The 59,729-nt window shown below is 35.8% G+C and overlaps 1 protein-coding gene, 1 non-coding gene and 1 pseudogene across 2 annotated transcripts; all 3 read right to left on the reverse strand.

The window, feature by feature from the left end:
* Positions 1-15,893: 15,893 nt before the first annotated feature.
* Positions 15,894-16,346, reverse strand: LOC113766128 (cold and drought-regulated protein CORA-like). Its single transcript, XM_027310351.1, has 2 exons — positions 16,256-16,346; positions 15,894-16,090 (listed from the first exon to the last, which is right to left on the reverse strand). The coding sequence occupies exons 1-2, from the start codon at positions 16,344-16,346 to the stop codon at positions 15,894-15,896; spliced, it is 288 nt and encodes a 95-aa protein (XP_027166152.1).
* Positions 16,347-20,850: 4,504 nt separating this feature from the next.
* LOC113767247 lies at positions 20,851-20,957 on the reverse strand. Its single transcript, XR_003467963.1, has one exon. It is a non-coding gene; the product is annotated as a small nucleolar RNA R71 (small nucleolar RNA).
* A 9,902-nt stretch (positions 20,958-30,859) lies between these two features.
* On the reverse strand, positions 30,860-31,463 carry LOC113766129 (annotated as a pseudogene).
* Between the last annotated feature and the right edge of the window lie 28,266 nt (positions 31,464-59,729).

Below are 59,729 nucleotides of genomic sequence, written 5' to 3' on the forward strand. Positions count from 1 at the left end.
GTGGGATTAGGAGTCATCTTCAGAGAATATTTTGGCAACAAATCAAGGAGGAAAAGAAGGGAAGATATCCCATATAGATACAAACACGTATTTGGCTAAAGGAGGCGGTGGCAGAAAAACTTTAAAGAGGAGAGCAACAGACTAGCAGTTTATCTTTTATCTTTTTCCTTTCCTTCTTAACATGAGTTAGAGATTAGCATCTGTACTTTTTCATCAGCAAAATTATATTAAAACTTGGGATTGGATCGTCGTCATGAGGCGAGGCTAAGTTCCTTTATCTAGTTGAGGAATAATCAAGGCCCGGTGCACAGACAATTGTGAGATCTTTTTAATTGTTCTGTGTTATTTTAAATTCTGCGTTAGTGGGTATTTAATTATTCTTTGTTTTAATAGGCTATTATTGTTTGGATTTATTGGATTAATGTGGCCAGTTGTTCAATTGTCTGAATAGTATACTGCCAATTAGGACGATGGTGTGTATCACTTAATTGTCTTAAAATTAGTGACAAACGGCGCAATTTCATTGCCTCGCAAGTAGTTTAATCTATGTTGTAGGAATAGTTAATCTAGTTTAAATGAACCCGCATGTGTGTTTGTTGACTAGAATTGGGTTTCTCTAATTCCTAAAGCTGTGAATAGATTAAATCCTACGAGCGTTTCTGGGGTTATCTATTTTACAATGGAGTAGTTTAAGAGCGTCTCTAGACTACCATATAATTAAGGAGAGATTGATAGTTTGACGGTTGTCGAATTGCTTGAACCAATTTACTTGCGAACGTGTGAATTAATTCAGGTATCTATGATCAATTGCGTGAGCCGGTGCCGAAATTATTTCCTTAACTAGGTTGTTTCAATCAATTGTTTATTATATCCTTTAGCTACTGCACTGTTTGCGAATTGGAGATTCAGTACCCTACATCTTTAATTTGTTCTTTTATATCTCCCTTCCTAAAACCCCCCAAATTATCTATGTAATAAATCTGCCAGTTCCCTAAGAAGACGACCCTACTCACCACCATACTCATTTAGTTTTGGGAGTAGGTATTGATATAAATTTTATTTTTGGTAGTTTGACAGCCGCCATCTTACTAGGGGTGTTGGGCGGCTAGGGCTTCTTGAGTGCCATGGCAACATCGGCTGCTCTTCAACCGCAGGCTGGAGGGCATCCAATCTCTACGGCGCATCCTTCATTTCAACATAAATCATTCTCTTCACTCTTTTCTTCAAATGATGGTCCAACTCTGGAATTGCAGACAGACAAAACGACGAGAAGGGGGGAGCCAGCAGTGGTTTTCTCTCCGCTGGACGTGTCAAAAATTGTAGCCTCTTTTCAGCTTTCTTTGGTTGACAAGTTTTCAAAAGGTCGTCCTCCCATGGAGGATATTCGCAGGTTTTTCAAGGCATTGGATTTGAAAGATGAGATTTCAGTGGGTCTCTTAGATCATCAACATGTGCTTATTCGTCTTGCTAGTGAGAAGGATTTTCATTGGATTTGGGGTAGGAACGTATGGTATGTATTTGGATGCCCAATGCGGGTGTTTAAATGGACTTCATCATTCCATGTCGATAAAGAACCTTCAATAGTTCCTGTATGGTTTTCACGACCGAAACTGCTAGTTCATTTTTTCAAGAAGGAATGCCTAATTCACATAGTGTCTTGCTTGGGTAAACCACTTTTCATGGATGCTGCAACCAACTCATTGGCATGACCAAGTATGGCTCGTGTTTGTGCGGAGGTTGACCTGTTGAAATCTCTTCCGAAACGGGTATGGATTAGTGTTGGGACAGGTGAATCGGAGGGATTTTGCCAAGTGTTAGAGCCTGACAATTTGCCTTCATATTGCTCCTTCTGTTTCCGCCAAGGCCATGATATGGATGGGTGTCATGTTAAGTATCCAGAATTGAGAGCAGTATTGCTACATGAAGGCCAAAACAAACAGGAGATACAATGAAGGACTGCTGTGGTTTTTTGTCCCAAGTAAACCGACATAGACGAAAAGGAGGGAAGTAAATCGATAGTTGAAGTGAGTCCAAGTTTCGAGGTATTGGCTGGGGATGCCTTACTCGAGGCCTCTACTAAGGTTGATCCATCGACGGCAATGGCTACTGGTGGAGTTCGTGATCCAGGTTTGTCATCGCTGGTTCTGCTCCAATCTACAGCAGCGGGTATTGTAGATGGTTATTCGGTTGCTGCTTTGGCTGGGCAATCACCTGGTGCGTATTTACAGGTGGCCATAGCCTCTCCCGTTGTGGCTGCAGAGAAGGTGTACAACCTGAATTGTGTAGCACACAAGGTGCTAGTGTCAAGGAATGACACATCAGCTTTACCATGCACCTTGAATATGACAACGGGCATGTCGGGGAATTCGACAGATTATCAAACCAGTTTGCCACCTTTTTCTAGGATTGCAACAACAATCGTGACTGATCAGGGTGGGGGGCAGAGTGGTAGTTTGGATGATGCACTCATAGAGGTGGCGTTGGGTTCAGCGGTGGAGGAGGATGAGGTTCATAGTACAAAGCAAGTAGCTAGGAACTTGTCACCGCGTGGTGAAGTGGGAGGTGTGGAAAGGGGGACTGGTTCATTGTGTATTGATATTTTTAATCTAGACCCTATAGTTCAACAAGTTCAAGAAAAGGTTCAGGCAGAAGAGGGGGTTAAAGTGATCATGAAACTTAAACACAAAGGTACGCGCGCTCAAGTTCCTAGTGATCGCTCTTTACGGTCTAAGACAAAATTATCCTCAAACTCTTTTGCAGCATTGTCCAATGATTAATTTTCTATTTTGGAATATTCGGGTTATCTCGCGTGCCCCAAATCTTCGTCGGTTAAAAAGACTTATTGCTGATTTCTCTATTCAAATAGTTGCAATTTGTGAACCTAAGTTATCTTTGGTGGATGTCTAGTTGTTTCGGATAAAGTTGAAGATGGATGGTTGTATTGTTAATAGTGAGGGTTCCCTATGGGTGCTTTTTCAAAAGTCATTTGTCTGTGAGCATATTGGGGAATCTAGTCAACATTTGTCAATTAAAATACAGTCCTAGTTGTTTTCTGAGCCGATGGTCTTTTCATTTGTACATGCTAAGTGTACTGGGCAAGAAAGAGCTTTGTTTTGGGCGGCGCTATTAGTGGATAACCCTATGGCTTTTCCGTGGTTTCTAGTAGGGGATTTTAATGTTATTGTTAGTGAGAAGGAAAAAAGAGGTGGTTTACCTTTTCGGCCGGAGGAGGGATTGGATTTTATTTCATTTATGGCTATGGCAGGTGTACAAGATGCTGGTTTTTCAAGATCCAGATTTACATGGTGCAATAATAAAGGAGGGAGAGCCCGAATTTGGAAGTGACTTGATAGAATGCTCTTTAACCAAATGGCTTCTACCTTACCTCTTAACTTTCGGGTGCAACATTTAGGGAGAAACCCTTCTGATCATGCTCCCCTTTTGTTATCGGCCATGACTAGGCTTGATAATAAGCCAAGAGCGTTCCGGTTTCTGAACCTTTGGATGTCTAAACCAGAGCTACTGGAGGTAATTCGAAGTGGTTGGGAAGGGTCTTTTTCATGCTCTCCGTTGCAGCGATTAGTTGCCAAATTGCATCAAGTTAAAAAACATATCCAAGGTTGGTCCCGTGAGTAGTTTGGAAATATTTTTGACGCGGTGCAAAATGCTGAAGCGGTGGTATCAATGGCAGAAGCTCATTTTGATAATGATCCCTCTGAGCCAAATTTGATAGCACTACAAGAGGCTTGAGCGGTACTAAGGAATGCTCTTTTTGTAGAGGAGGAATATTAGAAGCAAAAAGCAAGACTTAATGGTTGCAGGATGGGGATAGAAATACAAAATATTTTCATTCTATAGTTGCAGAGAAGAGAGCCAAGTCAATTAGTCATTGCATTAAAAATGCAAATGGGGTTTGGTTAACAGATGAGAATCAGATTGCAACAGAGGCGGTCCATATCTTTGAGAGCTTGTTTACGGTTGATCCATGCTTGGGTCATGGGATACATTGGATGTAATTCCTAAAATAATATCTCATGAACAAAATGAGGAACTGGTACGTGTTCCTTCCTTGGAGGAGATTTGAGAGGTTGTGTTTGTCGTGGATGGTGAGAGTGCCGCTAGACCGGATGGTTTTACAGGGAGATTCTTTGTCTTTGCTCGGGACGTGGTGGCCAAAGATGTCTATGAAGCGGTGGGCAGTTTTTTTTGTGGATATAAGGTGCCTAAGAGTATTACTTCGACGCTGGTTGTGTTTAGTCCGAAGGTAAGTGCTCCTCAAGACTTTAGTCAATTTCGGCCGATAAGTTCGTGTAATTTTATTAATAAGATTTTGTCCAAAGTTTTGGCTATTAGATTGGCAAAAGTGTTGCCTTGTATTAACTCACCTCAACAAAGTGGATTTGTTAAGGGTAGATAGATTTTTGAAAATTTTCTGCTAGCTCAGGAGATAGTGTCAGATATTGGGAAGTCTAATAGAGGGGGTAATATTGTCTTGAAGCTTGACATGGCCAAAGCGATGATAGGGTATCCTGGCTTTTCCTAGTGCAAGTGCTCAGAAGGTTCGAGTTTAGTGAGGCTTGGATAGATATGGTTTGGAGGCTGATTTCGAATGTTTGGTTCTAAGTTATTATTAATGATTCGCCCCAAGGTTTTTTTAAATCTAGTCGGGGTATTCGCTGACAGGGTGTCAGCCTGTGCAATAATAAAAACCTGCTCAACTAAAATTAATTTCTGTAGATAGTGGTAAACAGGGTCGAATCCACAGGGACTGGGTGTAACTGTTTCTTTTCAAATTCACAATAACAAAGGGGGTGTTTTTGTGCAGAAGGTGACAATCAAAGAAATTCAAATAAAATCTAAGAAGCTACTAAAAATTAAATAACAAATTACTAAAATCAAATGGGTGATAATTAAGGATCTAGCCAAGAAATAACTTCAGCAATGGTGCACTTAATTGATCATCGAAACAAAGGTAATTCCAATTATTTATCAATAAATAGGTTATAACTACCAAACAAGCGATGGCAGTCAACCTCTCCTTACTATGTCGGTGATTAAGGTATGCCCGTTAATCTGCTCTAATTGAGAAATAATCCTAGGTACGCCCATAGAATTTAATTCCCCAATTGCCTTACGTATTAGATGAGTCATATTCTAACCAAATAATGCACTACCAGGGTTATTTCAGATTAGCCCGCGTATTCCCCTGACACAAACCCAATCATGCCAGTTGTCACTATTTCAAGGCAATTAAACAATTACGGATTTAATGCCCTAATTGATAATAGATTACCAAATTAACTAATTATCCGGATCCAAGACAATCAATTAATTAAATAATCATAAGCACTACAATCCAGGAATATGCGAATACCAATAAATAAAAGAAAAAGATAAAATTAAATCGATCTCACAATTTTTAGGCGATCCAAAGCATCCGTTGTTTCTTGACTAGGCAAAGGGGTTTAGCTCATTGTTGATGAGAAAAACCCATACAAAACTGAAGTGATAGCTGCGGCCATTATGTGGCAGGAGGAATCCACTACAGGTCACAAGGAAAAATCAAACGAAAAAACTACAGGGAAATGATTCAATGCTTCAATTGCTCCTGACATCCGAGAAGACAAAAACTACTAAGATGCAAAGGAAGGAAAAGTCAAAGCTAAAGCTCTAGAGTAGTGCTCTCCTCCTGCCATTTCTAATTTCTCTCTAATCAGCCTCCCCATGTGCGGCGGCTCCCATTTCTTTTAGAGGAAGACTTCCGCCGAATGACCAAAAAGGGCTTGTGTCTCTTTTGTTCCCAAAAATGCCCCCGCATGCCTTCTATTTGAATTCTTTCCCGATGACTGTCAAATTGGCATTAGTTGTGGTATTTTCGATCTACTCCCTGAAATAAATGTAAATTATGAAAAGTGAATAGAATCTAATAATTAATCCACATCGGGTCAGGTAATAGGGGAAGTTAATAATAAAATAAATGATAAAATTGCAACCTACCATTCGCCAAGGGGATCCGCTCTCACAATCTCTCTTTGTCATAGGTGCTGAAGTCTTGTCTCGACTTCTAAATTCCTTGATTGGGCAACAGGGCTTTGTGCCTTTTAAGGTTCCACTAGGGTGCCCGGTTGTAACCCATTTAGCTTATGCAGATGATGTGATTATTTTTCTAGTGGAATGAAGAAGTCGTTACAGCTGATTATGAAGGTGCTAGAGGATTATGCGGTAATCTCGGGACAGAAGGTCAATCATAGTAAGAGTTGTTTTTTGTATCATGCTGGTCTCTTGGGTGTGCGGTGGCACATTGTTGCACAAATCACTGGCTTTCACGCACAATCCTTCCCAGTAAAGTATCTTGGGTGCCCGTTATACTCTGGAAGATGGAAGAAGAGTTATTTTGCAGCTTTATGTACTTCAGTTGTTAATAGGGTGCTATCGTGGAAAGAGAAATTAGTATCGTACAGCGGCAAATTGGTTTTGATATGGAGTGTGCTTTCTTCTATGCCTATCCATAATCTTGCGGCTTCCAATCCTCTTAAGGGGATACTTAGTCTATTGAAGAATATTTTTGCAGCTTTTTTACAGGGTGCTTCAGATTTTGGGCCACGTTTTCATTAGATCAAATGGGACCAGCTGTGTAAGCCTTATGGGGAGGGAGGTGTGGGTTTACGGTCGTTGCAGCATGTTTTTTATGCTTTTTCTCTGAAGTTGTGGTGGAAGTTCAGGCTGCGACAATCATTATAGGCAGAGTTCATCCATTTGAAATATAACTCAAATTTGCATCCTTGTTATTCCGAGGTTTGTCCAGGGCAATCTGCCACTTGGAGAAGGATGTTGGACGGTCAGGTGGTGGCGGAGAGGCATATAAGATGGGTATTGGATAGTGGAAACTCAAGTTTTTGGCACGATAATTGGTTAGGATCAGGGCCGCTATGTCGACAAGTAGAAATTTTTCAAGAACAGTCAGTTGCGGATTTCGAGGTTCAAGGTTGTTGGGATTTGCAGAAGTTATATAATGTTTTGCCTACGCGCTGTGTGCAGAGGGTCTTGGATGCTGCTCCACCTTCTTCGGATCAGGTGGGCATATTTGTTTGGTTTCCAAGTAACTCGGGTGAGTTTTCTATAGCGTTGGCCTATCAGGTAGTGCGGCAAGGTGGTAATAATTCTAGACTCTTTTCTTTTTTCTGGCATCGGGTCTGTCCGTTGAAAATTTCCTTTTTTATGGTGCGATTAATGAATGGTAAGCTGCCGGTTATGGGTGTATTGCATAAATTTGGTGTATTAGGCCCGTCTCGTTGTTTTTGCTATCGGCATCCTTCTCAAGAAGCTATTAACCATATTTTTTGTATTGGTGAGGTTGCTAGACAACTCTGGAGTTTCTTTGAAGTGTTGATTGGCGGGTTTGGTGAAACTTTCTCGATAAGGCATAAGGTGATTAATTGGTGGTTGAAATGTGGTCGAAGTCCTTGTATTGGGTTCTTATTTCGAATTTTGCCCTCCTTGATTTGCTGGAACTTATGGAAAATGAGAAATAAGTTTGTTTTTGAAGGGAGGTTGTTGACTATGAAACAAGTTTGTGATCGAGTTTTTAATGAGCTTCAAGAGAGTTTTGGCGCTCAGTTTTGGGAGATTAGTACACCTAGTCCATCATGGCCTAGTTTCTTTGATGCAGTAGCCGGGTTGAGAATTTCTATGAATGTGATGGATGTTCAAGGGGTAATCCTAGGAGGAGTGGAGAGGGGAGGTTTGTTCAAGGATAGTGATGGGAGGGTCCTGTTAGCATTCTCCTGTTATTTTGGGGAGATGACCAGTTTATAAGCGGGCGGAAAGCGCTACTCCATGGGGTGCGGTTAGGTATAGCTTGAGGACTGGCCAATTTACATTTGGAGTCTGACTCGTTGTTCTTATCCAGATTATATAGGGGAGAGCTAAGTGTCCATGGGTTGTGCAGCAGGAGTTACAAGAATTGTTGCAGTATAGCCATCACTACAAAGAGATTTCACATTTAGTAGTTACCCTATTAGCAAGCGTAAAGAGAATTGACAATTAGTTATATAGTTCTAGACAATTCTTACTTCTTTTAAACCTTGTTGCGAATTTCATAGGTTACTATTGCAAAAAGAACCAAATTATTGGTAGAGCTGGATAGATATGGGTTCATTGTCCTTTTGGCAGAAGAAAACTTCCATAGATTCACTGCACGACGTCATATTCCTAATTTTCGTAAATTGACGGAGTAGAAACAAAGTTCTAACACGGCTGTCTTTCTTTTTATCTTTTGTTTCTTTGATGATAAATCATTATAATATCATTAGTTATTATCTTTGCATTGTAATTAAATAAAAACTTAAAAAAACTTATATGCAAAATGCTCTTTAGGATTTTGATAGAATCTAGGGAAAAAATCCTCTCGTTCCGTCCTTGATCAAGACTCTGTCGCAGACAAGTTTAAATTTTTCACGAAGTTATTTGCAAATTTGTAAGCATGAGGCATGGTCAATCCTTGATTTCTTTCCATGGATGGATCTTTTCACTTCAAAGAAGTAGGGTACACTGCCTATATCTTTCCTTTGGGTAGGCAACTTCTAGTATGCCTCTCTTGGTTGCTATGTACAGTGAATTTTAGCTCAAAATTATCCATCACTAGAAAAAGTCAACTCTCGAACTTACTTTGGACAAGATTCGTAGACGGTGGGGTTTCATGCATACGCAACTTGGGTCAATGCTGTCGAGATTTTAACATCTCTACCTATGATAGTTGGAGGCAATTTACGAGCTAAACTATGAGCGTTAGAAGTCTGGAAGATTTTACTTCTTCCTGCTACACATGTACCTTGCCATATTTAGTGTTCTAATGTACTTGTTTGATTGTTTGCTAGCAGAATTATATAAATTTGTGTCTACTTATATTAACATCATGGGTTGTGTATTGATAGGTTTTACTCTCTTTTAAGAGATTCTTCTCTTCTCGAATTGGCAATTGGAGTATGCATAGAAGTAGTATCGTGGGTTGTAATTCAAATTCAAGGGACAAATTAAATAGCATAACATACCAAGAATTAGCATTTAACCATCTATTGGTTCAAAAAGACAAGACATAAGTGCGATACTAATTTATGCCACAAGAAGTTTAAAGTACATGGCTTGCAATACTACATGGTACTTGTCCATTGTAAAAACTAGATATTTCTAATATATTTTAGGACTTATTGTTTTTTTTTAAATAAACAGCAGGTTTTGAATTCAGTACCTCCTAATTATAATCCCTATCACTGTACCACCTAACCTAATCCTCCTTGCTTTTGTGATGCAAATGCCACTTTTCTTGGATCCATTCATGAATCACCAGATTTGACCTTTTCTTCTATGTGAATTTTTTCTTACTCAATAATATGTTTGACATTCTACTAAATGTAATCAAAGTCACTCCAAATTCCAAATTGATTGACAATAATATCTCAACATATTCTTGAATATGGGACGTCAACGTTATCCCCTCCCTAATGGTCAACTTCTATCTCTTAAGACATAGAAGAGAATAGAGTAAATGTTTTTGGCATATGTGTCTATTTCTTTAGTTGCCTTAAAAGGGTCTGCAATTTATGATATTATGGAATTTGTACTAATCAAAGTAATATTCTCTTTAACGCCCAACCACATCCCGGGCCGATGCCATGACCCATTTGACGGCAAGTGGCAAACATTTTCCTATAAATAGAGGTCAATCTACACAAGCTTTCTCATCCTCCTAAAATAAATTTTGATTATATAAAATAATTTGAGCAAAAATGAGTTCCAAGAAATTTCTTTTCTTTTGCATTTCCTTGGCTTTAGTTCTAATGATTACCTCGCAGGTGGCCGCTGGGGAGTTGGCCGAGACTTCCAATTCAGTTGACAATTGTAAGAATTTATTCTCCAATTCCCCAATATTGAAACTTCTCGCAATTTGATCCACTTATCAGAATAGGGTTATACCGTAGCTCATGGTATCATAATAGAGAAATTCCATCTTGTCTTACCTGTCTAGGTTTTTGTGTAGCATATGTTAATTTAAATCTTTGGACCACAGAATTGAACATTTCAATTTATGTATATAATTTCGGTTGTACATGTGACGGGTGGGAGTACTAAGAAACATAGCTGACCTTTAGATACACGTTCGATAAGCTGCACATTTAGGTGTCAAGCCTTTCCTGAAGCAAGACTTGGGGTGTAATACTGGTTAATACATGTTTTCTCTTATTCTCAATTCGATTAATTTTCCTTCTAGTTACGCCGGTTGCGTAATTCTTATTTTTGCATAAGTATGGATATACAACATGTAACTTTTAGCCAAGTTTAAAACTTTAATTTTATATGTATGACCTACATCCAAGCGTACTATTACGAAAATTCTTAATACTGATAGTGTATAAAAAATTAATTACAAGAATTATGTTTACTATAATAAAACTCTCTATAAGTTTGTAGTGATTAACCATGTTAAGAGAATTTGTAAAAAGAAAAATGACACTAATTTTGACACGTTCGTTGTAAGACAGAATTTCAAATGATAATGATACTTAATTGATATGATATGCGTTAACCAAAAGCATGCACACAAATCTGTTCAAAATTTACTATTCAAAATTGATACCGAATTAATTAACGTGCATGCCCTATTTATGCTCATTGCAGCCAAGACAGATGAAGCAAATGGCCTAAAAGAAGCCAAGTACCTAGGTGGCTATGGTGGGTACCCCAGAGGAGGATATGATGGTTATCCCGGAGGGGGGTATGGAGGGTATCCTGGAGGAGGTTATGGGGGATACCCAGGTGGTGGATATGGGAGCTATCCAGGAGGAAGGTATGGTGGATATTCTGGGGGTGGATATGGAGGGTATCCTGGGGGTGGCCGTGGTGGTTATGGTGGAAATTGCCGCTTTGGTTGTTGCGGCCGAAACTATTATGGTGGGGTTGCAAGTGCTGCTACTATCCTGGTCAGGCTGTGGATGCTGAGCCTTAGAACTAATAAAGCCAGCTCCTAGCAAGCTCATGAATGCTTAAGCAAGCTCACTGGTGATATATAGCAGTACTTAGTAGTGTGAAGTGCAGATAAGAGCTTGATGAGTGATGTAATATGTGTAATCATGTGTGACTTCTGTGAGCGCTTTATATGTAATGGCAATACATTTTCATGCAATTTGAAGATGGTTCTGTAATTTTCGACCATAGAAGACTGAGTAATATTAGTATTCCATTAGAAGTTGGTTTATCTAAATGAGTTACCTATTATCAAATTGCTTTTTATTGCTGTTTTGGGTATGCTTAATCGATCAATCTAATACAAGTATTTGCGATAACGCATTTGACGAACTGAATCTTCTTAATTTCCTGTTCGGTTATGTGTTTACCTTACTCATGCACCTGTCTGCCAGATATAGTTTATAAGCTGAAAGAAATGATAAAACCAAATATTTAATCTAGCCATGGAAGAAATATGTGAAAGTTACTGATAGAACAGAATTTGTTTACTTAGTTTCAAGATCTAACTCTCTCAAATATGTCAACCATCTAATTGACTAGTTGACTATGAGAGATTAAAAATTGAGCTATTGTGGAATGGGAATATCTGTTATGAACTTGGTGCATAAGTGCCCTCAAAACACAGACATGTGGGCATCACTTCTGGGAGACCATCCTAATCACCATTCTAGAGGGCTCCAATTTTGTATAAATCAATAAAACTTAAAGTTCAAGAGCTCAAAACACTTAAGAGATACTTTCTACTACACTACAAAATCTGAAGTATATTTTGTTAGAGAATTATCCTGCAAGAAGCCAAAACTTGGCGCGCAGTTTCACTATCCCAAAAGAAAATTTGAAGTCCACATTGTCCGCGTGGGATACGAATGGTATCTCTGCATTCTGTGAAGTATTGGTCTCTAATATATTCTATATATGATATTATTGTTTCTGTAATGCAATTGCTCCAGAATTATATTGGCTGTTGAGAATTTTTTCTTGGCAAGTATTCGTGCATTGCAAAGTTTGACATGTTCTTCATTTGTTATATATTATCTTTAGTGTAAAGATGTTTGACTTGTTATGCAACTTGGAATGAACATAATCAAGTCACTCCAAATTCCAAGTTGATCGACAATAATGCTTGAAATATTCATGAATGTAGGACATGAATTATTCTCTCCATAATGCTCAAATTGTTTCTCTAAAGAGATACAAGACAGAAGACCAGATTAAGTGCTTTTTGTATATCTCTATTCCTTTAATTTCTTCAAAGGGATTGCAATTTATGATAGTAAGGGCTTTGTATTAATTACAGCAATCATCTATTCAACGGCCAACTACATCATGGGCCAACGCGATGCAAACGAGTCAAGTCGAGTCGAGTTTTGACCTAATCGAATCGAGACTTAATTTAGTTTTATCGAGTTTGAATTCGATGAGCTACTAATTTAAAACTCGAGCTTGAAAAAATAAAAAATAATTATTTTATTTTTTAAAAAATAAATAAAATAAATATTTTTTCTTAATAAATAATAAAATATTAGAGATATATATGTAAAATAAAAATAAAAATATATATACTCAAACTCGCGAGCTTAATATTTTTGAGTTTGAGCTCGAGCTGGAATTCGATTTGGCCATCTCAATTCGTTTATAGCCCTAGCCAGGACCTTTTTTATGGCAATTTGGCCTTTATAAAATAGAGATCAATCTACTCCAGCTTTTTCGTCATTCACAAAAATCAGTTTCAATACTTAAAATACCTTCAGCAAAAATGGGTTCCAAGACACTTCTTTTCTTTTGCATTTCCTTGGCTACAATTCTAATGACTAACTCAGAGGTGGCAGCTAGGGAATTGGCCAAGACTTCCACGTCTGTTGACAATTGCAAGACATTTATCCTCTACTAATTTCTGCTTTTCTTAAAGGACCACAAAATATATCATAGTTCAAATTATGTACTTATATTTCAGTTATACATGTAAAGCATTGGTGTATTAAGACACAAATCTGAGCTCTTTAAAGTATAATAGACGTCAACTAAGGTGTACAAGCAAGCGTTCAAGGCTTCCCTGACGCGGGACTCAGGGCATAGTGGGTGGTCATCTATGGCAACGATAAGCCTACCTACGAGTTGGTTGCATTTAACCATTTTAAAGACAATATTTGATTTTCTTGGCACATAGTTTAGAAGGAAAAGACTTCCAATTGAGTATAAAATTATTGTTTTGGTATTCGTTAAACTAAAAGCATGTATAAAAATTAGTCCAAATATGAAAATTTCAAAATGTATGACGCCAAATGAATTAATGTGAAAATGTCATTTCTAGATTACAATAATAAACGTATTTATTATCCTCAGTGCAGCAATGACGGTTGACACGGATGGCCTAAAAGAAGCAAAGTACCCTGGCTACAGAGGGTACCCTAGAGGAGGCTACGGAGGTTGCCCTGGTGGTGGATATGGGGGACTACCCAGGAGGAGGTTTTGGGGGATATCTTGGGGCTGGATATTGTCGCATTCGTTGCTGCGGCCAAAGCTATTATGGTAGGGATTGTAGGTGCTGGTCATATCCTGGTCAGGCAGTGGCTTGCTGAGCCTGAATGCTAACAGAGTGAGCTTCTAGCACCGCCACTAATGCATAGAGCTTGGGAAGGGATGTAATATGGACTGAAAGTATTCGGTAGTTTGAGATTTCTATTATGTGTCTCTTTTATGAGCACCTTTGGTGTAATGGCAAAATAATCTCATGCCATATGAAGTCATTTTAGTGGCATTGCACTAAAACATGTGTAATTTTTGTAGTCCAAAATACAACAAATTCAAGACTAATTTTGGTTGATTCATCTGTAAGTTAGTTAACCATTATCAAAGTGTTTTTTTTTTAAAAAAATTTCTATTTTGGGTATACACAATTAACTAATCTAACCCAGATATTTGTGGTAATAGTTTTTACAAACTCTCTGTCCATCCAATTTTGTTATATGTTTGACTAAAAAATAGATTAAAAAAAGCCCTTACCCTACCTCCACCTTCTCGGTCAAATTTAGTATACGAACTGAAAAGAAATGATAGAACGAAATATTGAAGGGTTAATTACATACAACCCCCTCATGGATTCACAAATTGCTACATGATCTTTTTGACATTTCAAAAAATGTCCATATAACTCTTTTGTAGTTTCATGTAAAGTAAAAACTTAAAGAAAAGCAGTCTTTGTAAAATCATCAGTTGAAATACTGCTTATACTTGAGCACTTAACCGAATAGTGGTCCGATCATTTTACATAAAATCAGAGAGGGATTATATGGATAAAGACAAATATCACATGAGAGATAAAGTAAATATTTATGTAAATTATGGGAGATTAACTGATACTATAATTTTATCACATTCATTTCTGGAGTATGTCTGGTTGAATTGACATAATCATTTGTTCTTTCTGTTTATTTTTAACTTTACATAAAAATATAAAAAAAGTTATGTGAATACATTGAATCCCTACAAGAGTCGTGGTAATATGGAAAAACCCAGGTGGAGTCATGTGTAATTTACCCAATATTTAATCTGACCATACAAAAAATTCATGCTAAAAGCTCAAGTAGATGTTGTTTTGTTTACCTAGTTTCACGAAAACGTCAAAAATCTGTTTGACTAGTTGACTACGAGAGATTGAAGATTGATGTCAGCTATACAAAAAAGTAGTAGAGTACACAGAATTTGAGGCACAAGGATGTGTAACACTTGTGCATGAGCATGTTAGGTTTTCAAGAACCATATTTTGGATCAGCATATATGAAGGGTGATGCGACAGCCAAAAACGCGATCCGAGTTGAGCTGTGGCAAGCTGAGCGAGCTGAGGGTGACCGAGCTAACTGGAAGGAAGCGAGCGAGCTATCCTGCAAGAAAGAGTGAACGGCGGGGCTAGTTCCCCGGAGTAGCTCCGACGATCAAGTCAGTAAGAGCTTGTGAGTAGAGTAACCGTATAGAGTACTGTAAATAGCATACCTTGTGCTGCCTTGTGGTGCTGTATTTATAAGCTTGTGGATAGTAGTTTCCTTATAGGACCATGAGTCCTAGTAGAGAGGGGGTCTTTCTAGGGTTTCGCCTGCCAACTCCGAAAGGTTCGGGGGTCGCAGCCCACGAGGCCCATCCCGCTGAGAGGCGGCGGCCACGGCCGAACTGGCGCCCCTTACACCCGAACTGATCTGTCCGAGCTGACAGATCACCCAATCCGAACTGACACGTGGCATTCGTAGATTGCCCCTACTACAAAGGGGTCCTTTAATTGATTGTAGTTTGTCGTTTTTCAATATCAGTCACATGACTATCTAATTTCATAAGCTTTAATAACACAATATAGTAAATAAATTCAGAGGACATAACTTTGTTCATTGCTTGAAGTTTGTTGCACACAACTGTCTCTAGTTCTACTCGTAAATGATCGATCATAAACCGACCTTTACCTCTTTTATCGTTTCTTTTTCCTGTCTGAAAGGAGTCAAGACTTAATGTAGGTTTTCGGAATCTCTAGGTGAAATCTCAAAGTGTTAAAGAATTTCTAAGCAAATACTACTTGAACAATTATGGGTATACTTTACACAATGATGCATGTGAGTGAATCCAAGTAGAAGTGCTAGCTGTTCAAAATTGAAGCACGCATAAGATTTCACTTTCATCCTATTGAAGTAGAAAAAAGTACATCATTATATGCAATAATTCATCTAATGGTGAATGGATACCACTGATTAAGTTCTTATTTTCATAACACAGTACATAGTTTTTGTACATATAGACTCTTAATTTGCTCCAAAGGCATTGAAGCATCAGGATGCATAAGAGCTGGATGTTAGTTTTGCGGTTCAGTTTCTGGCTTAGCATCCACAGCCTCACCAGCAAATGTACAGCACCTGCACCCATAATAACCTCGGGCCACAGCAACCATAGCGGCATCTGCCACCACGGCCACCACCACCATAACCACCATCTGGGTAACCCCCATATCCACCTCCAGGGTACCCTCCATATCCACCACCAGGGTATTTGGATTCTTCCAGGCCATTAGTACTCTTCTCTGCAGCATTGGCTGCAAATCGTCACAGGATCGTGTGCAGAATTATTAGTTAGTGCATGCATTTTAGCAGGAAAAAAAACCGTCTTAGAGTAAATTATGTTATGCAAAAACGTCTATATTTTGTAGGTATAAGCTTGTTGAAAAAGGAAAGAATAAGTTCTTGAATGAATAACTTACAATTTTCGGCCAAATCCCTGGCTGTCACCTCTGAAGCAATCATCAGAACTACCACCAAAAGGCATAGGAAGAGAATTGCCTTGGAACCCATTTTTGTTTTCCTCACACACCTTGGTTTATGAACTGGTATTGAGAACAATGAGAAGGATGAGGAGGCTGGAGCATTCTCTTCTCTATTTATCTATGTTTTCAGAATCGGACTGGGTATCAACTCAGTCGAGCTCAGGGGTCAGGGGTCAATAGGTTCAACCAGATTCGATCGGGGGTTGAACCGGATGACGTCATAAATAAAAATTATTTAAAAATTAAAATATTATATGTAAAATACCAAATAACATGTTAATATTAATAAAGGTATATTGAAATATATATTTGATGTTTCAAATATATTTAACAAGAAAATACAAAGAAATTAGAACAATCAAGTAGCAATTTATATTCTTTAATGAGCATTAATAAGTTTAGAATTAAAATTATGAACTTAATTGAAAAATAACACCAAACTTTAAGACAATAATTATAAAGTATGAAATATTTGAGGTATATTAATAATTTTTAACAACCTAGGGGTCAAAACATAATATTAAAAATATTTTACCTTTAAAAAAAAGTAAAAAAAAAAAAGTCACTTGATTGATTCTTGTTGGTGGGATGGACCGGCGCGGTGGTGGATGGCAGAACCCGAGTGTATTGACTGCAAACGTGGCACATGGTCAACGGTTTTGGGTTTGGCAGGTCCTCTACACCAGGTTCTTATTTTTCCGGTCAAACCGGGTCAAACTCGATTTTTGACTTGGTTTGATCGAGTTTTAAAATATCCGATTTTTAGAGTTAATTCGGATCGAACAGTTGGCTGGTTCCCGGTTCGATCGGTCGGACCGGCTGATCTTGTCCGAGTTTAAAAACAGAGCTATTTATAGGTAGATTTACGTAACATGGTTCTCAAAGAGGGAGAGATAAAAATATGCATGGAAATGTGTCCACCCCATAATTTAGTTGGCAGCTGAAGATGGCTGCAATATTTGATAGAATATCCAACTTATCGCAACTTGGATATCCTGTTTGGATTTTATATTCTAGTGGCATTATTCAAATCCATGGAGGGAGATAGTCAACCATGTGATCAATATCTATGGCCCATGTATAATGGCAGGATTCATGAATGGACGTACATCACTAGTACTACTAGTAGGAAGTTAAAGTATCGAATTAATTGTCTGTGACTTTTATCACATACACTAGAAACATGTATACAGAGTGCTCGGGGCAGGGGTGGGTCATCCATCCCACATCGATAGATTGTGGGGTAGTTATCCTGGATTTAAAGTCCTCAACCGCACTTCAGTTACCAATTGGCTGGATGGTATTGGTTTGTGGGTTCTACCTTAGATTGTGCTTGCACCAGGATTTCGATTACCTCCGAGTGTTCATTTAACTTTGTTGGGTGTTTTCAGTAATTTCGATTGTTGAAAAAGAAACATGTATACAGATGTCAAAAATATTTGTGCACTTGTTACATATAAATCTTCAAGACAAATCGTGTCGCTACTCAATGTAATCACGAATATGTTTGCAAAGCTACTCAAATTCAGCCAAAAAGTGGCAAATTCATACTTTTTTTTTCTTAACTTTAGTATGCACATTCTGCATTTGTGTAAAAAAAGCCATTGAAGAATTTAAAATTTTCAATTTGCTCAGTTTGGAACCTGTGACTTTTTATTACTAGTTTTAATAAGGATTAATAATATTTTGCTCCCTTGGAGTAGAGTTTGTGATCATACTTTTCTCTCTAGAATGAAAAAATTATACAATCTTGTCCTCGTTAACACTAGATATTAACTAATTTATCAACACCAATAAAAAAAAGTGATTTAATGACTAAAATGCCAATGTTACTGTGATGCATGGCCAGAAACACTTAGGTGATACAATGTGCAAAGAAACAACAACAGAAACAAGAAATAGGATCGAATAAGGAGAGGCATCTATAGAAATTAGTATAAAGCCTGTTTAACACTCTATTACTCAATATTAGGCCATGTTCTTACGGTATCATCAGTAAATCAATGAAAGAAGGGCTGCTGATCATTATTGGAATTCTCTCGAGAGTTTTAGTTGTGAGGTTGCAGTTTATGTTATACTTGTTTCTTTTCCCCCTTATGTTTTACTTGTTGGTTTTAAAGAATGTTAAGTTTATTGCTAAATGATAAGTGAATATTTAACGTATATTTTGTACAAGTTTGGCATGAACTTTTGGTATGTTTTGAGAAGATTAAAGCCATATTTGAACTCTTTTGGTGATAATTGATTAAATATTGTTTAAGTGCTCAAAATTTGATAAGTAAGAGGATTAATGTGTTAATTTTGTAAAATTATGAAGGATATTGATATATGGAATTCATGCACGAGATGAAGGAATTCTAAGAATTGTCCTGAGGATAAAGTACAAGAGAAACTAGGAGCAAACATGAAGAGAAAAGAGAAAAAGTTAAAAAAAAAACTGAAAATTCATCAGCACAGATCCGAGCTCGGATCCGTACGAGTAAAGGGCGATCCGAGCCCTCGTCTGTACTTCTAGAGTAATGTATATCGAGACAAACGATCCGAGCTTGGATCCATCAGAGAAAGGCCTCGGATCAGCTTTGATCCGAGCTCGGATCAGCTTTGATCCGAGCTCGGATCATTCTTCACCCCTCAGATCCGAGGTTCGGATCTGCTTCTCTTTTCTGCAAGTGGCACAACCATTTTTTCTCACTTTTCACACAACTTTCAAGCTATCTTAAGTGAGTGAATTCGGTGGCACATGCTTCTGCAACAAAAGGGAAGACAAAATGAGTTAAGAAAGTCAAAACAATATTTCTTTTGACTTTCTTTACAAAATCTGAGTTGTTGGAATCATGAAGAAAAAAAAAAGGTGTCTTTCTACCACCTTTTATGCAGAAACACAGGGAGAAGCTAGAGGACCTTACGTAGCTAGTTTTCCTTCTTATAACTAGTTTCTCTCTAGTTCTTTGGTGAAGCATTTTTTGGAGTTTTCACTTGTAATCATCTTGTACAAAAACATAGCAGAAATTGGAGGGCTTCACTATTAATTGGCTAAGCTTTCTTTTATCTTTCTTGTACTTGTACTTTATGATGTTTTGCATTAATAAACTTGTGAGTTTGATTGTTAAATCATTCATGAGTAGTTAAACTTCTTAATCTAAGGAGTAGATGAAACTTATGGTTAAATGATATGAATTGAATGTGATTTACACTTGTTATATCTTGTATTAACTTGTCTACTTGTGCAGTTGTGATTACTTGTTATTGATTGATCACCAATAGCATGTTTATAGTTGTTATTGTTCAATGAGAATTGGTAGTAACAATGGAAACACATGAGTAGAACTTAAGTTGTATGTTCATGAAAATAGAGATACACTTAAGTGGATTACTTAGCATTTCATGAAAGAAAACAGAGTAGTAGTAGTATTTCACCATGAAAATAGGGAAAATTGAACTACTCTAGGCCATTTCATCATGAGAATGAGACTTGGTAATATTAGAAATGAATCCCTGGTTAAACAAGAATAATAACAAGAGGTAAATCTGTTCATTTGTCTTATTTATACCATAAGTGGAAGCTACATCCCTAGATTTATTCTTGAGTGAAAATTCTTCATTTGCATTTAGCATTTGTTAAACTAGATTTGTAGATCAGATTTGTAGACAATAGCAATATACTTTCTCTGCTCAAATTCATTTGTAAGTCTAAATAATAGAGAAAAATAAGGGCTTAGTACTTGTTCAATTTGCTCATCGTGGGATCGACCCGATACATATCCTATATTACGATTTCGGCCTGTATACTTGCAGTCAACGAGTATAAAATCGGATTTAAGCTTGCATTGATATAAAAATTCCGTCGAGTTTTTGGCGTCGTTGCTTGGGAGCGGCAATATTAGGGCCTAATCATCTCTATTAATTTAGATATTTTCATTGTTTTTATTCAAGTTGTTTATAGTTGATTTTAATAATTAAAACTGTAAAATTTCTCTTGTTTTTATTTGTAGTGTATGCACCGATCAAATCGAGAAGTTGAACTTTTCGTTCCTGAAATTGAGAGGACACTACGGAGACAAAGGAGGAATACACCACATCAAGAGGAACAAGAGGTTTGGCAGCCGATAGAAGAAATCTTGATAGAATTACTATTTGAAGAAGAAATGCGGAAAATGAACCAAATAGGTGAATTCTACGAGATTTGTTTTTACCGGAAACACAAGGTTCTTAAACTAGCATTTAAGGCCAAACGGTAAAATGCCAATAATTTTGAGATTAAACCATCACTGATTCAAATGGTACAACAATCTCAATATAGAGGTAATGCTACCGAAGATCCAAATTCTCACTTGTCAAAATTTCTTGAAATCTGTGATACAATTAAATTTAATGGTGTTAGTGATGATGCAATTAAACTTTGATTGTTTCCATTTTCGCTAAGGGACAAGGCCAAAGTTTGGCTACAATCTCATCCTCGTAACACTTTTACAACTTGGGCTGAATTAGCTAAGGATTTTCTTAATAAATTCTTTCCACCTAGAAAAACTGCTAAACTCAGAATGGATATAACTAGTTTCTCTCAACAGAAAGGAGAGACATTGTATGAAACTTGGGAGCGCTATCGGAAATTGCAACAAAGATGTCCTCATCATGGTCTACCAGATTGGCTAGTAGTCCAAACATTTTACAATGGTCTCACCTATCCAACAAAGACGCATGTAGATGCGGCAGCGGGAGGAGTACCAATGGGCAAACGAACGAGGTAATACAAGGAGAACCGTAGGTATGCTTGAAGTAGATACCTCTATAAGTTAAAAATTAATATGGTCAATAAGTGTCATACTTTTGTCATGATTATTCTTTAGAGGGAATTTTATTACTTCTCTATATATATATATTAAAAAAACAAAAAAAAAGAGTTATTCTACTCCAATGGTTCTTGTACTTAGTAATCGGGAGTCTTCATCTACAAATGTCGACTTTCGCGTAAAACGGTACTTGAATTAAGAGTATGAAAAGCAACTTGAGTATGTGAAATGTTAAGTAACCGGCTGTTTTCATCTAAAAATGTCGATCTTCGCGTCAAAAGGTATTTTTCACAACTTAAACAGTATTTAACGCTTAAAATATATATATATATATATATATAAAAGAAAACAGAAAATAAATCCCCTCTTTAAAAAAAATAAGAAGTTGATCATGAGATTAGTTAGTATTTTTATTGACTATATGAGTTGCTTGCTTGTGAAATTAGGTAAAAATGAGAAATTGAGTTCAATTAGCAAAATTATGGTATACTTGACTCTTCTTTGTTTGATATTATGAGTACTTGAAGTTAATGGAAAGATCATATAAGGGTTATTTACCTTGATTCAAGAAAATGAAGTTGAAATGCTACATATGTTTATTTTCAATTTTTCGATCATTGATGGTTGGAATTTTATATTGCTTGAGGACAAACAATGATTTAAGTGTGGGGGTATTTGATAAGAGTTTATTTTATGTATTTTTAAGTACATTTTATTAGTTAATTTTGGTTTGATTATTTAGTTGTATAACTAAAATAACTAGGTTTTGGTAAAAATATACAACTTTTGTAAAAGTGGCTAATATGGCATTTCTATTGATTTTAATGGTAAAAACTTCATTTTCTTGCAGGTTAATGATCCAATCACCAAAGGATGTCAAATGAGGTGAAAAGTAGATAATTGGTGATGAATGCAAGTGGTAAAAAAGAGAAATGAAGTGAAAAACGTTTAAGTGAAGAAGTGCGGTTCAAGACAGTTTTGACACTCTTTGGTATTTCAACTATATCTGGAGCTATACTTATCGGATTGAGGTGAGCTTTATACCATTTTAAAGCTAAGAAAGAGACCTACAATTGTTATGAAGACATCAAAATCCAATTCTGCTGTTTTCATGGACAAAAAGTCAGAATACAGAAGCTGCACTCTGTGGTCGAAAATCGAAACAGGGGTTTGACCAGGTGATAGTATTTCGATCATATCTCAGGCTACAAAGTTCCGATATAGATGATTCTTGAAGCATTGTAAAGTAACTCAAAGGGCTACAATTTTTGTGTTTTGCACAAAAGCTAGTTCGGCCTTCATCATAGAGAAAATCGCAGTTGAACCAAGGCCAAGTTGAAAACGCGAGTTGATGCCGCGTTTTGTGTAGTCGCATTTTGTGGCCGAAAAGCTGCAAATTGCTCAGCCATTTCTCTTGTATTCATACTACTTTCCAGCCATAAGCTGCAAGGGAATTCGGTGCACATGCTTCAGAAGACAAAAGGACAAGAAAGGTGGCTTATTTTCTAGTAAAAAACATTGGTTATTGACTATTCTAACAAAATTGAGATTTGGGAATCAAAAGGTGGAATTGGACTTCGAAAAATGGAGCTCTTGAGCAGTTTTTATGCAGAGACATTGGGAGAGGTCTGGACATCCATGCGTAGCCAGATTTTCTGATAGCAAATTCTCTCTAGCTAGCAAATATTGAATAGAGAGACATACGGGAGAAACTTGGAGTGCAGAGATGTAGCTCTTGCATTTTCTGAGTAGTAGGATAGTTTAGTTTAGAATAGTGTAGCTCTTCCATTCTTGTATATTAGCTAGATTATGATGAAAATGGAGATGAAGAAAGAGAAGTTGAAACTCAAGTGACATGGGTTATCTCTTCTCCAACTCTTTATCTTTTGTATTGGATTCTTAAATATGGTTAATATGCAAGTTTTGGATTTTGTGTTTATTATGTGTATTTATCGTTTATGCCTTGAGTTTGGTTGAACTTTCTAGGATTGTTAGTGTTTATTATTTGTCTATTTGACTGCTATAATTTGAGCAAGTTATTTAGCACTTTAGCTCTTTAAATCATGATTAATCTGGTACCATTAAGTATGATTATCTAAGGTGTTGTTTCTGCAATGAAAATTGAGATTTAACACTAGTTCAAGAAGTGCTAAACATAGGGAGTACACTCACGAAAGTAGAGGTGCACCTATGTGGTTTTTAGTGATTCATTTCATGTAATTTCACCGAAGAAATGAACTTGTAACTAATTTCATAACCATGAGAATTGGTGTGGATTAGTTATAAGTATAATTGATTTACTACGAAAGTAGGATTCAAATGCATAAGGAAATTACACCATAACTAGCCTAGATGTAGTACTAATTGATCCAAATATAGCACTTGCATGAGTAGTTAGGGATACCACAACCTAAGGAGCTTTTATTTGTTATTTTGTATAATTTCAGTAGGTTAAATTTGTTATAATTCATTGATAGTCTAAATAATAGAGAAGCTTTAGTAATACTGGTAATTGTTCACCCTTCCCTGTGGAATCGACCCGATATATACCCTAAACTACTAGTTGACCTGTATTTTTGCAGTGAACGGATGTAATTCGGTTTTTTATAACTTGTACGTATATTAAAATACCCGTTATTTGGCACTAGACTACATTCATCAAAGAATATTTTTGCTCGCAACCACTAATTTAAAAAAAATCGTCACAGATTTTTGGGTTAATATTGTCAGGAAATCAAATGTATCATCAATGGCATCTCCAAATCTAATACTAATCTATTCTTGATTGGGTTTGAACTCAATACAACATTTTCTCAAATTCCTCCTATTTATTTTTAATACTTCAAGATGTGACTGGGAAAATCAACTTTTTGCTTCATTTGGATTGAAAAATTTGATGAAAGATATAAAATCCATCTAAATCACTCTAATTGTTTTGATTGCTTAACAGAAATTTAGATTTATAATACACCAACTATTAAATATATTTTAAATACTAAAATAATTGATAATTTACAAATTTAAATACCTCCTAAATAATATAAACATTATGAAAGATTTGAGAGAATTTCAAATCTTTCATTAAAACCCTCAATCCTAATGCAGTCTTTAAGTAGTTCAAAAATCCAATTTTTCTACAAGTTAAAACTTAGGATAACCATCAACACTCAATAGGACTAATTTTTAATTAATTTCGAATGCCTAGTCTTTGTCCGTCCTTTTCATTTTTTTCCTGTTGTTTTTATTACTTCGGAAAACAAACGAATAAGTAAGAATTTCTTTACACACTTACTGACAGGTGTCGAGCCTGTGCAATAATAAATACCTATTCGAAAAAAATACAAATTTTGTATATAGCGATGAGTAAGGTCGAATCCACAGGGACTGGGGATAATTCGTTTCTTCCAGAGTCCGAAGTATGGGGGGTTTTTGGAGAATATAAAATAACTAATTAACTAACTAATGAAACAACTGACAGAAATAAATAGGAATTAATCAATAACCAATACGACTCTAGCCAAAGGTGCAACTTTTCAGATACGGTTCATTCATCTGATCATCGATGCAAAGATAATTCAATTACTCATTAATAGATTGGTTATAGTTGTCATACACACGATAAACAACCAGTCTTTCCTTACTTTTTCGATAGTCAAGGTACGACCGTTGACTATTTCTCTGACCAAGAAACAACTCTAAGTACGACCGAAGGATTTAATTCCTCGATTGCACTAATAATTAAAAAAACCCAATCCTAACCAACAAACACGCTACGAGGGTTCGTTTAAGTTAGATCATACATTTCCCTAACATGAAATCAATCACGCTAGTCGCCACTGGTATTAATCAATTGAATAATTACGGATTCAATCAATTAATATGACAGTAGATTATTAGGTTAATTCGAATATCAGGCCCTTGACATTCAAATAACATAACAAGCATAAGCAATTAAATCAGGAAACGTACGAATACCAATGAATAAAAGAAATAAATAAAATAATTCGATCTCACAGATGTTTGGAACCAAATCCTCAAATTGACCTTCGACTAGAAAAGAAACTTAGTTGTGCATCACCAATTGAAGCACTTCACACCAGTATTTCATCATAAGAACTAACGAAAGAAAAGAAAATATACTGCCCATCATCGAGAAGAACAAAAAATGTTTTTCACTGTCTCTTGTGGCCGAAAAGAAGGAAAAGAATCCAACTCCTAGTCTTCGGCTCACTTTTTCATTCCCCATAGAAGTAGTAATCACGCGGGATCCGGCTTTTGATCTTCCTATTTTCTAGCTTTCTAAAACGCATTCAACTTCTTCCCTCACAATCCGTAGTGATTGATTCCAAAGAAATCTCCTACGATAGGAAAACTAACTTCCTAAAAGATAGCAAAACAAAGCGCTTAAAAGTCTCTTAAACCAACCCAATTACTAATTAGAAACTTGGCAGATAATATCATCTTCCAGTTATAATGACGACTCCCACTTGAATTATGATACTGCCCTGCATAGAATCCCACACACTCCGGACTTGATTGATGTCTTCTCACGCGTCCACACTTACTTGGAGGAAAATCTTCTAAAAATTGCTATTTCTGCACTTTCCTTCTCCAATTGGCTAAACATCCCCTAAACATAAAATTCAAACAAAACATGTCCATTAATGCAAATCCAATCCAATAAGAAAGGAAATTATAACAAAGTTAATGTTAAATTAGCGTTCTATCAATTTCCCCCACACTTAAACCATGCTTGTCCTCAAGCATGAGAACAACAAATCAAACGATCAAATTCAAACAATGGCTATTGTTAAAATCTTCTATTGCCAAGATACAATTAAAACATATGTCAAGTATTAGTGGCAATTTTCAAGACATATCTCTCCAGTTAACTTTCAAGATCAAGAACTCTTTCAAATTATGACTAACTAATCTAAGAATATAAAATATTCAACCAGCATCCATAAGCAAATGGTTCGACTATTAAGCAAAATCTCAACATTAAAATTCATGAATCAGCAGGCTAACAATTCATTCAAATACTTTTACATTTTTCACTATTAACACATTTTTTTCTAAAATATCCCCACACTTGATTTATTTTTTTTTCAGGGAGAATGCTTAGTTTTTAGCCATTCAAGCGTTTTGACGTGAACTCCGACATTGGCCAAATGAAGGAGCCCAGTTACTCAGCCATCATCGCTTAAAAACCACATACTCATAGCTACCGTCGCTTTTTGACGCGAAAGTCGACACTTGTGGTGAAGACTCCGGTTACTAGGCAACGATACTAGCGGAGTATAGCCTAATACTATTCATAAATAAGCACCAAAAATAAATTTAAATACCACACAAACCCGCTTCGTTTCTTAAATATGGAGAACTAAGATTAATAGTTGAACCAATTTGCATAAAAAAATTGCTAGACAAATATTTACAATACTTAGAGAAGTTTAACAAAAAGTGCAAAAGTCACAAAATCTCAAATATTCACAAAAAAGATACCCTTAAACTCAACCATGTCTTACTTAACACCTTAGAGTGTAAAATCTTAGCAATAGAAAATTTTGAGATATCTAACCATCGTTAAACAGGAACAATCACAAATATGTACAAAGATAGGCAAAAATTGGATAAAATTTGACTAAGTAAAACAAAAAATTCCAACAAAAATACCTACACTTGCACTTTTTCAATAAAATACCAATATACTACTCCCCCCACACCTAAATCTTACATTGTCCCTAATGTAATAGATAAAAAATATAATATGAAACAAAAGGGACAACAAAACTTCCCTGAGCACGTAATAGAGGGTCTCGAGCAGCTATGGCATAGATGAAATTGGTCGGTTCTTCCTTTTATCCTTTGTTTGAGCAGAGATGTGAATAGGCAGTGAGGGACTGAGGAGAGGGAGAGCGCCGGCGGTGAACGATGGCTAGTAGCGGGGGCTGAACGAAGACGGCGGCTGGAGCGAGCTGGGAAGGTGCTCGGTGCAGTGGCGACAGAGCAGCGACGGACAGCAAAGCGGGAGAAGGCAGCAGCAGGAAAGGGGGGGAAAGGGAAAGAAAGAAAGAAAAAGAATGAAAAAGAGAAGAAAGAAGTAGAACCTTTTTTTTTGAATAAAGGAACCCTTGTGTTAGGCGTGGGCATGCCTAACTGCCTTCGAGTCTTCTGACCAACCGTCTGAAATTAAGATCCTTAAGCGTGACCACCTGGCGTGGGCACGCCTAACTATTGGAGAGTCTTCTGACCAATTTTCAGAAATTGAGTTCCTTAAGCGTAACCACTTGGCGTGGGCATGCCTAACTACTATAGAGTCTTCTGACCACAGACGAAAATTGTCTCCCTTAAGCGTGACCATTTGGCGTGGGCACTTCTAACTATTGGAGAGTCTTTTGACCGCAGAAAAATACTTGCATTCCTTAGGTTTGCCTACTAGATGCGGGCACGCCCAACTACCAGCTTCCTGCCACAAAAGCAACAAATCACTAAATGTAACTAATACTTAACAAAAACTCCAAAAATATAAGGAAACTAAAACAAAGGCCTTGGGTTGCCTCCCAAGTAGCGTTTTTCTTTAATGTCTTTGGCTTGACATTGCCATGTTTATTCACGGAGGATAAAATCGTGTAACTCGTTTCAATGCTTCATCTTCTATATAATCCTGATAGCTCTCGTAAATAGAGTAATTTTTGAGCACACGAGCTACGGTCTTCCATGGATTAGTAGATGGCACCAAACAAACAAGTAATGACTTTAATTCTTCACTCACTCCTCCATTACGAGCACTTGTTGGTTCAAGATATTTTGCCATCGTGACTCTTAACTTATTCCTGTCATGAAACTCAAAATCTTCTGGTATAATAAAATCAATTTCACTAACAGGAATTAAAGAATAAAAGTTAGGAAAATATTGATTAAGAAATGGAGGAGATGTCACCGTATTTGGAGATTGTTCACTGGATTCATTTACTTGTACCATTTGATATTGGGGTCTCATTTCTTGCACTTCAACTTTCTTTTCAACTGCATCTTTAGATCTTTCTTCTTGAAATTCTCGCAGTACCATGTCATTTGTTAGGGTAATTGCACTCTCATCTTTCTCATGGTCGATAATAGTTTGTGAGGGCAATTCTTCACTCATTCGAGAAGTCAATTGCGTTATCCTAGATGTCAATTGATCTATTTGATCTGCCAGGTTACGCATTCTTGCTTGTGTCTCCTGATGAAAATCCATTGTCTCTTGATGACAATTCATTGTCTCCTGTTAAAGTTGATGTGTGTTAGCAGCTATTGATTTTATCATTTCTTCAAGAGACATACCTGACATGGATGATGGCTGTTGAGACTCTTGCTGTTGAAAATCCATTGGCCCGGTCGCATAATTAAAATTGGAATCATCTCACCATCCTTGATCATACCCGTTTGAATAAGGGTCATACCACATTTGATATTGAGGTGAAAAATCTCCAAAAGTATCGATTGGAACACTTAGACCATCTTGAAATTCAGGGCATATGTCGGTTGAATGATCTGAGACAAAATAAGTTTCACAATTTTGCAACAGCCAATTGATCATTAGAAAAAGCACGAGTCTCATAACCCCTTCTAGAAATAAAATCCAGTCTATCACCAAAATACGAAATGTTAGCAGCCATAAACTATATAAAAATAATAATAATAATAAGAGAAAAAAATAAAAAAAAATGAAAACAAGATGAACTCAAAAAGAAACAAATTAATCAGGCACCAGTCCCCGGCAACGGCGCTAAAAATTGATAGGGGAGGCTAAGGAGGCTTGTGTGTTAGGGGTTAGTGGGTATACAGACCCAATTAGACCAAATGAGTGCTATAGCACTATTCTTAGATTTTTTTTTGCTGTAGGTGAGGTTTGAAACCTCACCTACCCTGGTGGCCACTCTTACGCCCCTCTTTCCTTTCTCCTCACGACCAAATTGTCAAAAATTTTCCCCTATTTCTCTCTCCCCTTTTCTCTTCCCCATCCTTTACCTGACACCCTCCTAGAAGTCATAGTGTTCGCTTACCATTGCACCTTAGAGCGCGCGGTCAGTGTTTACTAACTTTCCTCCTTCAATCCCCTCTCTTTATGGCCCTCCAACTTCATCCCTTCCCTCCATCGATCTTCATTAATATACTCGGGTAATTTGGTTTGTTCTTCTTTTCTTTTGTGATTTTATGGGCTAATATAATTCTTTTAATGTATCTTTTATAGTAAGTGAGAGGTTTTAAACCAAAAATCTCCTACTTGTCACCCTTCCTTTTTATTATCCAGTCCAACCCTTCCCCAGTGAGATGATAGAACTAGAAATATTTGTCTCATATGTATATACTTTAGTCGCGTAATCATTGTTGTTCTATTAATCTTTTTTTTGTGTTAAATAGCTCTATTATTTTTATTATCAAGTCGTGTTCAAGAATTTGTTGAACCAAAACCTGCTAATTATAGCAAGTTTCAAGATATATACAAATGTTATAGCAAGTTTCAAGATATATAGAAATGTGACTTAAGTACCTTGTTTTTCTAAGGCTTCCAGCCTTGGCTGAGGTTGATTTTGGGGACCATTTGATCATTTCATTGTTCCGTACAAGAGTTGAGCGCCAAAGGAAGACAAATTAATACGTCAAACGGGCATACAGATGAAGTTATGGGACGATATGGGCAGACAACTGAACCATATTGGACCACATATTCTCCATGTAGCCAAATACTCACTGGTCCTTGCCTTCCATTTCAAACTTGCATTATTCTCAGTTCTCATCTGTCATAATTTGATCTATTATATAGATGACGTACTATATGTTCGCTAAATGCTCAGACCGACCAATTTTGTTACGACCTTGGTTTCTTCTTCAAGGTCTCAAATGAAGCAAAATCACAATATTTCGTAGCATAACAGCACCAAGCAAATTGATTTGCTAGATGTTTTGTTGATTTCTTGAAATTTCTGTTTGGCATACACATAGTAGTTGCCTTATTGGCATACTAAACAAAGCTCAATAATTCCGAGTTTCCATACTTCATTATCCAAAGAAATGAAACATGTGTAGAGTTTTGCATCCCAGTCATAATTGGAGATAATGATGACAAACCATAAAGATACCTAACATTTGGTTTGAAAAATTCAGGATTTAAAAGTTTCTCCCAGAAACTACTAAATTTTAATCCATGCACCGCACTTAGGAGTTAGGAGTATATTCAGTACATTTCATTTGAAGAGAGAAAATGTGATCAGTAGAGTTGATTTGACTGGATACTTGAGAGAGAAATTTTTTTAGGGGAATTTTTTTAAACCAAAGTACATTAGTATCTTTGATTGCGTAAAGATATCCCATTTTTCTTTCAGTATAGCTTTAGTGGTGGTGAAATTTTTTTATCTTTATGTCGCAGTACTAAATTGTAAGTGTAAGGGAAAAATCGAATGCAAGGTGGCTAGTCTGAGAAAAGAATGTGCTAATACACATTTGCAATTTTAAATGGTCAGTCATAGTTTACCCCCTGAACTAGGGGATAATCTCATTTTACTTCCCAATATAATGGATGTTGTACTTTTTAGGGAGAATTGTAATTTTGGTCCCTAATCTATAGTGTATGCACGGAATTATCCCCAATCTATTTCAAAAATCAATTTTGGTCCCCAATCTATTCAATTTTGCGCTAAAGTGGACAATTGATGGAATCTCTTCAATTTCAATCGGAACTAAGTCACGTGAGATCACGTGTCGGCACCTAAAACCCCTTTTTCAATTTTTTATTTCTAAAACACATTTTTTCTGGTGGCTTGGCTTTTGGCATGGACACTCCTGTCCCTTCAACCAGATCAATTTCCTCCTCGACAATTCTTTTCCAATCAAAACTCTGAATTAGAGATCCCAAGGCCAAACCGACCACCCGCTGTGCTAGGCCAGAACCAGGGCAAGATCTCCTTCCCATCCCAAATGGAATCAGCTTTGATGGCTGAACCTGCAAGCCTTCGAATCTCTCTGGCTTGAAGCTTGTTGGATCATCCCATACGTTTGGGTCCCTGTGAACTGCCCATGCATTAACTAGCAAAATTGTGCCTTCGCGGAATATTGTATCCCCCAATTTTATAGTCATCGGACGACTCATGTGGCACTAGCATTGGTGCTGTTAGGTACAACTGAAGTGTTTCTGAAATAATGTTATGAAGATAAGGAAGATTGAATAGATCATGTTCGTCGACCAATCGATCAGTCCCTACTTGAGCATCCAATTAAGCTCGAGCTTTCTCTAGCACCTCGGGATGGTTGAGCAAAAGAGACAAGGCCCATTCTATAGTCACCGATGAAGTGTCTGTTTCAGCTGTAAGCATGACCTACCAATTTTAATTGAATGCTCATTCCAGTTCAACGGTGAAGAATGGCTAATAGGAAAAGAATATACTTACCAGTATAATCCCTTTGATGATTTGGTCTGTATAATCCCATTGATTTCCAATTATTATTATCCGCTCTTCTCTCTCGGCTGCTTGCTTGCTTGCTTATGAAGTAGTACTGCTGCTGCTGCTGCTGCTCCTGTTGTTTGTGCAGGAGAGTTGAACTGGGTCCGTTTCTGGCGTTGATTGCAGATTATCTCTATTACTAATGAAGGCAAGAACCAGACTTGGACTTGGAGGCCAAGCTGAGCTTCTTACTCGTGTTGTGGGTTTTGGGGATTTGAAGGCAGCGGCCAACAAGAGGAGTAATTTGGATTGTGAGATTATCCTTTGCATGTCTTTGTTTAATAAGACAAAAGGCAAGAGAAAACTGAAAATATTAAAAAACGTGTTTTAGAAATTAAAAAATTGAAAAACGGGTTTTAGGTGCCGGCACGTGATCTCACGTGACTTAATTCCGATTGAAATTGAAGAGATTCCGTCAATTGTCCACTTTAGCGCAAAATTGAATAGATTGGGGACCAAAATTGATTTTCGAAATAGATTCGGGATAATTTCGCACATACATTATAGATTGGGGACCAAAATTACAATTCTCCCTATTTTTTAACACTCTAAAAGAATGTAAAATTTTTTTTTCTTCCAATTTTCCCCTCAAAATTATTATGATGAACGGCTACTTTGGAAATCATTGGCAAAACCAATAAATGGTCAAAGTAGCAAAAATCCAGGATTTTAGTGACGGAATTTTTATATCAATGCAAGATTAAATCCGATTTTATACCCGTTGACTGCTAGTATACAGGCCAAAATCGTAATGTAGGGTATGTATCGGGTCGATCCCACGAGGAGCAAATTGAACAAGTACTAAACCCTTATTTTTCTCTATTATTTAGACGGACAAATGAATTTGAGCAGAGAAAGTATATTGCTATTGTCTACAAATATGATCTACAAATCTAGTTTAACAAATGCTAAATGCAAATGAAGAATTTTCACTCAAGGATAAATCTAGGGATGTAGCTTCCACTTATGGCATAAATAAGACAAATGAACAGATTTACCTCTTGTTATTATTATTGTTTAACCAGGGATTCATTTCCAATATTACCAAGTCTCATTCTCATGATGAAATGGCCTAGAGTAGTTCAGTTTTCCCTATTTTCATGGTGAAATACTACTACTACTCTGTTTTCTTTCGTGAAATGCTAAGTAATCCACTTAAGTGTATCTCTATTTTTATGAACATACAACTTAAGCTCTACTCATTTGTTTCCATTGCTACTACAAATTCTCATTGAACAATAACAACTATAAACATGCTATTGGTGATCAATCAATAACAAGTAATCACAACTGCACAAGTAGACAAGTTAATACAAGATATAACAAGTGTAAATCACATTCAATTCATATCATTTAGTCATAAGTTTCATCTACTCCCTAGATTAAGAAGTTTAGCTACTCATGAATGATTTAACAATCAAACTCACAAGTTTATTAATGCAAAACATCATAAAGTACAAGTACAAGAAAGATAAAAGAAAGCTTAGCCAATTAATAGTGAAGCCCTCCAATTTCTGTTATGTTCTTGTACAAGATGATTACAAGTGAAAACTCCAAAAAATGCTTCACCAAAGAACTAGAGAGAAACTAGTTACAAGTAGAGCTGTTAAGCCAAACGAGCAGCTCGAAAACTCGTTAAGGCTCGGCTCGATAAGGCTCGAGCTCGGCTCGTTAATTGAAATTAACGAGCCGAGCTCGAGCTTGAAAAATACTCGTTTAGTTATCGAGCCGAGTAAGCTCGAATTCTCTTCTTTATCGAGTTGCATTTTTGTCATTTTAGCAGTCAAGGAGAAGAAATTTGGATTAGGGTTCGATATTGCATAATTTGCATCGTTTCATTTCAGCAGCCTCCCAAGTCCCAACCCACAGCCGCACCCTCCCCTGCAACCCGCAGCTGCACCCTTCCTCTTCGGCCTCCGCCGCACTCCACAGCCACTGCCAGCAACCTCCCTCTCCCCCGCAACCCGCAGCCGCACCCCTTCCTCTCCACTGCAGCCCACAGCCGCAACCCACAGCAACCTCTGCCTCTCTACCGCACCCCATAGCCGCAACCCACAGCAAGCTCTGCCTCTCCACCGCAGCCCACAGCCAGTGCCTCTGTTTTCTTCCAGTAACAATCGATCCACTGCCACGGCCAAACCAGTCCAATTTGACTGGTTTCTTTAATCCATCGTGATTTGTGGTAAGTGTTGTCTCTTTTCGTAGGTAAATTATCACTTCATAGATCATAACCAGATTATGTATAGCTTATTCAATTTTTTAAATGCTATATTACCAAGATGAAATTAGGCCAAAATATACTTACACCTGAAGTTTAGTACACTTTACCTGAAGGGTTAATTGTTGAGAAAGTTGCTTTGGCTGGATATGTATGTCGCAATGAGAAGCAAGAGCTTACAGACAAGAGAATTGCATTTTTTATCTTCAAACAAATGAACAAGCATATTGGTACTGGAAGTGTATTGCTAATTGTTCCCGTAACCTCTCATTTTGTCTCCGACGGAGATTATAATTCTAAATGCTCATCTCATCCATCGAGGAAGCATTTTTTGTTTGATTTTTCCCTGCTTTCTTGAACTTCATGATTTTATGGATGTATTGTAGATTTTGAATTGCTTCTACTTTGTGCTGTTCGAATGGTGATAAGTAAAAACTTGACAAACTTGATCTTTAGACATGATTTATATGCCTCATTGCCTCAGTATATTGCAACATTTATTTCGCATTCAACATGAAATAAAGGCTTCAGGGACCTCAATTTAGCAGCTGAATACATCATGGTCTATTGTTACATTCTGTGTCTCGTCCTCTTTACATTTTATTTTCTTGCAAATATTGTTAGTGTTCATTTTGTTGTGCATCCATGTTCCATAATAGTTGCCATCCTAGGCAAAACATCAGCAATGCACCAACCAAATATTTTTTATTTATTTTAATATTACATAATTAGGATGACATTGAAATAAAAAGTGCTTGTTACCAAAAAGTGCTTTTAAATTATCAAACCTAGAGTATTTATGTTACCAAAAATTAGTCACCAAATACTCTAGAAATACTTTTAGTGATCCTCGAAAATAAATACTTTTAGTGCTTAAGAAGATTTTTTTTTCTGCTGAAATTGTTTGTTATTCGTTGCATAAATGGTACTTCAGGTTTTATTGCTAATTTGGATAAATGCATTTGTAGAAATGGTGAAAAGCAAGTTGAAAATAGTTATTAAATATCATATGGACTTGACTGCATATATTCCTGCATATGTTCCTTATGGACTTGACTCAAGTATATTTTCCCTTTTAAATAATAGGTATGTACAGTCCTCCATTTCATTCACACCAAGGATCATCAACAAGTCCTATTATGGAGGTTGGAAATGAAGTTGTAGAACAAGAACTTGAGGTGGAGTCTAATGCTGATGAGTCATTTGCCTTTGGCTCTTATGGATGTTGCCTCGTATGGAATTAGGCTCTAGTTTGTGTATTTGTTAACTTTTATTCCTAAAGTTTGTGTTGTATGGATGTTATGGTCTTATATGTTGTTTCGGATGAAATGTGGTTAGAGTTTGTGTATTCTTGAATGAGAATGGCATTGCTTGCCAATCCTAGTAATTTTTGTTGATTTTGGATAGTCTTACTCTGGACAAATTTTTGGATCTATTAAATGGAACTATACTGGAGCAGGACTTCATAATAACAGATTGCTGGACAAATATTTCGAAATCGAGCCTCGAGCCTCGAACTCGAGCTTCAAAATCGAGTCTCGAGCCTCGAACTCGAGCCTCGAGGTCGGACAGATATTTCGAGCTCGAGTTCGAGTCACATTTCCATTTTTCGAGTCGAGTTCGAGTGCATATCATGGCTCGTTAATCTTTTTTTTTCATGATTCCAACAACTCAGATTTTGTAAAGAAAGTCAAAAAAAATATTGTTTTGACTTCCTTTAACTCATTTTGTCTTCTCTTTTGTTGCAGAAGCATGTGCCACCGAATTCACTCACTTAAGATAGCTGGAAAGTTGTGTGAAAAATAAGAAAAAACGGTTGTGCCACTTGCAGAAAAGAGAAGCAGATCCGAGCCTCGGATCCGAGGAGTGAAGAATGATCCGAGGCCTTTCTCTGATGGATCCGAGCTCGGATCATTTGTCTTCGGATACACTACTCCAGAAGTACAGACGAGGGCTCGGATCGCCCTTTACTTACACGGATCCGAGCTCGGATCTGTGCTGATGAATTTTCAGTTTTTTTTTTACTTCTTCTCTTTTCTCTTCATGTTTGCTCCTAGTTTCTCTTGTACTTTATCCTCAGGACAATTCTTACAATTCTTTCATCTCGTGCATGAATTCCATATATCAATATCCTTCATAATTTCACAAAATTAACACATTAATCCTCTTACTTATCAAATTTTGAACACTTAAACATTATTTAATCAATTATCACTAAAAGAGTTCAAATATGGCTTTAATCTTCTCAAAACATACCAAAAGTTCATGCCAAACTTGTACAAAACATACGTTAAATATTCACTTATCAAATTCCCCCACACTTGAATCATTGCTTGTCTTCAAGCAATTTCACACATAACTTACCACAATGATTCAAGAGATAAAACAATATATATATACATTTGTCAAATTTAATTCCTCAAAACCTAGAAACCAATCATTGTGCCATTACTCAGATTACACTAAATACTCATAATATTCAATTAAAGAAAAATAATTATGGCTTAATTTTAACAAATTCAACTCAATCCTCATTCTGTCCTAATTCCACAAATAAGTAAATTACATAGTCAATTCTATGGCCTTCCTCATCCCATGACCATCAAAACTTAACAGTTGAGAGGGATTTATTCACACTTAATTTTATTTAAATAGTGAAAACGCCTTTTTACACGAAAATCAACACTTTTAGGTGAAGATTTTCGGTTACTCAACATTTCACTTATTTGAATTGCTAAGCATACTCTTAATTCCAATATCTTTTTACGCGAATGTCAACATTTGTAAATGCCAACCCCCGATTACTCAGTTTGTGAATCATTGGAGTAGAAAAATAATGTCAATATATATATATTTTTTTCTTTTATTTAATTTAATAATCTTTTTTTTCCCTCTAAGCATAATTAAAGGAAAAATCTGGCCTTGTCTTGACTATATCAATCACTTATTTATAAAATTAAGTAAAATGAGAAATATCATTAAACATGCAAAATTCTAAGCATAATTTTTCTTATTTAACCGAATATACTTTCTAAAATGTAAAAATCTTAATTGCATAATAATTCATTCCAAACAAAATGAGGACTAAACCTTCCCAATATACATATAACATTTTATCCAGTGGAACAATTAGGTACTTAAAATTGAACATTTTGGCCATTAATTTGAAATATTGAAAAATATTTTAGAAAAATTTTGACAGAGTTTTCCCATAAAAATGGACAAAACTCCCTGCCAACAACCTCAATTTCAAGAAAATTAACCACATGAAAATATTTTCAAATATAATTCCAACATTTTTAAGCCATAGACAACTAAAATCATGCATTTCAAGACACAATCATCCATAAGATAAAGTAATCCCTCCCTCACACTTAAATTTGACAATGTCCTCATTGTAGAGGAAGGTAAAAGAAACTAGTACTCCCCTCAATAGAAATGGTAATGTAAATTGAAACCATTAATCCTCCTGAACATCGAAATTCTATCCAAAATGAAACAAAAGGGTACGAAAAATCATAAATAGCACAAGGTATTCCAAAAGAAAACTACAATGTTTAAACCGAACACAATAAGAGAAAAATAAAGGAACAAAAGATGTAATCAGCTAAAGATCTTCATGGCTGCTCGGAACGAGGGTCTACTGCCTCCTCAACTCCATGAGGACTTGTGATGTACCAATATTGCTCTCCTCGTGGTGAGAAGGCGGAGTAGGTGACTGGCGGATATGGAAATGATCCTCGATCGCACGAAGACGGCGATCATGTCTGTCAAGTCGCTCTGTCATCATCCTCTTTGTCTGGTCAATGCGCTCGACGACTCGTGTCTCCATACAGCAAATGGCATTGAGGAGCTCTTGCCACTTGGATCGCGGTGGAGGTGGAGGTCGTGGAACGGGAGGAGAAAGAGCCTGATGTGCCTCCGTCTCTTGAACTACTGGTTCCTGCTGAGTGTGATGTGGGGGCTGAGCAGAAGTCGAAACTTCTCAAGTGTCTCGAACCAGAGCAGCTCCAAAATCAGTAGGGATACCTAAGAACTTGAGGATTGAGGCATTGACCTCCTCGGTAACCCTAGTGACAATGGCTCGCTCGGTTCCAAGAGAAACCTTGAGCTTCTAAAAAATCAGGGAAAGCAGGCGAGGGAATCCAAAGCAGGTTTCGCCAGCTCTCATTCGAGCAGTGGTCCGCATGTAGCTAATGATGATGCTAGGTAGTGGAATACCAATTTGCTGCCCACCCAAACCATGCATCATCTTATCTAGGAAGTATAGGTCACTGTTGTGAAGCTCTCGTTTTCCACTTTTTTTTGGTACCATATTGAAGGCAAAAAGAGAGAATATCAAGTGGTATCTAGGCTCGAAGGAGTCGACATATACGGTGAGCTTTTTCAAACTTTCTCGCTCCCTATATTGACCCTTTAGGCGTGCTACCGCTTCTCCCACCTATCAAGGGTCACGTGCCTTGAACTCCTTAGTCAACTGGACATCAACTCCTTCGTTTTTGAGTTTGATGAATTTTCTCACTGTATCCCGATTGAGAGCCACTCTCTTGCCTCGAACCCAGGAGACGATGAGGTTGCCACTGTGACTCTGTCTGTTTTCTACATTGGCGTAGAACTCCCGGACCAGATTGGGATAGTAATGCTTGGGCAATTGTAGTATATCCTCCCATCCGAGTCCCTTGAATGCCGTGGAGATCTTATAGTGGTCATCCACCTCCGGTGCCAAATGTTTTCCAATAATGATCTCCTTATCTAAACTGGCCTCGTACCACTGTTGATTCTCGAGTGAGGTGAATCGCGTGGTATCATAGTCAGGAAGCGGCTATTCGCGGCTAGTAGACGCGGTCTTTCGGCGAGAACGAGGTGGGGACTGAGGTGAAGGAGAGTCCTCCACTGGCGACTTCTCATGCAAGAAAGGTGTGTGTTCTTCACTCGAAAACGGCGAAGGTGTACGAATAATAGCCCTTCTTGTGCGAACCATCGTGCCTATATCAAGAACAAGATCAATGCATATTAAAAGTTTGAGAAAATTTTGGCAGAGTTTCCCCTTGTAAAAGGACGAAACTCCCTGCCAAGAATTACCAAAGTTCAAGCAAATAATCTTCCTAACACCTCTCAAATCCAATTCCCACATTTAAAATGAATATTACCAACAAGGATGTCATGACATGTAGAATAAGTCCAACACTTGAGAATTAAAGCCATTTGAAAGAATGGAATAATATGTCAAAGTAAAGTAGACTATCAATGACAATGTGCTATAACATCGGATTTGGAACATTCTTGTAAAGCCACATTTCCATATGTAGTACCAAAACATCCACAATTCTCAACGTCTAGCAACCTTCCCAAAGAAATGCAGAACACTCTGTTATACCTACATATTAATCCCAACTTGCATACAAGTGAGTTCCAATTCTTCAAAACAATTGCAAAATAACTCAAAGAGACAAGAAATTTCAAGCAAAGCGGTTCAATGTGCTTAACTTAATCATAAACACACTCTTTTACCCAATGGAATTTGCTCTAATGATAGCATATCATTTTCAATTGGTACAACAGTGATTTATACTCCTCGGAACAAGTTCATATATTTAATGAAAGCAAACATTCACAAGTCTACATCACTAAAATGCTCAAGCCCAAAAATTGAGAAAAAATCTCAAAAATATCACCAAATTCACAATTCTCTCAAAAATAAGCATGGCAATAGTTGTGACAATCTATTTAAGCACAATGTAGCACAAATGTATCAAGAAATTTCAACTTATTAGCAATTACCAGAATATGCCCAAAAATAGAAAAATGTAAAATTGGGAATTATAAAATCTCCAAGAAAATGACAAATTGTTACCTCAAACGCGTGGATTAATGGTGGAGGATGATAATGATGCAAAAGTGATGAAGAAACAAGCCCAAATTCACCACGAAATGGAAGAATTACAGTGCGGCCCTAATTCTAGTTTTGGAGATGAAACCCCCTCAAATTGATGTTTTTACAATGAAATTGTTTAGGGTTTATGATCATAAGAAGTTGGAAGATGTTTTAATGGTGAAATGTTGAATAATTACTGGATGAAATGGAAGATTGGAGGAAGGGATTAGGGTTTCGGTTAGAAAAGGGAAAATGAAAGCTGGAAAATGAGGAACCGAGGCCGTGGTTCTGCTCATATCGCGAACCGATCCGAGCTCGGATCGTTTCTGGAAGCCCTCGGATCCGACAGAGTTTGGATCCGCTGCTCCAGATGTTTAGCCGATCCCTCGAATCCAACTGGGTTTTGTTGGATCCGAGATCGGATCCCCTATTTTTGATTTTTGATTTTCAAAGGATCCGAGTTCGGATCCGTCTGGGTTTTCTGAATCCGCGCTCGGATCATCACAATTCTGCATTAATTGCAGAAACTGTAATTTTTCAAACTTTTTTTCCCTTTTTTGTCCAATTCCAAAACACACTTTGGATAAACTTTTTATCAATTCCAACCGTCCACGCACATGTAATATACCATAAACACAATATCCAACCTTTCAAAACACATCAAACACATCTACATTCCAAATCGAGGGGTGAGATTTTTTGATCATTTTTGCATTTTTACACCAAAATGGCACTTTTGGGTATTAAATGCACATCAAATGAGTCCATGAGCATTTATAAACATGTTATCATCAAAACTCACTTGAATATACTTGAAATGCACACTGTATATATGAATGGTAATTCTAAACACTTAAAGTACAATTTGGTAAGAAAACCTCCCTTTTTACACTTGTTCTTCAATTGTGCCTCCAAAATGGATGATGAAACTCCGGTACCTCCTACAAACAAGTGAAATATGTCTAATTAGTCAATTAAATCACACCAAAGTATAAGAAACATATAAAAACACACAACTACAATATTATTATTGGGTTGCCTCCCAACAAGCGTTTTTGTTTATAGTCGTTGGCTCGACTCAAAAAGTTGAATCATTTTAGAACATTAAGGAGCGATTTTCTTCCCATGGGTCGAAACTCCCGAGCCAATCTACCATGTGGTGAGCCATGTATTGATTTCCATAGTCCAATTTCCTCAAATGCCAAGGAGGAGTATTAGACTTATCATAGAAAGACTCGACTTTACCTTGGAGTGGAGTTTGCTTGTCCTTTTCGAGTTGGCTCAACTTTTCTCCACTTTCTTCATGGAATGGCGAATTTATTAAGCCAACTTCCATCCTTATCTTCTCCTCCCTTGCTCCTACACCATGAAAGTTAGTACCAAGGACATTTATATATTTAACTTCTTTGTTCCTTTCTTGGTTAATCTTTTCATCACATGGCATATTAGAAACAAGAGCAGTAGGCTCTATACTCCTTTCTTTATTATCCAAATTGAATTCCAATTCCTCACCATTAACCCGTAATATAAGCTTACCTTTTTCCACATCAATTATAGTTCGTGCGGTGGCTAAAAACGGTCGTCCTAGAATAATTGGCATTCTCACATCTTTCTCAATATCTAAGACAACAAAATCCACAGGTATTATAGATTGTCTTACCTTTATGAGCACATTTTCCAAAATACCCATTGGATGTGTGATTGACCGATCTGCCAATTGCAATGTGATATTGGTAGTTTTTAGCTCTTGAAGTCCCAGCCTCCGGCAACCGATAGTGGCAAGAGTAACACACTTGCACCTAAATCACATAAAGCATTAGAAAAATGCAATTGACCAATTGTGCAAGGAATAGAAAAGCTTCCCGGATCTTTCAATTTAGGAGGGAGTTTGTTTTTAATCAATACACTACACTCTTTCGTTAATGCTATCATCTCATTATCTACAATTTTTCTCTTTCTTGACATAATGTCTTTCAAGAAACGTGCATAAGAGGGAATCTGTGTTATAGCATCAATGAAAGAAATGTTAATGCGCAATTGTTTAAACATTTTGAAGAACTTTTCAAACTCCCGATCCTGTCCATCTTTCTTCAACCTGTGAGAAAAAGGAATCACATTAGAATTTAACTGAGAATTTAATTTGGGAGGAAGTGCATCAATATCAATGACAACATGATCATTTCGGCTTTCTTTCTCCCCTTCGATTGATTGCTCCTTCTCTTTTTCACCACCTGAATTTCCAAAATTAGGTCCTTCAACCGTTTTACTGCTTCTAAGAATGATTGCATTGACATGGTCTCTCGGATTCACTTCAGTCTTACTAGGTAAATTTTCTTGGTTGCGATTGTTAACCGCATTTGCTATTTGCCCTAATTGGACCTCAACATTCCTGTACATATTGGTGAGTTGGTCCATCCTTCCTTCAATTCTTTCTAACCGTTGAGTAGTGACACTGGCTAACTTTTCAATTTTATCATTTGATACATTTGCTAGCTTCTCAATTGCTAATTCCCAAGCTGGTTTAGACTCCGGAAATGGTTGCTTCGGTTGAAAATCCGGTGGATTAACTGGTCTTTGATGGTTCCCTTGATCCTTCCATCCAAAATTCGGGTGATTACGCCATCCTGGATTGTAGGTATTGGAGTATGGATTATTTTGGGGTGGACGGTTGTAATTGTTGAGATATTGAACCTGTTCGCTGCTAGAACACATAGAATCATCATGATCTCCGCCGCAAGTAATACAGCATGCAACAACTACTTCTTGATTAGAGTTAGAATTTTGGACACTTTTAGCAATCTGCAAAAATGACTCAAGATACCAATTTGTGGTGTGGACAGAACGCAAGGTTCGATTGACACAAGAACAAGATGGCGGAAATTTAGAATCCTAGAAGGACTTTACCCACTTTTTGCATGCGGCCGAATTTTCTTTGGAAGTTGGGATCAATGTTTCTTGGGTGATTTTGGGTTATGGGTGTTTTGGTGTTGGCGGCTGGTTTCCCCAATTCAAGCAAGGGAAGTCTGAAGTGGACAGCTTTGGTGGTGGCTAGGGTTTGCCCTAGCAATTCCAAGGCGGTTTGGGTTTCCTTTGTCAAGAAGGTTGCCTATTTCAAGAAGGTTTCTTATTTCTTGTGATCCAACTCTGGTTCCTCTTTCTTTCTTTCTCTTTTTTTTTTGTGCAACCAGAATGCTTTTCTTTCTTTTGAATTTCGAATCCCACCTTCAAAACACAAGATTTTTGTGTGGTGTTTGTACAAAGGTCAGCCGCAACTCAAGATCAAGAATGGAGGTTTGTTTAGTTTCAAGATTTCAAGTATCAATCCCCCTTATCAAGATATGTATCAAGGGTTCCAAGAAGCAAGGTAAGGTTATCAAGAATTCAAGAACTATTGTAATCAGCCTTTTTATGGAAAACAAAACAATATTCCCAGCCCTCTTGTTCAAAACACTTCGGTATTAAGAAACAACTAGCGACCAGAATTTTGTTTTCGCCTCTTGAATGTGTTTCTTTTCTTTTCTTTTTTTTTTCTTTTGGTGGTTGCTTTACACAACCAGAACGACTCAACAACACAATGAAAAGTCTAAGATCTGGTCAAAACAGTAGCAAGAGATGACAAGACAGATTGCATGCAAGAAACAAGATACAAGAACACAACGACGGCACAAAACCCTAGCGGCTGGATTTTTTTTTTTTAACTCTAAACCAACACAAAACTTCAAGAACAATATAACAAGACACCAAAACAAGAAAGAAACACAAGTTATAAATTTTTTTGGGATGAACAGTGCCGCTACAGTAGCGATGAACAGTATCGCTACAGTGCGCGCGGTGAACAGTATCGCTACAGTGCGCGATGAACAGTACGATGCTACAGTATTTTTTTTTTTTTTTTTGAATTGACACACAAACTGATTTGAAACAAGAGTATGTGACTCGAAACACAAAAGAAAAGAAGGATATAACCTGGTGGTTGTCGACTAGCTCTGATTACCACCTGATGTGATACTCACTTGACGCGATCTAGACAACGAATCACCAACGGTTTAGCAGCGGAAATTTGACCCAAATCTAATCCCCGAGATAACGAACACTATTGATATTATCTCAACCCGTTACCTAATGAATTAGCGAACCAAACTATTGGTAGAGGAACGCCACAACCAAGGAGTTACTTGATTGATAAGTTCACTTGAATAACTTGAGAAAGATTCTCAAATATTCAAAGAGGCTCTCTTGGAAAGAGAAAAGTGAAAACTCACAATTTTATTGATCTTCAAAACTGCCTATGAAGGTCTCTTGCCTTGGCTATATATAGCCATACAACTTGAAAACCTAAAGTGACTTGAAAACCCTAACTCGGCTAGGCTAGGCCTTTGGCCCGATTCCACTACTCAAATCCACTATCTAATGGTCAGCTTATAATCGATCCAATGAAGGCTTTAAGCTGGCCCAACATAACCCAATAAAAGCTAATTAACCAACTTAAGTTATAGTGAGCCTAGACTCTATAAATCGGATCCAACTCAACATGAGGTCTTGGACCGAATTTATTCCTAGCAAATAAAATAGAAATCTAGAAAATAAACTACTAACTATTACTAAAAGATTCAATCTCTTGCAGCCCAAAACATGGCCCATAAGTGGCCCATATTTCGTATCACCTCCATTTTCTCATTCACCTCCCTCTCATCACTACTAGAGGATGAAGGTATCACTCTTCTTCTCCTTGGCATAATACCTAAAAAAAAAAATTTCAATTAACCACATGTACTACAACTCATTATTTGGCAACAAAAATCCAGAATTAATCTCAAATACATTTCTTCAAGTTATAATCATTCAATGATCATACAAAAAGAGACATATTTTCTGCTTAAAATTGCCCAAAATCACCAACTTAAACAAGATATGTATCAATTATAATTCAATCAGTGAAAATAGCATCAATCATGATTATAGCAATATTTAATTAATAATAATAATGTGCAATTAGTTATAACCATGGTTAGGCAAAAATTAAACTAATTAACTCACAAAATCAACCAAATTACTCACTATACACAATGCACATGCTAAAACATCGTCAACTATCCATTATTAACCATAATCAATAATCACCAATGGCTCAAAAACATCCTAAATCCATTTTACAATTTCCTCCAAATATAGCAATTGTGAATTTTTAAAGCAATAATGACCAACAAATTGCTACATTTAAACATATAAACATGCTTAAACAATCTTAATAAGCATGAATAACTTCAAAAATAGTCATATACATCATCAAATTTTTGAAATTAAAAGATGTCAGAAAGTTCAGGATAAAAAATATGAACTTCTAAAATCAAAAGATTTGATGAAGAAACTTACCTCAATCTCATAGAAGGATGTTTGGTGATGCTAAAAATGTGAAAAGCCCTATGAAACAACCTCCAATTGAACTCCAATTGAAGAAATTAGAATTCACAAACCCTAGCCTTCAATTCCTTAAAAACCGAATTTAAAGTGCTTTTCTTGGATTTTAATCGGTTAGAAAGGTTGTTTGATGCTCAAAAGGTGTTGAGTTGATGTTTTCTATCAAGATTGTGGAACAAAATTGAAGATTTGTGAGTTGGGTAGAAGAGAAAAAGAAAAACGCAACTGAAGTTGGGCAAAGAGGAAGAAAAATGAAGCTGAAATCACGTTTCTGAAGCACTTATTGGGTCAAACAAAACGCGACTCAAAATGCGCCTTCAACTCGCGTTTTCGAAGTCGCGTTTCCTTCATAAATGTTACAGCAATAAAAACGCGACTATGTTGGAAAACGCGACTTTGAGTCGCGTTTCTGAAGTCGCGTTTTTTATCTTGTTCCAGGCTGGAAAACGCGATTGCCTTCAAAGTCGTGTTTTTAAGGCGCGTTTTCTGTTCTGCTGGTGCAGAATTGAAAACGCGATTCTGCACCAACGCGACTCTGAAGCGCGTTTTTGTGAAAAACGCGTTTTCTGCTGCGAATTTTAGCAGAAATTCAACTTTTACAAAATTACAAATGGTACCCCAATCACTCAAAATTCATCCTAGATCATTTGTTTGCAAATTTTATCAATGCATACACATATAAAACAATGAAAGCGTGCATTGTACCCCTTTTTAACGAATCAAATACACCTTTAACGCAAATCACAGGGTTGAGTTGCTTGATCAAAGTTCACATTTTTCACCTCAAATGGTCATCTTTTCTTCCAATTGCCAATCCTATGACACAAAAACAACAAATCAAATAAAATGCAAGTTTTAAACATAAAATCGCTCCAAATTAACACATTTAACTTCAATATTGGGTTGCCTCCCAACAAGCGCTTTTTTATAGTCATTAGCTTGACTACTTCACCTCATTTTTTTAAGGAGGTTTTGTCAATGAATAATCCACCATTATAGGTGGTGGTGGATCATTAAAAGGTGACTTTATAACAAAAACCACATGATCTAATGATGTGAGTGATGGAAGTGACTTACCTATCCCAAGTGTTTCATAGATATTACCTTGAATATGCACCATTTGAGAACTTACCAAAGGAAATGCCATGAGAGTATCTTGAGCAATACCCTTAGAACATATACCTTCAATGCACTCCTCAAGAGGGGTGAAAACTGAGTCATTAAAACTCACCTCTTGAGGTTCGAAGTCATTTCCAAAGATATTATCATGTGGAATGGATATTTGCTCATGGAAACATAATTGAGATTCATCATTTTCATCAAAATGCAATCCATTTTCACATACAAAATTCCCACCATTCATGCTAGAATCATTTTACAAATTATTAGAAGAAATAACTTCACACAATGCATGCAATTGATCTTGTATTCTACCAAAGTGAGAAGCTAATTCATCTATTCTTTTCTCAATCCTATCAAAACGGTCGGAAGTTGTATTTGCTAGCTTTTCTATTGCTAAATCAAATAGATTAGAAAAATTTTCTATAGCTAGCTCCCAAGATGCATTAGAATCATTAGCTAATGGTTCATTTTCTAACTCCCAAGGTAGAGGTGCATTAGCTAACTTCTCTATTGCCAACTCCCAAGATGGTTTTGATTCATATTGGACACTTTCAGGTTGGTAATCATAAAAATATGAATAATCACTATAAGTAAATTGATTATCCCAACCATAAGCAGGAGAATTGCTCAAAGTAGCACTATATCGATCAAACAGGGATTGTAATACTCTAATTCATCATAATAATTCACATTTTGTACTTGCATACATGTATTAGTAGCATGATAACTTCCACACAAGTCACAAATCACATGATAAGAATTAAAAACATTAACTTTCCTCCCTTGCTCAATTTCATGCATAATTGTGTCCATTTGAACTTGTAACATCTTAACATCAAATTTAGTCTTTAAGCACCTTAAACTATCTTCAAAAGACATACATTCAGTAAATTCTTGGTTACCTCTGTTGAAGGAGCTTTGCACTTGGTAACCATCCATTGCCAAACTTCCATTTCTCAAGCATTGTCCTCCAAATTGACCTACCCTTCTCATCACCTAAAATTGCTTTTAAACAACCTCAAAAGCAAATTTTAGTAAGAAAAATAGGTAATGAAACACATACATACATAAAACACAAAAAAAAACAGAAAATAACATTCACACTATAACTAATGAAATGTTTAAACTAATAAAGTTGCTATTTACACCGATATTGCCAAATCTTTCCCGGTAACTGCGCCAAAAACTTGACGGGTATTTTAATATACGTACAAGTTATAAAAAATCGAATTATACATGTTCACTGCAAGTATACATGTCAACTAGTAGTTTAGGGTATATATCGGGTCGATCCCACAGGGAAGAGTGAACAATTACCGGTATTACTAAAACTTCTCTATTATTTAGACTATCAATGAATTATAACAAATTTAACCTACTGAAATTATACAAAATAACAAATAAAAACTCCTTAGATTGTGATATCCCTAACTACTCATACAAGTGCTAAATTTGAATCAATTAGTACTACATCTAAGCTAGTTATGGTGTAATTTCCTTATGCATTTGAATCCTACTTTCGTAGTAAATCAATTATACTTATAACTAATCCACACCAATTCTCATGGTTATGAAATTAGCTACAAGTTCATTTCTTCGGTGAAATTACATGAAATGAATCACTAAAAACCACATAGGTGCACCTCTACTTTCGTGAGTGTACTCCCTATGTTTAGCACTTCTTGAACTAGTGTTAAATCTCAATTTTTATTGCAGAAACAACATCTTAGATAATCACACTTAATGGTACCAGATTAATCATGATTTAAAGAGCTAAAGTGCTAAATAACTTGCTCAAATTATAGCAGTCAAATAGACAAATAATAAACACTAACAATCCTAGAAAGTTCAACCAAACTCAAGGCATAAACGATAAAGACACATAATAAACACAAAATCCAGAACTTGCATATTAACCATATTTAAGAATCCAATACAAAAGATAAAGAGTTGGAGAAGAGATAACCCATGTCACTTGAGCTTCAACTTCTCTTTCTTCATCGCCATTTTCATCATAATCTAGCTAATATACAAGAATGGAAGAGCTACACTATTCTAAACTAAACTATCCTACTACTCAGAAAATGCAAGAGCTACATCTCTGCACTCTAAGTTTCTCCCGTATGTCTCTCTATTCAATATTTGCTAGCTAGAGAGAATTTGCTATTGAAAAATCTGGCTACGTATGGATGTCCAGACCTCTCCCAATGTCTCTGCATAAAAACTGCTCAAGAGCTCCATTTTTCCAAGTCAAATTCCACCTTTTGATTCCCAAATCTCAACTTTGTTAGGATAGTCAATAACCAATGTTTTTTACTAGAAAATAAGCCACATTTCTTGTCCTTTTGTCTTCTGAAGCATGTGCACCGAATTCCCTTGCAGCTTATGGCTGGAAAGTACTATGAATACATGAGAAATGGCTGAGCAATTTGCAGCTTTTCGGCTACAAAATGCGACTACACAAAACGCGGCATTAACTCGCGTTTCTCAACTCGCATTTTCAACTTGGCCTTGCTTCAACTGCAATTTTCTCTATGATGAAGGCCGAACTAGCTTTTGTACAAAACTCAAAAGTCGTAGCCATTTGAGTTAGCTTTACAATGCTTCAAGAATCATCTAAATCGGAACTTTTTAGCCTGAGATATGATCGAAATACCATCACCTGGTCAAACCCCTGTTTCAATTTTCGACCACAGAATGCAGCTTCTGTATTCCGACCTTTTGTCCATGAAAACAGTAGAATTAGATTTCGATGTCTTCATAACACTTTTAGGTCTCTTTCTTAGCTTTAAAATGATATAAAGATCACCTCAATCCGATACGTTTAGCTCCAGATATAGTCGAAATACCGAAGAGTGTCAAAATTGTCTTGAACCGCACTTCTTCACTTAAACGTTTTTCACTTCATTTCTCTTTTTTACCACTTGAATTCATCACCAATTATCTACTTTTCACCTCATTTGACATCCTTTGGTGATTGGATCATTAACCTACAAGAAAATGAAGTTTTTACCATTAAAATCAATAAAAATGTCATATTAGCCACTTTTACAAAAGTTGTATATTTTTACCAAAACCTAGTTATTTTAGTTATAAAACTAAATAATCAAACCAAAATTAACTAATAAAATGTACTTAAAATACATAAAATAAACTCTTATCACCAAACATGGATGGTTTTGTGGCAAAAGAAGCATAAAGCAACCAAAAAGATATAAATTTCTTGTGTCAAATTGTAAATGCGTATTAATATTAATATTTAACATTATGGTATTAGGGAAAACAGCCAGTAATAATGCCATATCACTCTTTCTACCCTTTTTAAAATGAGTCCACCCTTTGACTAATAAAAGGCATAATTACCATCATGTGGAAAGAAATATACTGCAAAAATTGGTGTTCTGGAAACATCATTTGTCGGGAAAATTGTATGGATATTTTAAAGAGTAAAAATAAGTATCAGCCGACATATGTGAATTTAACCCTCAATGGACCAACTTCTTTGCACGACGCTGAAACCAACAATACAGTTGAAAGTTGAAACCACCAACTCCTTCTTCTTCATTACTACACGACACGAGACTATATACATATATATATGGTAAGAAGAAAGTTTAAATGGATTCGATTTCGATTATTACTTAAAAAATTCTAACAAAGAAAATAATTGGAAAAAAGTAATCTTGTTAGACAGTCAAGTATTGTTTTGCGTAACTACAAAAAAAATATTGTCATTGTTTTAGAATTCTTTTCAACAACGTATTTGCAACAACCCACAAAGAAATCATCTAAATTAAATTGTTTGAGATAATTTTCAAATTATAAAAACCAATAATAAGATGTTTCTTGACTTTTTTTTTTGTGATTCACCATTAACTAAAACCCAACATTCATCCATCATTCTACAATTTACTTATCTGAACAATTTGTTCCTCTATTCTTTTGTCAAATTTCTGGCCCCCTAGTTGATAAAATCAATCAAATCCTTCAATTTGATAACCTGCGATATTAAAAATTTTGACAAGAGATTTATCTTGATACCATTATTAATCTAACAAATTTTAGACTATTTTTATGGTCTAATCTTCACAATTTGACAATTCAAAACTAATCTTGCTGCCTTACTCGATCAACTGAATGCTTCTAAGCAAATTTTGTACTCTAACTCTGACAGTGGAAGATACTCAACACTAACCTCATAAGACACTTGATAAGAGTTTATTTTACGTATTTTTACGTACATTTTAGTAGTTAATTTTGGTTTGATTATTTAGTTTTATAACTAAAATAACTAGGTTTTGGTAAAAATATACATTTTTGGTAAAAGTGGCTAATATTACATTTCTATTGATTTTAGTGGTAAAAACTTCATTTTTATGCAAGATTAATTATTCAATCACCAAAGAATGTCAAGTGAGGTGAAAAATAGATAATTGGTGATGAATTCAAGTGGTTAAAAGAGAAATGAAGTGAAAAACGTTCAAGTGAGGAAATGCAATGCAAGACAATTTTGATACTCTTCGGTATTTTGACTATATCTGGAGCTACACTTATCAGATTGATGTGATCTTTACACCATTTTAAAGCTAAGAAAGAGACCTACAATTGGTATGAAGACATCGAAATCCAATTTTTCTGTTTTGATGGACAAAAAGTCGAAATACAAAAGCTGCATTCTGTGGTCGAAAATTGAAACAAGGGTTTGACCAGGTGATAGTTTTTTGACCATATCTCAGGCTAAAAAACTCCAATTTGGATGATTCTTGAAGCATTGTAAAGCTAACTCAAAGAGCTACAACTTTTGTGTTTTGCACAAAAGCTAGTCCGGATTTCATCATAGAGAAAATTGCAGTTGAAGCAAGGCCAAGTTGAAAACGCGAGTTGACAAAACGCAAGTTGATGCCACGTTTTGTGTAGTCGCATTTTGTAGCCGAAAATCTGCAATTTACTCAGCCATTTCTCTTGTGTTCATACCACTTTCCAGCTATAAGTTGCATGGAAATTCGGTGCACGTGCTTCAGAAGACAAAAGGGCAGACAATATGGCGTATTTTCAAGTCAAAAACATTGGTTATTGACTATCTTAATAAATTTCAGATTTGGGAATCAAAGGGTGGAAAATTTGACCAGGAAAAATGAGTTTTGGACCAGCTTTTATGCAGAGACATTGGGGGAGGTCAGATCATCATACGTAGCCAGATTTCTGATAGCAAAAAGCTCTCTCTAGCTAGTAAATTTTGCAGGAACACTTGGAGGTTTCATCTTGTAATCATCTAGTACAAGACATAGGAGATTCTTGGAGGGCTTCACCATTACTTGGCTAAGCTTTTCTTTATCTTTCTTGTACTTATAAACTGAGATGTTTTCCATTAATGAAGTTGTGAGTTTGATTATTATATCATCAATGAGTAGCTAAATTTCTTTATCTACGGAGTAGATGAAACTTATGGCCAAGTGATATGAATTGAATGTGATTTATACTTGTTGTATCTTGTATTAACTTGTCTACTTGTGTATGCTTGATTACTTGTTGTTGTTTGATCACCAATAGCAGGTTTATAGTTGTTTTTACTCATTGAGAAATGGAAAAAACAATGGAATAACATGAGTAGAGTTTGAGTTGTTAATTCATGAGAATAGAATTACACTCAAGTGGATTAAATGTGCATTTCATGCATGAACAAGAGCAGTTTCAGTTTTCACCAAGAGATTAGGAAAAACTAAGCTGTTTTAGACCAATTTTATCATGAGAATGAAGTTTTGGCAATTTTGGAAATGAATCCCTGGTTAAACAAGAGTAGTAACAAGTATTAAATTCATTCATTTGGATCATTTGTGTCATAAGTGGAATCTACATCCCTAGATTCAAGTATTTGGTGTATTTTTCTCATTTGTGATATTGCAATTATCTAGTTAAGAATTTTAGATAGTAAAAAGATTGTAGTCAGATTTAATTCTGAATTTTCTGCTCAAATATATTGTGAGTCTAAATAATAGAATAAATTGGGATCTAGTAATTGTTTAAATTGCTCCTCGTGGGATCGACCCGATACATACCATACATTACGATTCTGGCATGTATACTTGTAGTCAAACGGGTATAAATTCGGATTTAACTTGCACTTGTAGAAAATACCCGTCAAGTTTTTGGCGCCGTTGCCGGAGAAGATTTGGCAATATTGGTGTGAAGAGCAACTTTATTAGTTTAGACATTTTATTAGTTATAGTGTGAATGTTATTTTCTATAATTTTGGTGTGTTATGTGTGTATGTGTTTTATTACCTATTCTTCTTACTAATCTTGCTATTAAGTTGTTTAAAAGCAATTTTAGGTGATGAGGAGGATAGATCAATTTGGAGGACAATGCATGAGGAGTGGAAGATTGGCAATGGATGGTTACCAAGTGCAAAGCTTCTTCAATAGAGGTAACCAAGAATTTACTGAAGGTATGTTTTTTGAAGATAGTTTAAGCTGCCTAAAGGCAAAATTTGATGTTATGATGCTACAAGTTCAAATGGACACAATTATGCATGAAATTGAGCAAGGGAGGAATGTTAATACTTTTAATTCTTATCATGTGATTTGTGACTTGTGTGGAAGTTATCATGCTACTAATACATGTATGCAAGTACAAAATGTGGATTATTATGATGAATTAGAGCATTATAATCCCTGTTTTGATCGATATAGTGCTAATTGAAGCAATTCTCCTGCTTATGATTGGGATAATCAATGTACTTATAGTGATTATCCATATTTTTACGATTACCAACCTGAAAGTGTCCAATATGAATCAAAACCATTTTGGGAGTTGGCAATAGAAAAGTTAGCTGATGCACCTCTTCCTTGGAAATTAGAAAGTGAACTATTAGCTAATGATTCTAATGCATCTTGGGAGCTAGCTGTAGAAAATTTTTCTAATCAATTTGATTCAGCAATAGAAAAACTAGCAAATGCAACTTCCAACCGTTTTGATAGGATTGAGGAAAGAATAGATGAATTAGCTTCTCACTTTGGTAGAATACATGAGCAATTGAATGCATTGTGTGAAGTTATTTCCTCTAATAATTTGCAAAAAGATCCTAGCATGAATGGTGGGAATGTTGTATGTGAAAATGGGTTGCATTTTGATCAAAATGATGATTCTAACTTGTGTTTCAATGAGGAAATGTCCATTTCACATAATAATATCTTTGGAGCTAACTTTGAATCTCAAGAGATGAGCTTTAATGACTCATTTTTCACCCCTCTTGAGGAGTGTATAAAAAGTACAGGTTTTAAAGGTATTCCTGCCCAAGATACTCTTATGGCATTTCCTTTGGTGAATTCTCAAGTGGTGCATATTCAAAATAATATCTATGAAACACTTAGGATAGGTAAGTCACTTTCATTTCTCACATTATTAGATCATGTAACTTTTGCTATAAAGTCACCATTTAATGATCCACCACGGCCTAAAATGGTGGATTATTCGTTAACTAAACCTCCTTGATAATGAGGTGATATAGTCAAGCTAATGACTATAAAGAAGCGCTAGTTGGGAGGCAACCTAACGATTTCTTATTTTTTGTAAGTTTTAGTTGTTTAACCAGTGTTTTTGTGTGTTTTGTAGGTGGCAATGACAAGGGTTCATGCAAATGATTTCAATGACAAAAGTGTCTATATTGAGGCAAAAAGGAAGTTTTCATGTTCAATTGCTGTATTTCATGCATTTAAAGTGTTTCATGTTAAAATTATAATCATGCATGATCATGTTACACTTGCATTTTATTCAAAGAATATGAAAGTAAGTGGATACTAGTGGAATGCAGAAGGTTGGCCAAGCAAATTTGGAGGAAAAATTGCAGAAAACAGCTTTTTTGGCAGCAAATCCGGCCATAAATCTGGCCAAATATTGGTCGGATTGAAGGCCGGATAGTCAGGGGAGAAAGAAAAATTTTTTCGGGCTCACTGGCCAGAATCCGGCCGGATTGTAAAAAAAAAAAAAACCACTGTAGCAAATCCGGCCAGTTTCTGGCCGGATATGCAACAGCCAAAAAAAAAAAAAACTGCCTAGAATCCCTCCAGCAATCCCTCCAATTTCTGGCCGGATTATGAACAGTAACCAGCGTAAGATGAATCCGTTTCACGGATTCCTCACAATTTTTCTCCCTTCTTCTTCAACCTAACTCACACACTAACACCTCAAACACACACCACTTTTCACCATTTAATCTTCAAATAACCTTCACCAAATCACTTTCTCCCATCCTCTAGAGTGAACTTCATAGTTCATATTCTTTCAAAAACAACTCTAAAGTGGTTTCAACTTTACGATTAGTTAGGGTTGTACCTTCTTGAATCACTCAATTGAGGCCGAATGGGGGTAAGTTTCTTGGTGGTTTTCACATCTTATTCGTCACTAAACATCACCAACCCACTTTGAGGTAACAAATCTTCACCTAACTTTGTTATTTAAATTTTGCCATGATTGAATATTTTCTATTTTTAGGCAATTTTTAATATGTGAAGTTATGTGTACTTATTTGAGCTTATTGATACTATTGGTGATTGTTAGTGATAAATATATTTTGTGATTTGCATTTATTGTATTTATTTGGTGAATTCTTGCTAGTTTTATGCTTAATTTGGCTTGGTGACAAAGTTGCATATTAAGTAGCCAAATGTAGCATTTTAATTAGCTTAGTGGGAGTTTTTGATATTCATGTGAGTAATTTAGATTACCTAATGAATGAAAAGGTGCTTGATTGAATGATTTCTTGAATTCTTAGATAATTCTAAAAGAAGAGATGAATTGAAGATGGCCTTAATTGATGAAATTCATAAATGCACTTACAATTTTTGTGGTTCAATAGTTTTTAGTAGTTCATGAATTCTCACGAAGGTCATTTATATTTTGGTTTGCTGTGTTTGCCTCCATTTTGAGATTACTTTTGTACTTGAGGGGATTTGATCATTGATGACAAAATGTATAAATGGAACTTACTTTGTTCGTAATGGTGGATTTATTATGTGAAATTAGCTTCCCTTTCCTTTGGATACTAATGCATATATTTGATTAGCAAAGATTAGCTCATTTCATATTTTTATCCCTTGAACATTGTATGGTTCCACATGCTTGATCATTTTTCTTTTTTCCTTGAATTGCATGTTTTTGTTTATTGCAACCTTTTATTTTTAAGAAGTTGATTTGTTTTGATTTTGTCTTTTTCCAGGGTACAATAATTAAACTCTCCATTCTTTCCCAAATAAGGTTGAAAATTCATCACTTGACCATCGATTTGGATTACGCAAGTTCATATGAGCAGTATTTTCTTTTACTCTTTATTTATTTTCCTTTTCTCACATTGAGGACAATGTGAAGTTTAAGTGTGGGGGAGGAAATATTTGAACTTGCAAATACTTTCTATGTGATGATATTTTGTGGATTTAAATGCTTAGAAATATTGGAATTGTGTTTGAATTATTTGCCATGTGGATAATTTGCTTGAAATTGGGTTTGTTGGCAGGGAGTTTTCATTCATTTATAAGGAGAAGCTCTGTAAAAAATTTTCTAAAATCTTTTCTAATATTTCACTATGGCCCAAAAGTTCTTCAAATTTTTGCATTTTCATTCAAAAAGGGCTAATTTGTTCCAACTTTAAATGTTTAAATTCTTCCAATTGTTGAAACTTTATGTATATTTTGGAAGGTTTAGTCCTCATTTAACTAGGAAATGATTATTATACAATTAGGATTTTTGCATTTTAGAAAGTATATTTGGTAAAGTGAGGAAAATTATGTCTATAAATTTTACATGTTTAATGAGATTTCTTCTCTTTACTTAATTTTGCAAGTGAGTGATTGATATAGTCGATAAAGGTTATACTCCTCCTTTGATTATTTCTATATATTTTCCTATGAGGGAAAAATAAAGAAAAGAAAAAAAAAGAGAGAAAAAATAAAAAAAAAAGAAAAGAAAAGAAAGTAAGTAAAAATTGTTCTACTCCAATGATTCTTGTACCGAGTAACCGGGGATTGGCATCTACAAATGTCAACTTTTGCGTAAAAAGGTATTTGAATTAAGAGTATGCATAGCAACTTGAATAAGTGAAATGTTGAGTAACCAGGGATCTTCACCTAAAAGTGTCGATTTTCGCGTCAAAAGGCATTTTCACTATTTAAGTAAAATTTGTGTGAATAAATTCCTCTTAGTTGTAAAATTTTGAGCAAAAGATGATTATAGGAGGAGGAAAGTTATAAATTGACTATGTGATTTGCTTATTTATGAAATTAGGTTGGGATAAGAAATTAAGTTTAACTTGTTAAAATTAGAGTATAATTATCTTTCCTTTACTTGATATTATGAGTATTTAGTGTAATTTGAACAATTGTATAATGATTGTTTTCCAAGTCATGGGGAATTAAATTTGACAAAAATGCATATATTGTTTCACCTCTTGAATCATTGTAGTTGGTTATATGTGGATTGCTTGAGGACAAGCAATGATTTAAGTGTGGGGGAGTTTGATAAGTGACTAATTTACGTAATAATTGTATGACTTTTTATATTATTTTTAGTCACTTTGAGTATATTATTGGAAGAAAATGAATCATTTTGGCTATAATTAGTGAAAAATGCTTTTAAATGATTAAATGAGGTTTTTATCACTTTTTACTTGGATTTTGTGCATTTTGACAGTTTTGATACATTTTCGTATTTTGGCTATAACATGAGTTACAATGATCGGATTGAGATGATTCTTAAACCAATTTGAAGATAAGAGATAGATCTACAACTTTGGTGAAGACATCTGAATCCAGTTTGAAGGTTTTCTAGGTCAAAAAGCTGAATTACAGTAGCTAATTTCTATTGGTCGAAGCTGAAACATGGCAGTGAGTAGTCAAGGGTAGTTTGGTCATTTCTCAGCCTACACAGATCCAAATGAGGTGATTCTTGATGCATTGGAAAACTAACTCAAAGGGATACAAGTTTCATGTTTTGGTCAAGAGCTAAATCCACTTTTATCATCAAGAAAAGTTCAGTTGAATTTGACGCAAAATCGGAGCAGAGCTGGAAATTGAACAAAAGTGCACCAAAATGTCACTATAGCAATCCGGCCTGAACTTGGCCGGATTTCTGGCCGGATTGTGGTCAGAGAAGGCTGCTTTTTACGCGGAAAACTTATTTTCACCTCCAACAAGTCACATGCAATGCCAAACATATGAGAACTACTTTGCAGCTGTAAAAGGGTGGTGTAGGCCTCATTTTCTTGACTTATTTCATCTTTATATAGTTAAAACTTGCAAGATTGAAGAAAAAGAATAGAGAGAGATACGGGAAAAGCTTGGAGAGTACAAAAATGTAGTTCTTCTATTTTCCTTAGTGTAGAATAGTTTTAGTTTTAGACAGTTTATTCTTTCTTGTATGTTAGCTACATGAAGAGGAAGATGAAGGATGAAGAAGGCAAGGAAATGAACTCATGTAACAAGGGTTACATTCCTTCTAAACTCGTTATCTTTTGTACTTGATTCTATTGTTTGGTTAATAAACAAGTCTGGATTTTATGTTATTTATGTGTCTTTAAAGTTTATGCCTTGGGTTTGGTTGAACTTTCTATGATTGTTAGTGTTTATTATTTGGTTATTTGATTACTATTATTTGAGCAAGTTATTTAGCACTTTGGCCCTTTAAATCATGATTAATCTGGTACCATTAATTGTGATTATCTAAGGTGTTGTTTCTGCAATGAAAATTGAGATTTAACACTAGTTCAAGAAGTGCTAAACATAGGGAGTACACTCACGAGAGTAGAGGTGTACCTATGTGGTTTTAGTGATTAATTTCATGTAATTTCATTGAAGAAATGAACTTGTAGCTAATTTCATAACCATGAGAATAGGTATGGATTAGTTATGAGTATAGTTGATTCACTACAAAAGTAGGTTTCACATGTTTAAGGAAATTACACCATACCTAGGCTAGATAGTAGTACTCAATGATCCAAATATAGCACTTGCATGAGTAGTTAGGGATACCACAACCTAAGGAGCTTTCATTTGTTATTTTCTTGCATAAGTTCAGTAGGTTTTACTTGTTATAATTCATTGATAGTCTAAATAATAGAGAAACTTTAGTAGTGCCGGTAATTGCAATCTTCCTTGTGGGATCGACCCTTAATACCCTATACTCGCTCACGATTCGTATACTTGCGATAAATCGCGTGTGGGGTATTTAGGAGTTTATAAATGTAAAACTTGATTGTGGATAAGTTTAATTGTATATGTATACCCCGCGCCCGTCAACACTCACTCATGACACCAATTATAGAACTCCAATTTTTATTATATGAGTCTAATAATATTAACTTGCAGAGTTATAGACTAAAAGGAATCAAATAATCAAATAAAATAGATGTGATAGAAAAGAAATAATGAACACATGTCACACTAACAACTTCACTAAAATGTCAAACAAAGGAAGAACCCAATACCCTACTAGTTGAAGACTCTATTAGGCAAATATCCTTACAAGCTGTCTTTTTATAACGATACTTGAAAAATAAGAAATTACCATACAAATAATTACATAATAAATTACCAATTAGCCAGTAGGAAAACTACTAAAAACTTGACTCTAGTAAAACTTCTACATAATTTAATGGGCAACTTCTAAACTTAGTTTGATTTTGCTAGCATGGACTGCACTTTGCAAGGATTACACTATATATATGGCTATTCACAGGCAGATGAGATGAGTACTGTTTGAGAAATTCTTTTATATCTCCTTACAAGTTTAGAAAGGTTTCATATCTATCTTTATAAAAATTAGATTTCCCTTCCCCTCTTAAATTTTGAAAATCCTTTTATATTCCTTTGAATACCAGAAATTTTCATTTATATCATTGTATATATTAAACTTGCCCCAATTTTTTTACAAAAGGGAGAAATGCAGTTTTGAACCTTGATGTTTGGCCTATATGCGAAATTGGTTTCTAATGTTTTGATCACAACAAATTTAGTCCCCAAAATTTTGATTTTATGCAAATTTAGGATAATTTGATGGAAATTCAAAAATTCTAATGGTCAAAATTAATTTGCCATTAGTCATTTTGATTTTACATTTGTTGTCCCCGTTGTTTGGAGATTGAATCATTATTATCTATTAAGTTTCAAATAGTGATACGTGGGATTTTAGATCGAAATTACTTTACATGAGTACTATGAATTCTAGATGAACTTCTTTTCTTTCTTCTCGTGTTATTTTCTTCATTTATTCATGACACTAGTTTTGTCATAGCTTTCTTCTTTTTGGCACATAGTGTTGATCTCAAATTTGACATAATGTGTAATTATTTTTTGCATCATGAACAACTGATGGACCATATGTTCTTTCATTTTTACACTTACATTGATTATTAAACATCTAATTACATATCCTTTCAAAATATGAGGAATATACAATATATGTAAATTGAGTTGCTAATTTAATAAAATTTCCTTTCTTTTTTATTTTTGCATTTCAA

This window comes from Coffea eugenioides, chromosome 3 (genome assembly GCF_003713205.1).
Source record: "Coffea eugenioides isolate CCC68of chromosome 3, Ceug_1.0, whole genome shotgun sequence".
Classification (NCBI taxonomy): domain Eukaryota; kingdom Viridiplantae; phylum Streptophyta; class Magnoliopsida; order Gentianales; family Rubiaceae; genus Coffea; species Coffea eugenioides.

Excerpts from the sequence above, each read along its gene's own strand:
- LOC113766128 (XM_027310351.1), bottom strand. The coding sequence starts at position 16,346 with ATGGGTTCCAAGGCAATTCTCTTCCTATGCCTTTTGGTGGTAGTTCTG. Across the intron at positions 16,091-16,255 it reads CAGGGATTTGGCCGAAAATT|CCAATGCTGCAGAGAAGAGT; the intron begins GTAAGTTATTCA and ends GACGATTTGCAG.